This window comes from Haemorhous mexicanus, chromosome 32 (assembly GCF_027477595.1).
Source record: "Haemorhous mexicanus isolate bHaeMex1 chromosome 32, bHaeMex1.pri, whole genome shotgun sequence".
NCBI lineage: Eukaryota > Metazoa > Chordata > Aves > Passeriformes > Fringillidae > Haemorhous > Haemorhous mexicanus.
In genome coordinates, this window is record NC_082372.1 from 411,788 (window position 1) to 463,081 (window position 51,294).

General features: G+C 51.8%; 1 protein-coding gene, 4 long non-coding RNA genes and 2 pseudogenes across 8 annotated transcripts; 4 read left to right on the forward strand and 3 right to left on the reverse strand.

Moving 5' to 3' along the window:
- Positions 1–461: 461 nt before the first annotated feature.
- On the reverse strand, positions 462–17,597 carry LOC132340629 (uncharacterized). 3 transcript variants are annotated; one of them, XR_009489943.1, is made up of 3 exons: positions 17,349–17,597; positions 4,672–4,810; positions 462–3,604 (listed from the first exon to the last, which is right to left on the reverse strand). It is a non-coding gene; the product is annotated as an uncharacterized LOC132340629 (long non-coding RNA). The 3 variants fall into 3 exon arrangements; XR_009489942.1 differs by lacking the exon at positions 17,349–17,597 and adding an exon at positions 4,904–4,961; XR_009489941.1 differs by lacking the exon at positions 17,349–17,597 and having other exon boundaries at positions 4,672–4,897.
- Positions 4,988–8,346, forward strand: LOC132340562 (zinc finger protein 239-like; annotated as a pseudogene).
- On the forward strand, positions 16,199–18,864 carry LOC132340664 (uncharacterized). Its single transcript, XR_009489981.1, has 3 exons — positions 16,199–16,399; positions 17,373–17,442; positions 17,677–18,864. It is a non-coding gene; the product is annotated as an uncharacterized LOC132340664 (long non-coding RNA).
- A 6,954-nt stretch (positions 18,865–25,818) lies between these two features.
- On the reverse strand, positions 25,819–27,293 carry LOC132340440 (zinc finger protein 300-like; annotated as a pseudogene).
- A 1,930-nt stretch (positions 27,294–29,223) lies between these two features.
- On the reverse strand, positions 29,224–30,850 carry LOC132340633 (uncharacterized). The gene is made up of 2 exons (XR_009489950.1): positions 30,722–30,850; positions 29,224–30,387 (listed from the first exon to the last, which is right to left on the reverse strand). It is a non-coding gene; the product is annotated as an uncharacterized LOC132340633 (long non-coding RNA).
- Positions 30,851–30,924: 74 nt separating this feature from the next.
- Positions 30,925–33,309, forward strand: LOC132340580 (zinc finger protein 436-like). Of its 2 annotated transcripts, none has more exons than XM_059871655.1 (3): positions 30,925–31,068; positions 31,624–31,806; positions 31,988–33,309. In XM_059871655.1, exons 2-3 carry the CDS (start codon positions 31,755–31,757, stop codon positions 32,806–32,808), a joined length of 873 nt encoding a protein of 290 aa, XP_059727638.1. In that variant the 5' UTR covers positions 30,925–31,068; positions 31,624–31,754; the 3' UTR covers positions 32,809–33,309. The 2 variants fall into 2 exon arrangements, with proteins under 2 accessions (XP_059727638.1, XP_059727639.1); XM_059871656.1 differs by having other exon boundaries at positions 30,927–31,068; positions 31,728–31,806.
- A 9,008-nt stretch (positions 33,310–42,317) lies between these two features.
- Positions 42,318–44,018, forward strand: LOC132340667 (uncharacterized). The gene is made up of 2 exons (XR_009489984.1): positions 42,318–42,595; positions 42,777–44,018. It is a non-coding gene; the product is annotated as an uncharacterized LOC132340667 (long non-coding RNA).
- Positions 44,019–51,294: the final 7,276 nt, after the last annotated feature.

Here is a 51,294-nt window from a genome sequence, read left to right on the forward strand (position 1 = left end):
CCAATCTGGATTAAATCCCTATTTAACAGTTCCATATCCCAATTAGTCCACAGAATGGAGGGAAACAAAGAAATACAGGATCACTGTTTCTACTGATTAGTGATTCATGAACAGGAGAGATTCATGAATTTCACAGGCCACTGTGTTTCAGCCATCCATGTCACCCTGTTATTTTTAAATATTTTCTAATTACAAGCTTCCAGCTATATCATGGTGCTCACCTGTGGGACACAACTCAGTGAGATGCAGATTATGAAGGAAAATTCCTTCTCATCTCCAGCTATAGAAGTTTGATCTCAGGAAGGAGGCTAGAGATGACTGCTGGGGATATTTGTCCTCAGAGACACCTTTAGCTCGCAGGCAGTTGCAGCGAGGCACTCGGAATGGGCCCATGCGAAGTAGAGACTCAGTTTACCTCTAGTGGAAAAAGTTCAGGCGATGGTGAAGAGAAAGAGAGCGGGTTCTGCCAGAGGGTAAAATCCAGAGTTTATTCCAAGGTGACACAGTTCTGAATCTCAGTACAGCTCCGACAGACTCCGACCGCATGTTTCCAGCACCTTTTAAACTCACCGGGAGGTGGGAGGGAGAGGATAGGTGAGTCACCAACCAGGTGGGAGGGGGAGGGTTTCAGGGGACAATGACACCTGGACAGGCCAATGACTCCAGGTCTGAAAGGCATCTTTTGAACTTCTGCCAATCACACGATGCCCTAGCTGGAACTTGACAGACAGCAATTAGGAATAGGGCGGGGGGAAACAAGGAGGAAGCAGAGCTTCACACCACAACAAAGGAGAAATTATACATTTATGCAAATGCTCTAAAGCATTGTTACTGCTTAGAGTCCTGCAAACCATGGGCCTTTGCAAGGGTGTTACTTGCCAAAATATGTAGCCTGGGTTCTCCACATGCCTGGAAGGTGATGGCTGACACTGCTCTTCACTTCCCATTTCTTTCTTATTTGGAAGGAATGATCTCTGAAGTCCATCCCAAACAGATATTTGCCATCTACTGCTTAACACTTGTAGTATTTCTCAGTAAAAAAATACCTTGGGCAGTGCTGTGATTTAACCCCATCCAGCTTCAAAACCCCTCACAGTTGCTAGCTCATGCTTCCCCCAGCAGGACTGGGGAGAGAATTGGAAGGGTAAAAGCTGGAAAACTTGTTAGTTGAGATTAAGACAGTTTAATACAGAAAGCAAAAACCATCACACAAGCAAATCAAAACAAATAATTCATTCACTGCTTCCCAAGGGCAGGCAGGTGCTCAGTGCCTCCAGGACAGCACAGCCCCATCCCATGGAATGGTGACTTGGGAAGACAAATGCCACCACTGCAAATGTCCCCCCCTTCCTCCCCCTTCCCCCTACTTTCTATCCTGAGTATGATGCCATAAGGTCTGGAATATCCCTTGGGTCAGATGGGATCACCTGTCTTGGCTGTGACCCCTCCCAGCTTCCCATGCACCCCCACTCCGTCTCCACTGTGGCCATATAAGGGGCAGGAAAGGCCTCAGCTCTGGCCAAGCTCAGCAAGGACAAACCCACGTCTGTGTTCTCAGCCCTGTGTTCAGCACAACCCCAAACACAGCTCCACCACCACCCATGCAAAGGAAACTGAGCCACCCCAGCCAGAACCAGCACAGGTGCTCTGAGGTCTCCACACGACCTCACCTTCTCTAGGCTAAACAGCCCCAGCTCTCTCAGCCTATCTCCATAGAGAAGATGCTCCAATCCTCTTACCAACTTCATGACGTCCTCTTTACTTTCTCTGACAGCTCTAAATCCTTCTCATGTTGGGGACACCAGACCTGTGCTCAGGATTCCAGGTGGGGTCTCACAGTAGAGTAGAGAGGCAAAGTCACCTCTCTCGATCTGCTGGCCACGGACCTTTGGATGAAGCCCAAGACTCAATTGGTTTCTGGGCTGGGAGTGCTCACTGCCAGCACCTGCTGACTTTTGCGTCTACCATCACCAGGAAGCCTTTCTCCACAGGACCACTCTTGATTGTTTCTCCATGCAGCCTGTTGGTGTGTTTGGGAGTGCCATGACTCTGGTGCAGGGCCTTGCACTTTGCTTTGTTGAACTTCATGAGGTTTTCATCAGCCCCACCTCTCAAGCCTGTCAAGGGCCCTCTGGACTGCCCACCCCTTCCCTCCAGTGTGTGCTGCACCACACAGCTCAGTTTCATCAGCAAACATGCTGCAGGTGCCTCAATCTCTCTGTCCACATCACCAACATAGATGCTGAATAGTACTGGCCCCAGTATGGACTCCACTCGTCACTATTCTCCACATGGACAATGAGCCATTGACCACAACACTTTGCATGCAGCCATCCAGACAGTTCTTTATCAATCAAGTGCTCCATTCATCAAATCCATGTCTCTCCACTTTGGAGACAATGATGTTGTGAGGGACAGTGTCAAATGCTTTGCACAAGTTTAGACAGAAAACATCAGCTGCTCTGCCCCATCCATCAATGCTGTAGGCTGGCCATAGGTCACCAAATCTGTCAGGCATGATTTCTCCTTTACAAAGCCATGTTGACTGTCACCAATCACCTCTTTCCTTTCCATTTTCTGGGAGCTGGGGCTGTACATGGTACTGGTGGTACTGGGAGCACATCCAGGTGTGGGTAAGTACTGGAATGTTGGGGGACACAAGACAGATGATGGACTTTGGACCTGGTTAACATAAGAGATTTGATAACAGGATGCCTTGGCAAAAGCAAACGGAACTTTGAAAATTAGACGTAGATAGCAAGAAGATTTAATTAGACAGGTTTACTGGAAAAAGAAAATCCTATTAAACTCTGCAAGCAAGAGATGTTGTTATATCCATGTTTGTATATGTGATTTCAACCTAATCATTGTAGAACACATTACTAGTCTCCCTAAAATAGTATATAAGTGCTTGTATCCCACAATAAAATTGGATTCGGATCATTGAGTCAGTCTCCCCGTCTCTCTCCATTGCTGACAGGTAAGGAGCTCTTAGGGGAGCTCAGATCCATGATGTGGGGAATGGGAGGGAGCTGGGACCTCAAACAGAGTTCAGGGAGCTTGAAGGTACTATGGAAAAGGCATAGGAGAAGGGTGGAAAAGAGGAAATGAGATGGTGTGAAGGGGGGGGTCTCATGACATCCTCCCTTACCTCTACGAACAGTTCCCTGGGGCGCTCAGGGTGCAGCTGCAGTCAGATGGCAACAGGGGTGGGGGGATTAATGCTTGGGTTCATCACCCTTCCTCTACCTGCATAAGGTGAGCGGAGGCGGGGGGAAATGAGGGGCATTCCTGGAGTGTCTCCTGTGCATGAGAACTGCCCCAGCTCTGAGGCTGACCATGGAACTGGGCTCCTAATTTTGATGGTGGGTTATTGAGATCGCTCTTACCTCCTCCTGAGCTCACCTCCCACAATTGAGTAAGCCCAGGAATTGCTCCCACATGAAAGGTGCCAGGACAGAAAGCTGTTGCCGGTCTTTCCCTCTTTCCCTCCCCTGGGCGGCCATCACCAGCACAGCAACAATGGGCCCAGGTGTTGTACTTCCCGAGAAAAGGCACTGACATTCACTTCAGAAGCCCACCAGCAGAACTTGGTGCCACCCATCTGTGCAAAAAGCAGAGCCTGCAGTAACCACAGATAGCCCTCTCCACGTCGCTGTCTCTCTTGCCATCCTGGTGCACCTCCCCATCCCTCTTTTTTTCTCACGATCCCATTTTCTGGCTCTTTCTCTACCTCCTTCTCTCCTACCTCCTGCTTTTCTCTTCTCTCTTTTCTTTCTGTCCTTCTGGGGCAGGCCAGGTGGGACCTGTGACATGAGGGGTGACCTGACTAATAGTTCCCAAAGAGATAGCAAGGGCCTTCCAGGGTACTTTCATTAGTGCCTATGTTGGGTTTGTGTGGCCAAGTTTTGGTGACAGGAGGACCTACAGGGGTGGCTTTTGTGAGAAGCTGCCAGAAGCTTCCCTGTGTCCAGGAGAACCAACACCAGCTGGCTCCAGGACAGACACACCACTGCCAGGGTGGGTCAAACAGACATGGCAGTGACACCCCAGGGATAATGGATTCAAGGAGGAAAAAGTTCTTGTGCAGGTGGAATTGGGTGCAGAGAAGAGCAGAGTGGGAACATGTGAAAGGAACAGCTCTGCAGACACCCAGGGCTGTGCAGGAGGGGCAGGAGCTGCTCCAGGTGCCAGAGCTGAGATTCTCCTGCAGCCCCTGGAGGAGCCTATGCTGGAAGAGGGGGATGCCCGAAAAGAAGGATGTTGAGCCCGTGGGAAGCCCGTGCTGGAGCAGCCTCCATTCAGGGTCCTGTGGATCCCCGGGCAGAGGAGCCCACGCTGGAGCAGCTTTGCTGGAAGGACCTGAGGCCGTGTGGGGACCCACGCTAGGGCAGGGGAAGGACTCCCGACTTCTGTTCCTGAGCAGCAGGAGGAGGAACGAGGTGCGATGAACCGACCATAACACCCATTCCCATCTCCCTGTGCTCTGGAGGGAGAAGGGAGAGCCCGGGAAGGAGGGAGGGGTCGGGGACGGTGTTTATAGAATCCATTTTACTTTTCATTATCCTGCTGTTATTTTGACAGGTAATTAATTCAATTCCTATCTCCACCAGTATGTTTTGTCCGTGAGTGCATTCCCTGGCCCAGCCGGCGATGCTGGGCCCGACTCACCCAGCACACGGACGGCCCTCCTGGCTTCCAGGGCACGGCTGACTCAGATCCGCATGGGCAGCGACCAGGATCGCCAGGCCCCTTGCGGCAGCTGCTCTCCAGCTTCTACTGTCCCAGTCTATACACACAGGTAGGGTGCCTGGAAGAGGAGGAAGAAGAGGAGAAGAAGGGATGAACAAGGAGAAGCAGGGGGAGGACGCATGAAGGACGACGAGGAAGAGTAAGGATTCACCAGAAAAAGATGTAGTCGGAGGAGGAGGAGGAGTAGGAGGCGGGAAAGAGAAAGGGAAGAGAGGCAGGAAAAGGAGGAGCCAAATGCCCACAGCTCGTTCTAACTGCAGGACTCCCGTCTCGGGAGCATCGTTCCTCCCCTCCGCATCCCGCAAGTGACGGGGGAGGGAGAGCTCGCCGCAAATATCATGCGGCGTTCTTGGTCGAGTTTTTCTGGGAGGGGGATCTTGGGATCTACCGGGAATCCAAAGCTAAGCCGGAAATGCCCCTTGCGAGGATAGGGGAGGGTCCCCGGGCCGTGGGTTTTTTCTGGAGTGGTCCCGGTGGCGGCTGGCCTCAGAGCCCCGGCGGGGCCGCGGGATGCCGGGCTCCCGGGATGCGGGTTGGTGTTTCTGCTCAGGGCCCGCCGCCTCCATCGTTAGCCCGCCCTCGTGGCCATCGCCCAGTGCTGGCGGGGGGATGGGACACCGGTTTTGGGAGCCCTTCGAAAGAGCCGAGGTGGGGGGGAGCCCCGGAGAGAGGCCATACAGGAGCTGGGGGATCCCCAGCCGCCCCTGGAGGGGCCTCGAGCACGGAGAGGGAGAAGCCTGGAGAGGGGATACTCTCGGGAGCCAGAAACGGAGCGCCCAGAGAGGGAGGACCGTCGGCAGCCAGGGGAGGGCGATGGGTTGGAGAGGGCTCCCCCAAGGAACGCTAAAGTGGGAAACCCGGGGCGGGGGGGGAACTCTGGAACGCCCAGCATATTGAAGCAGGTAGTGAGATGAGAAAACACCCACAGGACTTCCAAAATCCTTGGTATCCCTAAGCAGGGGGACCACGGTGGAAGGGGAGGGACATGACCCGCTGGACCCCCAGCAGCCCAGAGAAGAGTGACCACCAGAGCCTCAAAGTGAGGAGACCTCTGGGATTCTCGGGACCCTTGGCATCCTAGAATGAGGATCCCCAATACACAGAGGAACCCCAGCAGCCTGGAGAAGGGGAACCATTGAAACACCAGAATGGAGAAACCAGAGAGGGGGACCTCCTTGGAGATTTTTCTCTGGCAGAATCTTGATATTTTGAAGTTTTTAGGAGATGGATCTTGGTATTTTTATTGGTTTTTGGGCTAAATCTTGGCCATTTGTAGTTTTTCAGGCTGAATTTTCTATTTATTTTCTATTTTAGAGTGGGTTTTGGCTGAATCTTGGGGTTTGGGGGGCTGTGTCTTAGTGTTTTGGGGACTTTTATAGAGCCAAGATGCCCAGCGACTTCTAGAGATGGACTTGGGCAGGACAAATCTCCAATCCAGCACACTCACCTCTTGTTTTTTCTGCCAAAACTAGGATTTATTTTCTCTAACTTTGGCCAGATGGAGGAGGAGACTGCAAGGATGAGGAAGATGCTCTGGGACACCCAGGCAGGTGAGGAGGAAATCATTGCCCCTTTCCCTCTCTCTTTTGCCTCATCTCCCAGCCCAGCATTGCCCCTGGCTGCAGGACAACCCCAGCTGTCCTGCTGGCTATGAATTTGGGGGGACGTCTTTCCCCTTCCCTCTGGCACAGAGGCAGATCTCCTTCCTCTCCTTTTTCCTTCTCCCTTCTCCTTGTTTCTCCCTCCCCTTTCTTCTGCTTTTTCCTTCCTCTCCTTCTTCCTTCTTCTTCCTTCTTTTTCTTGTTCCTTCTCTTTCCTGTCTCTCCTTCCTCCTTTTTCTTCATGCTCCTTCCTCTTCCTTTTCCTCATTTCTTCCTCTCCTTTCCTCCTTCTTCCCCTTGTTTGTTCTTTCTTATCCTTCCTCCTCCTTTTTCATTCCTCCCTTTCTTCCTTCTTCTGCCTTCCTCACTTCCTCCCTCTCCCTGTTCCTGCTCTTTCTTCCTTCCTATCTCTCCTTGATCCCTCCTGTTCTTGTTCCTTTGACTCGCTCATTACTTCCTCCTTCGTCTCTTTTCCCTCCCTCTTCTTCTTCCCTCTCCCCCAGGGAATGACCTGCACACAGAGACCAGGGAAGACAAATCACCTTGTCAGAACCTTGTGGAAGAGGCTGTTTTAAGCAGCTCCACTGCACAGGACGTCTGCAAGGAGGAAAAGCCCTGGAGATCCCCCATGAGGCACGGCTTCAAACCCAGCCCAGAGAGCTCTGAGGAGGAAAGACCCACCCTGTGCTGGGAAGACAGCCAGAGCTCAGAGCTGGTGATCCATGAGCAGCTTCCTGATAGGGAGAAACCCTACAAGTGCTTGGACTATGGGAAGACCTTCAGCTGGAGCTCCCACCTGATCCACCACCAGAAGATCCACACTGGGGAACGGCCCTACACATGTGGGGAATGTGGGAAGAGCTTCAGCCAGAGCTCTGACCTGGTGGTCCACCAGCGCCTTCACACAGGGGAACGCCCCTACAAGTGCTTCAGCAAGAGGTCCAGCCTCACATACCACCAGCGCTTCCACACTGGGGAACAGACACACATTTACACATTTGCTTGGAATGTGGGAAGAGCTTTATCCAGAGCTCCCACCTCATCAGCCATCGCCGGCTGCACACCGGGGAATGGCCATATAACTGTGGGAAGAGCTTCAACCGCAGCTTCAGCCTTGTCATCCACCAGCGTGTCCACACTGGGGAGCGGCCCTACGAGTGCCATGAGTGTGGGAAGAGGTTTCAGATCAGTTCTGATCTCCTCATGCACCAGCGGATGCACGCCGGGGAAAGGCCCTTCCGCTGCACTGATTGTAGGAAGGGTTTCCTCCATAGCTCTGACCTGGTCAAGCACTGGTGCATCCACACTGGGGAGAGGCCCTACAGGTGCTTGAAGTGTGGGAAGAGCTTCACCCAGAGTCCTGCTTTGGCCTCACACCAATTGACCCACTGGTAAGAGAAGCCCTACAAGTGCTCCAACTGTGGGAAGAGCATTGGAGGATCCATGCTGGGCAGAGGATGGGGGTGACCCATGTTCCTGGTGATCCACACTGGAAGACGTCTGACTTGTGGTCTCCACATCCTTCTGGTTCCCCATAGGCACCTGGATGAACAGAGGGGCAAGAACATCCATTGGGACACAGACTGATGTTGGAAATTCATTGGGAAGAGTAGATTTGTTGACTTTAGACCCCAAAAAATCTCATCTGCTCCATCCAATAATTTCTTCCTCTCATATCAAGCAACATTGGATGATACTTGGGATCATTTCCAACCTAAATAATTCCATGATTCTAATTCTCTCTGGCCCATGGGTGTCTTGCGCAGCCAAGTGGTGATGGACTGGGGCAAAGACCAAAATTTTGAACACAGTGGGGTAGAGACCCCTCTAAAAAAGGCTCTTCCACCCGCCCAAGCCAACTCCGTGGACACTCACATGATGCTGACATGTAAATCTTTTTATTTTGGCCTTGATTTTCTTTTGATTCCTGTTTATCCCTTAAAAACATCCAAGGTTGGGGTAAAAAAAATTGAATAAACCTCTGAACTGCCAACATTTTACTGAAATTTTGGGATTCTAGAGGATGCTTGGAGAAATGTGGGAGAGTTTTCTCCATTGTTTTGCAGTCCAAATAGAAGAGGGATCAATCTGTTACATCAAAATTACTAAATCCCACTGAAAATGGCTAAATCCCAACCTAAAATACCTCAGTCCCAGCCCTTAAGGACATGATTCCACCTCAAAATGGCTCAATTCCACCCCAAAAATTATGTGATCCCACAGCACCCTCAATACTCTTAGGAGGGGTGGGATGGAGTGTGACGGGGATTAGGAGAGGTGGGATGTGAATTGGGAAGGTTGGGATGGGGTTTGGGGTGGACTGGGATGTGGATTGGGAGAAGTGGGATGGAGTTTGGAAGTATGGAATGGGGTTTGGGACAGGTGGGATGGCATGGAGGAAATAGGGCTTGGAAAGGGGATCTTCATATCTAGGAGGGGTGGGATTGGGATTGGGAGTGGTGGGATGCCGGTTAGGGGCTGGAATGAATTTTGGGAGGGGTAGGAAGGGATCTGGAATAAGATAGCAAAAGATAGGGGATGTTAAGGATGAGGGGACCATGTCCCTGAGGGTGTTTCAGGGTATCCCCCAAATCTGTGGAGGTTTTGGGGTATCTGCCATTCCTGAAGAGATTTTGGGATATTCCTCAGTCCTGAGGGGATTTTTGGTTACTCCCCTTCCTGAGTGAGTTTTTGGTGTACTCAGAATCCTGAGTGGGGGGTGGTGGGAGAGGGGGGAGACATGTGACTCTGGCACTTGGAAAAGGGGCTCCGCAGGGAGCTGTTCAGGGAGCCCATTTTGGGGAGGACCCTGTTGCTTTCTGCTAGTTTTGAGGTGTTATGAATGGCTTTTGGGAATATATTGCTCATTTTCAGGGGCTGAGGTGACTCTCTGCTATTCTCGGGGGCTGCGGTGATGCCCCCTCATTATGGGAGGATGAGGTGATCCCCTTTTGGAGAGGATCTTGCTGTTTCCTGACAATTTTCAGGGTTATAAATGGCTTGTCTTCATTTTATAAATGGTCTTGCCCTCATTTTGAGAGGTTGGGGTGACCCCATGGTTCCTCTGGTGGCTGAGGGGTTATAACCGGCTCGTGGGGGTCCCCCAATTGCAGGGCACCCCCTTGGGCAGAGGGTGTCCCCTTACTGCAGTCCCAGCCCTGTGGCAGCGCTCAGCCAACGATGACTCCCCCGTGTCCAGGCGGACCCCCAGCGCCCAGCGCTCCCACCCGCAGCCCCCCTCGGCCCCAGCGCCCCCCGCCAGGGCAATTTGGGGAGGGGAGAGGTGGGGGCACCCAGGCCGGGCCCGTCCGCGCTGTCCCCGCAGGGCCGGAGCATGGCCGATGCTCCGCGCTGGTCCCGTCTGGGGCTGGGGCTGCTGGGGCCACTTTGGGGACCCCCCCTGCACAGGGCGGCTGTGCCTGAGGCTGGCGGCACCACCCAGCGCTGGGGATCAAACAGCTGGGGACAGCTGGGACTGCATTGGGGACAGCTGGGACCGCAGTGGGGACAGCTGGGACCACATTGGGGACAGCTGGGGCCGCACTGGGGACAGCTGGGGCTGCACTGAGGACAGCTGGGGCCCTTCTGGGGACAGCTGGGGCCGCACTGGGGCCAGCTGGGACTGCACTGGGGACAGCTGGGACTGCATTGGGGACAGCTGGGACTGCACTGGGGACAGTTGGGACTGCACTGGGGGCACTGGTGGCGCTGGCAGAACCCCCGGCTGCGGGCGTGGAGCGCTCGGGGGAACGGAGCGGGGGTGGAAGCGGGGAAAGCAGGGAGGGGGACGATGGGAAGCAGTGAGGACAGGACAGGAAAAGGGTGGGTAGGACCTCCCCACACCCAGAGCGGGATATGGCGGGCTGGGGATCTGAGGGTGATGGGAAAGAGGTGGAAAGTTTGGTCTGGGACCCATAAACGGAGTGGGAGGGATATGGAATCCACAGAAGTCAGTGAAAGGGGCACATCAAACCCCCAAATTTAGTGGGAGGTAGGTGGCAGCCCCCAACCAAGTTCTGGGGAAACCTGGAGATGAGAGGTATGATGAGAAGGGAGTGTGAGAGGGTGGAGAGGAGAATCTTTTGACTTCCAAACTGAGTGTGAAGGGGCTGAGTTCCCAATACCGAGCGGGGGGGGCGGGGGGGGGGGGGGGGGGAGGTTGGGAACACCCTGAACCTAAACTGTAGGGGGAGCCGGGGATTCAAGGGACGATGGGATAGAATGGGAGAATGAGGAAAACTGGGGGGTGGGACAGTGGGCAGGGACATCCCGGGGGAGTCTTGTACCTGGATGCTCTGCCTGAATGGGGTCAAACAACTCGAACGATGCCCTGTTTGCAAACATGCCAGTGGTAAATGACGAAGGAAGTTTCCACTGTTTTTGGCGTTGAATGACAGTGAGATAAGATACAGGAGATCTGTTAAAATACCGGGATAAAGGAACAACCAAGTGATGACTTATCCAAAGCTGCTGAGCTGGCACAGACTGACAGTGCAGGCCTTCAGACTGTTACAGCCCCATCCCACATTTTAACTGCAGAGTCTCCTGACATATCCAGTTCGTAGGGGGAGAGGGATGTGGAGATTCTTCCGTGGAATAAGGATACCCCTCAAGGACCGGAGCTCCCAGTGCTGTGCGAGGCAGGGAGGTGCCAGCACCTGTTTGGAGCTGGGGATTGTGTGCGGGGCTGGGGCTGGATAACAAGAAAATGTCATGGAAACAGGAATTAAACTCTTTAACTCTGTAAATTCGCTATTAGAAAGCAGGGTATGACTCCCCCTATCACACACACTCAGCTATCTCTCATATTTGTTTGTATTGATATAACTAATATATATTAATACATTTCCCAAACTCATACATATATGCTAAACATTCCCCTCAAATTATTTTACATATTTAAATCACTTCTTGGAACTCATTTATATTAGAGTTGGGGTCATTTAAGGGTCTCTGTGGTCACTTGGGGAATATCCCATTCCTCAAATTATAGCTGTTCACCACAGGTCTCAAAAAAAGAGCTGCTGCTTGAATACATCCCAGCTCTGCATATGGATCATCAGGTCTCTGCACAATGTGGCTCACTGTGGATCATCCAGTGTGTGTCCTCCAATGGGTGAAGCAGTTGGACCAATAACCAAAGCTCTTCCCCCCTCCCCCCTGCTGGGGCTCCTTTATTGATGGGTGCAGTGTGAGGTTAAGGCAGAGCTGCAGAAGCTCCTCCCATACTCCCAAAACTCAGGGTTTCACCCAGCTGTGAATGTCTTGGTGGGTGATGAGATTGGAGCTATAGTTGAAGCTCTTCCTACAGCTGGTACAGCGGAAGGGCCTCTACTCTTGTGTGCATCCCCTGTGCATCATGCCTGAAGAGATCTGAGCTATTCTGAAACCTCTTCCCACACTCGGGACACTCTTAAGTCTGTTCCCCAGTGTGGATCTTCTGGTGGCAGATCAGGTAGGAGGTGATGCTAAGGCTCTTCCTGTAAGAGCCGAAATGAGGGATGCGGGACTCCAGGCGGCTCTCCAAAATGCATTTTGTTCCATCCAAGACGTTGCAGCAGTCCAGGGTGGTGGGTGACAGAGCCTGTGCCTACAGCTGGCAGCTCCAGCTGCAGGCAGGCCTGAAGACCCTTTGGTTTTGGTTACATTGCATTATATACTTTTCTTTGCTTGAAATCTTAATACAGTAGAACCAATCTATACCTGAACTATTGTCTATAGCCTATCATAACTACTATAATTACCATATTCATGTTACTATTCTTCAATAACTAAAAGTCAGTACATTGCAGTTTAAGCTAGGAGTTGTTTTTCAGTTGTCGTGGTTTGAGAGGAAATGAGTTTTTGGGATGGTGTGGTAGACCAGTGGGTGTTCAGATTTTAATATTGGCACCTGGTTTGTCCACTGAGGGCATGCATACGCCTTGGAGAACACAGGGGGTTAAAAGCTGTGAACTCCCAGGGGAAACACTCTTTGGGTTCCAGTCCTGGAAGAGAACAGACCTTCCCCTGCGGGCAGGGGAGGGGAGCCATGTGGCCGGAGGGAGGTAGGCCAGGCCTGGGCTGAAGGGTGGAGGAGCACTGCAAGGCTTCGGGCAGCCCCCCTCCCCCCGGAGGGAGAGAGAGAGAGAGAGAGAGAGAGAGAGAGAGAGCGAGCGAGAGCCTGTGCCTGTGATAGTGTGATAGCGCGGCTGGCATGAAGGAGAAGGTGGGGGGGGTGCCCAGCAGGGCAGCCAGCCATGGGAGTTCATGAACCGAACCGGCAGAGCCTGGGACTTTTAACACTTCTTGGAATGATGGAAACCTTGCAAATGCTGATTCCTCCTGGAGTTGAGGAGATAGAGTGGGATAGCAGGAAACGGGCAAGTGAAAGATATTGAGAGAAGTTGAGAAGAATCCTAGGTGGGAGGAGATGATGAAGTGGCCTTTGGCTGGACTTTTCTTGTATAGCCATGCCAGAACCCTTGAGTTCTGGTGACACAGAGACTGCATTCTAGGGGGAGGCAATGGCTCAGAGCCAGGAGAGTGCAGTGATGTTTAGGTGTGTGAACAGAGACGATGGGTGAGGAGGGTGGTGGTGGTGCCCTCCGTCTTCGAAGAAGAAAAAGAGGAAGATGATCTCTGTTCAAGAGACCCCTCAGCCCCAGGGGGTGAAATATGGGGGGGACAGGTGTCCCAAAAGGAGAGAGACTGTGTTCTTTTTGGAACTGGACAAAACATCCTTAAAGGGAAAAACCCTAGAAGCAGCTCTGGTCCATGTGCAGTGGTGAGAGCACTGGACATGGAAGGAAGAGGTCACGATGGCAAATGTTCTCCGGGCAGTGCCATATGTGACACAGAAACACGAGAAGTTTCGACTGTTTCCTGGGGAAGTCTGTGGTGCAAGAGGGACTCCTCTCTTCTCGAGGAATTGAGAATTGATTATCTGAAGGGTGGTGATGGACTGAGAGTGGGTGATCTAAGGGCTGGTAACGGAATTGGAAATTTGGTGGGGAGAGGAGGAGGAAATTTGGAAGGTTTTCATCCTGTGTTCTGTGTGTTTCTTTTGTAGTTTTAGGTTAATAAAGTTTTTTTCTTTCATTCTTAAGTTGGAGCCTGCTCTGCTCTGTCTCTGATCACATCTCACAGTAGATATCAGGGAAGAGGTAGTCTCATGGGGGCACTGGCATTGTGCCAGGCTCAAACCATGACATCAGTTTTCTTGTAGAGGAAAATTCTGAGACCTCTTTTCTACTTGTCACATCAGCAGGCTTGTTTGCCTATGCTATCTTTCTGCTTGGTAAAAACATCTCCTTGTTTGAGGTGGGTTTATCCTTTGCTCTAAGTCATAAAAACCCCTTCTAACTAACATACCCTTTGCCTCCTTGATTATCCAGTAAGACTAGCTCAGTAATTCTTTTCTTTTATATCAAAACTTGCTTCCATCTCTATTCCTTCATCTGACTCTATATTTAAAAATCTTTCTACCAAGCACACATATCTGTGAGACTTTCTTGTCAAACTTTCATCCTTCCCAACATCTTCCCACATTCCTGACACTTGTAGGGCCATTCCCCAGTGGGCAAGCACTGGTGGGGGATGAGGCTGGAGACATCAGTGAAACTCTTCCCACATTCCTCACACTGGGTGGTTCTCCTGTGTGGATCCTCTGGTAGCAAATCAGGCAAGAGCTCCATCTAAAACTCTTCCTGCATTCCCCACAGCTGTAGGACTGCTCCCAGTTGCCCGGATTTGGTGGGTGAGAAGGCTGGAACTCCAGCTGAAGCTCTTCCCACATTCCAAGCACTTGTATGGCTTCTCCCCAGTGTGCAGGTGCTGGAGGGTGATGAGCTTGGAGTTTCAACTCAAGCTCTTCTGTACTCATGGCATTTGTAGGGCTTCCCTTACTGGTGGTCTGTTGGTGTCTCATCAAGGCAAAGCTCTGGCTGAATCTTTTCCTACATTCGGGACATTCATAGGGCCTCTCCCTGGTGTGTGCCTCCTGATGCCTGATGAGATGTGAGCTATTCCAAAACCTCTTGCCACACTCGGGATACTCATAAGGCTTCTCCCTGCTGTGGAAGTGCCAGTGGAAGACCAGGTGGGACTGTGGACAAAGCTCTTTCTGCAGTCAGGGCACTTGAAGGGCCATTTCACCATATGCAGGTGCTGGTGGGTGAAGAGCTCGGAGCTCTGGAAAGTCTTCCCACATTGCCCACATTGCAGGGACATTCCCCAGTGTGCAGCTGCTGGTGGGAGGCCAAGGTGGAGACAATACTGAAGGTCTTCCCACATTCCCCACATGGGTAGGGCCATTCACAGTATGGATGGGTGGACAAGGTGGGAGCTCCAGCTGAAACTCTTCCCACTGCTGGACCCCCAGGTCAGAGCTCTGGCTGAAGCTCTGGCTGCCTTCCTGGCACAGGGAGGGTCTTTCCTACTCAAAGCTCCTGGGCTGGATTTGCATGCAGCCCCTCCTCATGTGGGATCTCCAGGGCTTTTCCTCCCCATTGGATTCCTGAGCCATGAAGCTGCTCAAAACGGCCTCTTCCACAAGGTTCTGCTGTGGGAATTTGTCCCCTTTGGTCACCATCCACAGCTAGTCATCTGGGGAAGGAAGGAAGAAGGAGAGGAAAGAACAAATAGAAGGAAGAAAGAGAGGATGGAAAAACGAGAAAGAAAAAGAAAAAGAAAAAGAAAAAGAAAAAGAAAAAGAAAAAGAAAAAGAAAAAGAAAAAGAAAAAGAAAAAGAAAAAGAAAAAGAAAAAAGAAAAAGAGAAAAAATAAAAAAAGAAGAAAAAAAATAGAGAAATGAGCAATGAGGCAAGAAGGAGGAAGTAGAACAAAGAGAGGAAGGAACGTAAAAAAAGTGAGAAGTAGGAGAGGAAGACAGAAAAGAAGAAAAAAGGAGAAAGGAGGAGGAGAAAAAGGAACAAAGAGATGGAAGAAACTTGAAGGAACAGGAGAAAAAAGAGAAGGGAAGGAGAGGAAGGAAGAAGGAAAAAGCAGAAGGATTTTGTTCCTGAGAGCTTTAAGAATAAACCCCCAAGTAGTAGGTTGTTTTGTGGTATCCCCCAGTCTTGAGTGGAATCTTAGGTATACCCGGTTCCAGAGGTGAACACATGGTTCTGACACTTGGAGTGGGGCCCCTTGGAGAGCCCGTTTTGGGGAGGACTGTGCTGCTTTCCACGAATTTTGGAGATATTAAACAGGTTTTGGGGGCTTCCCCTAGGAGGGGAGTTCGCGGAGGGGGCAGGTGGAGGCTGCCCAGGCCGGGACCCCCCGCGCTGTCCGGCGGGGGCCGAATGCGGACGGGAGCCCCGCGGGGCCCGGTCCTACCCGGGCTCGGCCGGTGCCGCCCCGCGCTCTGCACTGGGCCGGACCGGTCCGGACCGGGGCTCACAGCCGCGCGGGCCAGGGCCACGGGAACCCCCAGTGCACGGCGCGGGGGACGGGGCCGCACTGGGAGTGCTGGGGGCACGGGGAGCCTCCGCGGCTGCGGCGGGAGGGAAGGGGTCACAGTGGAATAGCGGGAGAAGCGTTGGAATAACGGGGCGTGGAACGCCATTCTGAGGTAGACGTGGGGTCGGTCATCCGTAAACCGTGGTGGGAGGTAGCTGGAGTTTGGAGGGACGTCAGGAAAGGGTGGGAGAGGGGAGATAAGGGGAAGTGGGGCAGCGGGAAAGAGGTTCCTATGGGGATCCCCAGCTGTCCTCCCTCACTTGAGCCTCGGAGCTGCTCCTTCGGGCTTGGGAGGAGGGAGGCGGATCCACACTGCGGGGGGAGTCCCCGAGCTCCCGGTCAATCCCTGTGGAGGTGACTGGGGGGGGGTTGGGGGGTTACCCCATTCCGTAGCCAGTGCTGTCCTGAGGTTAGGGTTAGGTTAGGGCGGCCGTGGTGCAGACGGGGAGAAAGGGTGGCAAAGGAGGAGGAAGAGGAGGAGCAGGAGCAAGACCAGGAGGAGTAAGAAGTAAGAGAGGGGATAAAAAGGGAGGAGGAATCTCGGGGTCCACCGCTCACTGTACCGCCCCCGGGAGCATCGTCTCCTTCCTCCCAGCGTTCTGCAGGTGAGCTCGCCCTAAATATCTCCGCATCCCCTGCAGGTGGGTTTTTTTTGGGGGTGTCCCGCTGGCGGCTGCCGGCAGAGCAGCGGTGGCGGTGGGCGGGGGAGTGCGGGGTCCCGGAGCCGTTTGGCGATCGCATAGTGCCGGCAACGTGGGAGAGCCGAGGGGGAGAACCCTCCCGGCACCCTGAAATGGGGGCACGGAGGAGGCAGAATCCCCGGCAGTCTGGGACGGAGAGGGGAGAACAGAGCGGGCAACGGAGGAGCCATAACCGCTGGCAGCCTGGAGAGAGGGAGCCTGGAGACGGGTGTGTGGCAAAATGAGGCTGTGAAGAGCCAGTGCTCAGAGAGGAGACAGAAGAGCCCTGCAACCTTATTCGAACAAAGGGAGAGAGTCCACTAGGGCATACCCCTGTCGGGACTCTCCTCATAAAAGGAGGATGCAACCTTCTTTTATCCTAAACTTTTGACCGTGTACTGCCATCTTTGTTTCCCCATTGCCCGAGGTACAGCCTTCCCGAACCACCTACTGCATATTCCCGTAAAGCTCTGAAGTTCAAACTGTCTGGGTTCTGCAACAAAGTCATACAGCTTGATGTTCATGAAGACCCCCACACACCTTCTTTTAGAACCTGATTGGTTCTTTCAGACCTAGTCTTTTGTGAAGACATTAAGACCCATTTCTCTTATCAGGGGGACCCCTGGGACCCCAGACATGCCTAAGTAGAGAGTTAGGGGAGAAAGGACCCCTGGGACACCTCAAACATCTCTAAACAGCACCCAAGAAGAGGGGAAGCCCAGAACCCATGGGACCCCCTAGAAAGGGAGAACTCCTGTGAGGGTTTTTACACTGAGTCTTCATGTTTCTGAGGCTTTTAGATATACAAGATGACCATATAGATATATATGAAATGGACTGGGGTAGGAGGAACCCCAATCCAATGAGCTCATACCTTGATTTTTTTCACCCAAAACAGAATTTGTCATTCCCAAGCCTTGGCTGGATGGAGAAGACTGTGGGTAAGATGCTCCAGAATACCTAGGCAGGTGAGGAAGAAGTCACTGCCCCTTTCCCCCTCTCTCCTTCTCCATCTCCCAGCCCAGCATGGCCCCCAGCTGCAGGACAACCCTGCTGCCACTGCCATCTTGCTGGGCACAGACTGGGGGGATGTCCTTCCCCTTCCCTCTGGCATGGAAGCAAATCTCCTTTCACACCTTCTTCCTTCTCTCGCTTTGTCCTTTTTCTTCCTTCTTCCTTCTGCTTGTTCCTTCCTCCCCCAGGCACTGAGCTGTGAACGGAGACCAGAGAGAACAAATCCCCGTGGCAGAACCTTATGAAAAAGGCCATTTTTAGTGGTTCCACAGCACATGAAGTCAACAGGGAGGAAAAGCCATGGAGAACCCCCACAAGGAGGGCCTGCAAACCCAGCCCATGGTGCTCTGAGGAGGAAAGACCCACCCTGTGCCAGGAAGGCAGCTGAGCTCTGACCAGGTGGTTGACCAGTAGCTTCACAATGGGGAGAAACCCTACAAGGAATTCTTTGAATGTGGGAAGAGCTTCAGCAACAGCTCCAACCTCCTCATCCACCATTGGGTGCACACGGGAAATGGCCCTGTGAGTGTGAGGAATGTGGGAAGAGCTTCACTCAGAGCTCCAGCCTGAACTGCCACCAGAAGATCCACACGCGGAACAGCCCTAAAAGTGTTTGGAATGTGGGAAGAGCTTTATCCAGAGCTTCAGCCTGATGTGCCACCAGAAGATCCACACTGGGGAATGGCCCTGCCCATACTTGGAATGCAGATTCAGCCTCCTCTTCCATCTGATCTACCACCAGTGTCCATGCTAGGAAACAGCCCTGTACACTCTTGGAATGCAGGGAGAGCTTCAGGTGAGGCATCTGCCTGGTCTGCCACCAGAGCATCCACACTGGGGAACAGCCCTACATGTGCAGGGAATGTGGAAAGAGGTTTAGTGACTGTTCCAACCTGATCTGCCACCAGAACATCCACACCAGGAGGAGGCTCTAAGAGTGTCCCAAGTGTGGGAGGAGCTTCTCCTGCAGCTCTGCCTTGATCCAACACCAACAGTCCCACAGGTAAGGGAAGTCCTGCAAGTGCCCTGCCTGCAGGAAGAGCTTTGTTCACTGCTCCAAGTTCACTCATTAGAGGACCCACGTTGTGTTATCTATGGCGACCATGTTGGGATGTGAATCAACCTGGTGATTCAAGTTGATCACAGACATGGTAATCCAGCACTGGCAGAGACCAAGATTTTGGAGACAATTTTGTGGGAACCCCTTCTACAAAAGGCTCTTTCACCCACCCAACCCAATCCGACCCAACCCAAACCCACAGATACAATGCTGACATGTAAATTCTTTAATTTTGGCCTTGATTTTCTTGTAATCTATCCTTTAAAAACACCCCAAACTGGGTAAAAATAAAGAACCTCATCAAAGATGTGTAAAACCGCACCATGTTACAGGGATTGGGGGGGGGGGGGAATTTTTAGTCTGGGGGATATTCAGGAGGATTTGGGGGTTTTGAGGGAATTTGGAGAGTTTCCTCCATTGCTTTGCACCCCAAAAGGTGAGGGGTTCTATCCATCACCTCAAAACCACTCAATGCCACTGAAAGTGTCTACATCCCAGCCCAAAATGGCTCAATCCCACCTCAAAACTGGCTCAATACCACCCCAGAAGTATTCAATCCCACAATGCTTCAAACCCTGGAGGGGAAGGAAGGGGATGGGGAGGGGTGGGATGTGAATCGAGTGAGGTGGGATATGGACTGGGGCAGATGGGATAGGGATTGGGAGGGGTGAGGTGGGATTTGGGAGAAGTGGCATGTGAATTGGGAGGGGTGGGATAGGAATTAGGAGGAGTTGGATGGGGTCTGAAATGAGACAGCTGAAGGTTGGGGATGATGAGGCCCCGGGGGGACCCCGTTCCTGAAGGGTTGCAGGGTATCCCCCAGTTCTGCAGGGGTTTGGCTGATGACTCACCAGTTGCCAGGCAGACCCGCAGCGCCCAACAATCCCCACGTGGACCCCACCTGAACCCCCCTCACCTTCAGCACCACCCAGGAGGGGAGTTTGAGGAGGGGGAAGATGGAGGGACCCAGCCTGGGCTCCCCCACACTGTCCTGGCACTGGTAGCTGCGGTGGGGACCGAGTGTGGACAGGAGCAGCCAAGAGCCCAGCGCTGCCGAAGCCCAACCTGCCCCAGCTCCATCCCTGCCCCTGCGGTGGGATGCTGTGGGTTTGGGAGGCACAGGAGACCAAGGATGGGTGCTGGCCTGGGGAGAAGAGGAGAAGGGATGGAGGAGGAGGAGAAGGAGGGATAGAGGAGGAGAAGATTACCTGGCTAAAGCACACCAAGAAAAAGGAAACAAAAATCCAAAATCAATCAATCCAAACTGAAATAAACCCAAAACTATTTATGTAGCTCATGAGGTTCTGGGTGAGGAAGAGGTGAGGGGAAAAAAACCAGAAAAGGGTAAGGATAAAGAGGAATATGGAAGACCCCACTGCTGAGTCACAAGGGTCAGAGTAGACACCTGTGCAAAACTGAGCCTGGATTTCAACAGTTTATGCTTAAAGGCCCAATAGCACTTAACTTAAACTTAACAGCACTTCATTGAAATTTAATCAGTAACTTCACATAGAATTTATTACACCACAACAGGAACATATCTGACTTATTTTAAGTACTGACATATTTTAATCTGACATATTGTAAGTATTTCTGACTCCAGGAAAGCAGCACTCCCAGGACATTTGCTACGGCATATGCAGCGTCACACACGTATGGACAGAAGCAGTCTGTACAAGGTCCCTGAGGGAAATTCCCCTGGAATCCAGTGGATTCACAGAGGCCCCAGCACAGGGAGGTCACTGTCGCAGCTGCTGCAGTTCAGGAGAGTTCCAAGGGTGTAACGTGGAGTCGGTGGTCAGAGACAGAGACACACTTTGGAGTTGCAAGTGGCAATAATAGAGAGAGCTTTATTGTTTGAACCCAGCTTTATAGAGGGGGTTTGAAAATGCCCCAGTCTAAACAGCTCATTGGTCTGATCCTACCACCTCTCAGTTCTCTGACCAGTGAGATGTCTGCAGCTTAGGGTGGAATGTGACTGGGTGAAACTGCCCAGCTTGTACCGTAACTCAAGGGTCTCACTCAGGGCTGCTGTTTATAGGGCCCAAGGGATGGGCTTTAGTCACAGACATTTTCCATCCTGGCCCAAGCTCAGGCCGGTGACTTTCTGGGAAAGGTTGAGAACTAAAATATGATCCCATTTGGGATGTTATTCAGGCAAAAAAAAAAAAAAATTCTAAGGCTGTTGGAGCTTGTTGGACAGCAGCAGTCCCTGGAGCAGATAGTGTTTGAGGTAAGCCCAAAAGGAGCTGAGCCCAGGGTTTGATCATCAAGGCCAAGGCCAAAAGCCCATTTCTCAGATTATGGTTTGGCTTGGTGAAGCGTGGACAGACTCTTCCCCGAGTGTGTCCAGTGATGCTTCGTGAAATCTGAGCTGCTGCAAACCTGTTTCCTCATTTCCCACACTTGTAAGGCCATTTCCTATGTGCCAGGGCTGGTAGGTAGTGAAAGTGGAGGGATGTGTCCCCACCACAGTGCCTGAGCTCCTCCTTGGTGTAGATGTTCCTGTCCATGAACTTCACCTGCTCGGGGTCCTTCAGGAAGTGGCACTCGGCCTTTCCCATCCACTGAACACCCCTCTATGGGCAGAGAGGTGGGTCAGTGGCACCTCAACCCCCAGCAACCCCCTGCACCCCACAGTAGCTTGGGAGCTCAAGAGGCCACCCCTGCCCCTTTTTTCACACCCCACTCTGCCACATGCCTGCCACGGCACTGGCTGCTGGGTGGGGGGAACCCCCCCCAATGGATGGAGGTTTGGGAAACCCCCAGAGCAGATCTACCCCCTCAGAGCCCCCCAGCCCCACTCCGATGGGGAACACAAAGGGATCCCCATAAGAGCATGTTTGCACTGACCCACCACCTCTTATACCCCCTCTCCCACCCCTGTCCCATCATCCTCCACAACCTTGGTTCCCCTCCAGATCAGTTTGGGGGTGGCCTACCCTCTCTCTTGCTCCTTTTGGGGATCCCTCCTATGTTTCCCCCCTTTTCCCATCATGTCCAGCTTCCTGCTGACCTGAGGGCTCCTGGCCCACAGATGAAGGGATAGAGGAGGAAGAGGAGGAGGAAGTGGAGGAGGAAGAGGAGAGGGTAGAGGAGGTATCACGTGCATCTACCATTTACTGCAACTGCAGCCCCTCCACCCCAGGAGGACTGGCCCCTCACATCCCTCAGGTGACTAGGGAGAGGGAGCTTGTCTCAGATATCTTGGGCAGTCCCCAAGAGTGTTGTTTTTTGGGGGGCATCCCGTGGCTGCTGCTGGCAATTGCCCGGTGCTGGCCAGGGGTGTGGAACATTGGGTTTGGGGACTCCCTGTGAGAGCCAAATGTGGGAAAGCCTGGGACCCCTGGAGTGGGGAAAATGGAAATGGGCAATACTGGAACTGTGGGGGTAATATGGATAGGGGAGAGCCCCGGGTACCCCAGAACTCGGAATGGGGGACCAAGAGAGGAGGGAGCCCAACAGCGCAGAGGGGCACGGAGCTCACTAAAGTGTAGGCTGGAAAAAGGGGGAATCTGAAGAGGGACAATTCCTGGGACTGCTAGCAGGCTTGAACAGGAAACCCCTAAGACACGTGGGACCTTCAGCAGCACAGGCAGGCGGAGCCCCAAGAACCTCAAAGTGGAGAGATCAGAGATGGATTTTGGGCTGAATCCTGGTGTTTTGAAAATCTCTATGGACACAAGATGCCTGGTGACTTCTAGAGATAGACTTGGGCAGGAGGAACCTCCAACCCAGCATGTTCACACCTTGTCTATCCTCCCAAGAAAGGATTTCTTATTCCAAAACTTTGCCAGATGGAGGAGGAGGCTGCAAGGAAGAGGAATGTAGGAACGCAACCAGCTAGGATGAATAGTGGTTTAGGCTCAGTGACATATACCGGACACATCAACCTGAGACCATGGGAAACAGGATACGGAAAGAGAACTATCTGGTCAGGTCATGGTGAGAAGAGTGTGGTCATGGGAGTCAGTATGTTGATGGTATGTTAATGGAACTATTTTATATTAAGTCTTGTTTCTGGTTGTTCTTCTCACTTGGTTTGGGACCTGTCACATATAAGGTCTTGTTACGAGTTCATGCAGCTGATTGGACCCCTACCCTCAGAATACCCCTATATATTGTTATGTTCATCACACCCCCCATCACTGGATCTTGCCCTTCAGATTGTGCAGTTTCTGTGTTTGTTATTTTGTTAAAGTTCTCTATTTTTCAGGCAAATCCATCATTCCCGTCCCTCTATTTTGCCATATTGCTCCCAGCTGGACTGGACTTGGTGTTGCAGAGAGCCAGACTGTAATAGAAGAAGATGCCCCAGGACACCCAGGCAGATCAGGAGGAAGTCACTGTCCCTTTCCCCTGCTCTATCTTTTAGCTGAAAATTGCCCTGGGCTGCAGGACAACCCCTCTGCTGATGCTGACCTGTGGGGGACTGACTGAGGGATCTCCTTCCCCTTCCCTCTGACATGGAGGAAAACACCATCCTCTCCTTGGCCTTCCTCCCCCAGGCACTGAGCTGCAGACAGAGACCAGGGAGAACAAATCCCTGCCACAGAACCTTGTGGAAGAGGCACTTTGGAACAGCTCCACGGCGCAGGAATCCAACGGGGAGGAAAAGCCCCAGAGATCCCACATGAGGAGGGGCTGCACACCCAGCCCAGGGTGTTCTGAGGAGGAAAGACCCACCCTGTGCCAGGAAAGCAGCCAGAACTTCAGCCAGAGCTCTGACCCGGGGGTCCAGCAGCATATTCACACCAAAAAGAAACCCTCCTCCTCAACCACCAGTGGGTGCACACGGGGAAATGGCCCTGAGAGTGTGAGGAATGTGGGAAGAGCTTCACTCAGAGCTCCACCCTGATACCCCACCAGAAGATCCACTCGGGGAAATGGCCCTATAGGTGTTTGGAATGTGGGAAGAGCTTCAGTGACTGCTCCCACCTCCTCTGCCACCAGAAGGTCCATACTGGGGAATGGCCCTGTGAGTGTCCCAAGTGTGGGAAGAGCTTAAACTGGAGCTCCCACCTCATCACCCAGAGCGATGCCTTGACCTCACACCAGTAGTCCCACGTGTAAGGGAAGCCCTGCAAGTGCCCTGACTGCAGGGAGAGCTTTGTCCAACTTTATAACCCACCAGAGGACTAATATTGGATGATCCACATTGGGCAGAGACCAGTGGTCTACACTGGAAGAAGATATGTTGACCAATATTCCTGCTGAACCACACTGGCCAGAACCCTCGTTCCAAGTGATCCACATTGTGAAGACATCTGGCTAGTGGTGTCCACATCCTCCTTGTTCCCCACAGGCACCCTGATGAATGCAGAGAATTTGGAGTTCAGGGGGATATTCCAGAAGGTCTGGGGATTTCTTGGGGATGTAGGGGAGTCTTCTGCATCGGTGTGCACAGCAAAAGCCAAAAGGGATTGAGCCAATCATTTTGAAACAACACAATCACACTGAAAATGGTTCCATGACCCCACAGAATCTCTTGATACAAATCCCAAATGGCTTAATTCCACTTTCAAAACATCTTAATTTGAGTGGAGCCTCTGGACAAAGTTTTGGCAGACACAGGGTTTCTCCCCAAAGTGGATCCTACAGTGGGAGATCAAGTCGGTGCTCTGGCCAGAGCTCTTCCCACAGGAGACCAGTCTCTTGCCATGATGAATCCTTGGGTGGGAGCTGAGGGCTGAAGCTGGAGCTGTCACTGAAGCTCCTCCAACACTCAGGGCAGGTGAGTGTATGTGGGTGATGGATCAGGCTGTGTAAGGACCTGAGGAGCAGAGCTGCCCATCTTCAAACACTGCCAAGGCCACCCAAGGGCTTTGCCATGAGATAAGCACACAAGGGAGTAACAGGAAGGAGCTGACTCCAGGCCTGGCAGAGGCGAGATCTGGGTGGCACGTGCTGGGAAATGCATGCCCACAAGAATTCCCACTGTGGCAAAGTGTGTAAAGAAGTGACTGCTCATATGCACATCACTGGTCAAATGAAGTTCACCCCAAGTTATGGGCACACTGGCAGCTGCCACCACCAATGACCACTGAATCCTCCCTTCCCCCTCCCATCCTGCCCTCCCCTGATATTCTGATATTCCTCAGTGGATACCTGGCACTTGGACTGTAGGTAAGATCAGGGTGGGACAATTATCCAGGTGTTATCTCAGGCCTGGGGGAGGTTAACAAAGCTGGGGGAGGAGAATGGATCGCTGAGACTGGACACAAAGATTGCAGAATTTATAGGCCACAAGGAAAGCCCAATCCAGCAACTGTGTGAAATCAGCTCTGACTGGGTCAAAGGGAATTCTGGCAGGGGCAGACAGTGACCACCGATTCACGGCCACCAACCCCAGAAACAACCAACTCAAAAGAAAAGAAACTCTGAGCATGTGGACTAACAAATGCAGTCTTCCTAATGAACTTCTGTTCTGCCAGTTGATGAGGTCAACACAAAAGACACAACTTTAAGAAATAAGCATAATTTTCTATAGTTCAAAAGAGCAAAGAATTAAAAAAGGATAAGTAATGTACCAAATAATTAGTACAAAAGATTGCCTACAGCAATTAATAAAGATCCTTGAATGACTGACCCCATGGAAAGGTGACCCACATTGCAGCAGTTTGGGGAGAACTGTTGCCCCTGTGATGGACTCATGTTGCAGCAGTTTGCAGACAGCTGTTGCCCTTGGGATGGACTCACTCTGGAGAAGTTTATGGAGAACTGTCTTCTGTGGTAGGGACCCCATAGAGCAGCAGAGGAACAATTCCTCTCCCCGAGCAGTGGGAGAAGCCACAGATGATGACCTGACTGTAACCCCCATTCCCTGCCTCCTTGTGCTGCTGGGATAGAGCTGGGAAGGAGGGGGGATTGGGGGAAAGGAGGTTTTAAGGGCTTATTTTATTTATTATCCTGCTGTTATTTTGTTAGTTCATTTAATATCTCAAAACAGAGCCTCTTTTGCCTGTGATGGTGTTTGGTGAGGGACGACTTTCCCGGTCCTTATCTCAACCCATGAACCCCTTGTTACATATTTCCTCTCCCCTGTCTGACTGTGGAGGGGAGTGAGTAAGTGGCTTTCATGGGTGCATGGCATCTGGCCAGCATCAACCCACAACATTTGGGTTCCACCCAAAGCCTGGTCAGGGCTCAAGAAGGAACTAGGGGAGTTGGCTTTGGTGATATACCTCCAAACAAGGCCACATATCTGATTTCATTGCTTTGACTGGGCCCTAAACATGGAAAGATAAATACACTTGTGTCACATTACATATTTCACTAATGATCATTGATATTTCACTAATTAGCAGATGCAAGTATCATATAATGTTTGGTTGGAAGGTTCATCTAGAGATCAACTTTGGCGCAGGGCCTGCTGTTCAGGCTCAGTACTTCAATTTCCAGTGTCAGACCCCATCCTGATAGAAGTTTTCCCCTGCATTCATCCAGGTGCCCAAAGACCAGCAGCCAGGTGTCTTCCCAATGTGGATCATGTGGAACATAGGTCACCAGGTTTTCACTCAACATGGATCACCAGGAATGTGGATCACCATGTTTTTGCACAACATGGGTCACTGTGGATAATGCAACATGGGTCCTCTAGTAGGTGATGAAGTTGGACCAGGAGATAAAACTCTTCCTGAAGTCAGGGCACTTGTAGGGCTTCCCCTACTCATGGGTCCATTGGTGTGAAATCAAGACAGAGCTGTAGGAGAAGCTCTTCCCATACTCAGGACACTTGTAGGGCCTCTCAGTGTTGTGGATGTGCTGGTGGGTATGATGAAGGTGAAGTTGTGCTTGAAGCCCTTCCCACAGTCGGGGCAGCAGAAGGGCCTCTCCCTCTGTGTGTGTTTGCTCACGCATGACCAGATGGGAGCGCCTCTGAAAACTCTTCCCACACACAGGACACTTGTAGGGCTGTTCCTTACTGTGGATCTTCTGGTGGTAGATCAAGTGGGATCTGAAGCTGAATCTCTTTCTGCAGCTGGGGCACTGGTAGGGCCGCTCCCCAGTGTGGACAAGCTGGTGGGAGAGAGAGAAGTTTGGAACTCTGGCTGAAGCTCTTCCTACATTCCCTGCATGTGTAGGGCTGCTCCCCAGTGTGCAGGCTCTGGTGGATGATGAGGTCGGAGTCATCACTGAAGTCCTTCCCACATTTCAGGCACTTGTATGGCTGTTCCCAGGTGTGGATCTTCTGGTGGCAGATCAGGTGGGATCTCTGGCTGAAGCTCTTTCCAATATTCCAAGCACCTGTAGTGATTCTCACCAATATGATGCTACTTGTAGACCACCAGGTCTGAGCTTTGGCTGAAGCTCTAGCTGCCTTCCTGGCACAGGGATGGGTCTTTCCTCCTTGGAGCACCCTGGGTTGGATTTGGAGCCCTTCCTCATGGGATATCTCTAAGGTTTTTCCTCCCGTTGGATTACTGTGCTGTGGAGATGCTCAAAACGGCCTCTTCTGCAATGTTCTGCCAGGGGAATTTCTCCTCCCTGGTCTCTGCCTGCAGCTCAGTGCCTGGGGAGAGGAAGGACAAGGAGAGGATGGGATTTGCCTCTATGCAAGAGGGAAGGGGAAGGACTTCCCCCAAATCCATCAGGATGGTGTCAACAGTGGTGTTGTCCTGCAGCCAGGGGAGATACTGGGCTGGGAGATGGAGCAGAGGAGAGGGGGAAAGGTGCATTGACCTCCTCCTCACCTGCCTCAGTGTCCTGGGGCATCTTCCTCTTTCTTACAGCCTCCTTCTCCATCCAGCCAAGGCTTAGAAATGACAAATCCTGGTTTTGGGGGAAAACAAGGTATGGGACTGTTGTGTAACAAGGTATGACAGTGTTGGGTTGGGGTTTCCTCCTGTCCAAATCCATCTCCAGAACTCACCAGGCATCCTATGTCCACACAAACCTCCAAAACAAGATGCAGACCAAAAACCTCTCCTATGGGAAAAGAAGGGCACCAGTGAGTTTTTCAAGAAGCAAGAGAATAGGCAGCTGACTGTGCTTGTGAATGAGCAGCTGCTGGATTTTTGCAATTCCCTTCAGTGGGCACAAAAGCGCGGTGCTCTGCTGCCTCATTCTTCTCCTTCTGTGATCTGCACAGGACTGAAGCTGAGCGAGGTTATTCAGCTTTGCCCCTTTTCAGCATCTGTGCTACACGTATGCACTGTGACATGTCTTGGGATCTTTTGCCTTTGTGAGGCTGTAATGTGCCTGCTGGTACAAAGACCTTTCTATGGTCTCCTGACTTTAGGGTTCTGGGGGTGTCCCCTATACAGGATGCTGGGAGTCCTGCATGCATTTTAAGTTAGATCTCTACAGGGTCTCCAGCCTCTTCAGGTTGCGTGCGTTCCTGGCAATTTCAGGTGTCTTCGCTCTATGGTCTTCCCACTTTGGGGTTTTTAAGGTTCCCCTTCTCTGGGCTGCTTGGGGGTACCATGGGTCCAGGTGGCTCCCCTTCTCTGAGGTCCTGCTTATGAATGCCCAGGGTTTTGGGCATCCCAGGGGTTCTTTCTCTCCTGACTGTGTCCGAGGGGTCCCCCTTCTCTATGCTGTTGGGGGTCCTGGCTTCCCTCCTACGTTGGTAATCTCTCCTCCTATGGAGACTGCCTTGGGTCCGCCCTCTTAGGATCCTGGTTTCAGGGCCCTGGGGCTTCTCCCTCTTTCTCCTGCTCCTCCAGCCTTCTGGGGGTCCCCCAGCACCAGTTTTGCCCCTCTCCCCACACTGGGGATTCCATGTTTCCCCCTTGCCTGGCTCTCCCCGGGGTCTCCAATACTTCTGTCCTTGCCAGCACCCCTCAACGCTTCCACATGGCTCCGGGAACCCCGCATTGCACCACCCATAGCAGGGACTCTGCCAGGGACCCCCAATATCCCACTAAGGAGCATTTGCAGCTCAGCCTTGAAGTCCTGCAAGCTGAAAATATCCTACTCCACCCAAAAAGGAGTCCCAGGGACACCTCAAGATATTTGGGCCGAGCTCCTCTTCCCAGGTTACCTGCAGGGAGGGAGAAACCCCCAGGGGCAAGCTGGGCTGCAAAAACAGTGACCATTGCAAGACTACCCCTTTTCCCTCTTCCTCCTCCTTGTGTCTCCCTACTCCTCCTCTTCCTCCTTCTTAATCCTGCTTTTTTTCTCCTTGTTTGTCCATCCTTTCTCTCGCTCCTTCTTAATCCCTCCTTCTTCATCCCTTTTCCTCCTTCCCCCACAGCCAATACGAACACTGCCTGGAGCAGCTCCTGCCCCTCCTGCACTGCCTTGTATGTTTGCAGAGCTGCTCTCTTGGGCTCCAACGTTTTAAGGTTGCTTAAAGAATCACCAGGAAACCCATCAGCAAAACCAGGCCTCATATAAAAATGACCCTACAACAAAGTTCCTTGGCAGGGTTCACTCTGCCGCTTACTGGATGCTTAAAGCACTCTGAGAAACAGCAAAAACCAAAAATCAATCAATTCAAATGGAAATAAACCCAAAACCATTTTACTGGATGCTGGGGGCGGGGGGTGGGGGGGGGGTGGGGGATGGGACAGAGGAGAAGAGGAGAGAAAAGGATAGAAAAAGGTAAGGATAAAGAGGAATATGGAAGACCCCACTGCTGAGTCACAAGGGTCAGAGTAGACACCTGTGCAAAACTGAGCCTGGATTTCAACAGTTTATGCTTAAAGGCCCAATAGCACTTAACTTAAACTTAACAGCACTTCATTGAAATTTAATCAGTAACTTCACATAGAATTTATTACACCACAACAGGAACATATCTGACTTATTTTAAGTACTGACATATTTTAATCTGACATATTGTAAGTATTTCTGACTCCAGGAAAGCAGCACTCCCAGGACATTTGCTACGGCATATGCAGCGTCACACACGTATGGACAGAAGCAGTCTGTACAAGGTCCCTGAGGGAAATTCCCCTGGAATCCAGTGGATTCACAGAGGCCCCAGCACAGGGAGGTCACTGTCGCAGCTGCTGCAGTTCAGGAGAGTTCCAAGGGTGTAACGTGGAGTCGGTGGTCAGAGACAGAGACACACTTTGGAGTTGCAAGTGGCAATAATAGAGAGAGCTTTATTGTTTGAACCCAGCTTTATAGAGGGGGTTTGAAAATGCCCCAGTCTAAACAGCTCATTGGTCTGATCCTACCACCTCTCAGTTCTCTGACCAGTGAGATGTCTGCAGCTTAGGGTGGAATGTGACTGGGTGAAACTGCCCAGCTTGTACCGTAACTCAAGGGTCTCACTCAGGGCTGCTGTTTATAGGGCCCAAGGGATGGGCTTTAGTCACAGACATTTTCCATCCTGGCCCAAGCTCAGGCCGGTGACTTTCTGGGAAAGGTTGAGAACTAAAATATGATCCCATTTGGGATGTTATTCAGGCAAAAAAAAAAAAAAATTCTAAGGCTGTTGGAGCTTGTTGGACAGCAGCAGTCCCTGGAACAGCCAGTGTTGGTGATAAACTCAAGAGGAGCTGAGCCTAGGGGCTGCTTCTCAAGGCCAAGGCCTACACAAGTATTTCTCAGATCATGGTGTGGCCTGACAGGAGGGCGGGCTGGGGAGAGATTTTCCCGAGTGTGTCCACTGATGTTTCATGAGATCTGAGAGGCTTTGAACCCTTTTACCACATTCCTCACACTTGTAACGCTATTCCTGTATGCCAGTGCTGGTGGGTGTTGAATGCAAATGGAAGAAGAGAATTTCCAGAGCCCGGAGCTGGGTGAGAGGTAGACAGGAATCAGCACAGGATGATGCAAAGCGGCTTTCCAACGGAGTGCCCGAGCTGTTCCTGTCCAGCTCCGCTCTGGAATGCCTTTCTGGAAAGGGCACTTGGCCTTTCCCCTCTGCTGGAACACCCCTCTGTGGGCAGGGACAGAGGTCATGGTGTGCCCCCCGCCACAGCAGCTCCCAGCACCCCACAGCCGGTTGGGAGCTCAGGAGGCCATGCCGGACCCCCCTTTCCCACTCCCCTCTGCCCCACCGGCTGCTGGGCAGGGGGAACCCCTCAAGAGCCCCCCCAGAGAGGATCTGCTTCCGCCAGAGCCGCAGGGAACCCCTCCAAGGAGCTATGAGGGGACCCCCTTCGGGAACCACCTTCCCGCTGCGCCACCTCCCTTCATCTTCCCTCTCCCATTCCTTTCCCCTCGTACCCCCAAATCCCAGCTCCCCCCATCTCGGTTCGGGGCTGACCCACCTACTCTAACATCTTCTCTCTTCTTACCGGGTCCCGTTCCGTCCCCCCAGAGACCCCGGCCCGCAGGCGGAGCGGGGGACGCTGACGGCGGCGCAAGGGGAGAGGAAGAGGAGGAGCAGGAGCCGGAATAGGAGGAGAAGCTGAAAGACGGCGAGGAAGAGGGGTGTTTATTCTGATTCTTGCCTCGAGTTTATGTACCAGGGCCAGCTTCTGTAGCTGTCTGATCTTCTGTAAAGGCGAAGAAGAAAAAGCAGCAGAAAGCGGAGGAGGAAGAAGAGGAGGAAATTCGCACGCTGTGTCCGCAGCCTTCCCGGCCTGTGGAGCATCTGCCCCGCCTCATCCCGCAGGTACCGGGGAGGGGGAAGTTACCCCAGATAGCTTGGGCGTCCCCGGGAGGTGTTTTGTTCCAAGGGATCCCGGCTGTGTCTATCGGCAGAGGCCGGGAGAGGATGCGGGGTCTCGCACGCCAACTGGAGATCGCCCGGCGGGGGGCAGGGCACACGGGCTCTGGCTGTCCCTGCTGTGGGAGACCGGAGAGGGGCGATACGTGTTTGGAATAGCCCCGGCAGACTAGAAAGGAGGAAGCACAGAGTTAACGGGGAGGGCAGGATTCCGTCGACCCTGAAACGGGGGACTTGGGAGGGGGGACGTGCCCGGCATCCTGGAGTGGGGCGAGCCTGAAGAGTGGGAACCCTGGGACCCCCAGCAGCCGAAACAGAGAGTCAGAGGAGAAGGGACCCCTAGGACCTCTAAAACTTCCAGCAACCCTAAGCAGGACCCAGGAGAGGGAAGACCTCCAGGACCCCAAAATGGAGAGACCAGAGGGGGGAATCTTGGAGGACTCCTGTGCTGAATCTTAATATTTTGGAGGTTTTTTTTTTTTCTGCTTCATGGTGTTTCAGAGGTTTTCATGGACACAAGATACCTGGTGACTTCTAGAGATGGACTTGATCAGGAGGAACCTCCAACTCAGCACACTCACACAGTGTTTTCCTCCCAAAACCAGGATTTGTCATTCCTAAGGCTTGGCTGAATGAAGGAGGAGGCTGCAAGGAAGAGGAAGATGCTCCAGGACAGCCAAGCAGGTGAGGAGAAAGTCATTTCCCATTTCCCCCTCACTTCTGCTCCATCTCCCAGCCCATCATGGCCCCCAGCTGCAGGACAACCCTGCTGCCTGTCCTGCCGGGCACAGGTAGAGGGGATCTCCTTCCCCTTCCCTCTGGCACAGAGGCAAATCCCATCCTCTCCTTGTCCTTCCTCCCCCAGGCTATGAGCTGAAGACAGAGATCAAGGAGGAGAAATCCCCCTGGCAGAACATTGCGGAAGAGGCCATTTTGAGCACCTTCACAGCACAGGAAGCCAATGGGGAAGAGAAGCCCCAGAGATCCCACACCAGGAGGGGCTGCAAACCCAGCCCAGGGTGCTCCAAGGAGGACAGAGACCCCCTGTGCCAGGAAGGCGGCCAGAGCTCAGAGCTGGTGAAGAAGACTCAGGTGGGGGACAAGTCCCACAAATGCTTGGAATGTGGGAAGAGCTTCAGCCGGAGCTTCCACCTCCTCCGCCACCAGATGATTCACACAGGGGAACGCCCCTATGAATGCCTGGAATGTGGGAAGAGCTTCAGCCGGAGCTCCTGTTTGATCCGCCATCAGGTAATTCACACAGGGGAACGGCCCTACCAGTGCAAGGAATGTGGGAAAAGCTTCAATGACCGCTCCAACCTCCTCACCCACCAGCGCCTGCACTCCAGGGAACGGCCCTTTGAGTGTGGGGAGTGTGGGAAGAGCTTCAGCATCAGCTCTGACCTGATCCAGCACCAGAAGGTCCACAGTGGAGAACGGCCCTATGAGTGTTCCGAGTGTGGGAAGAGATTTCGGACCAGCTCCCATCTCCTCCTGCATCAGCGGATTCACACGGATGAGCGGCCCTTCCGCTGCCCCGACTGCAGGAAGGGCTTCAAACGTAACTCCCACCTCACCCTGCACCGGCGCATCCACACCAGGGAGAGGCCCTACGAGTGTCCTGAGTGTGGGAAGAGCTTCTCCAGCAGCTCTGGCTTGACCCAACACCAACAGTCCCACTTGTAAGGGAAGCCCTGCTGTGGAGGCCCAGGGGCCCACAACTGGAGCTGTAATACCTCAGTCCTGGAAGGTCAAAGGTGACAAGGATCAAAGAGAGAGTCCTGTAAAATAAAAATGAAGCCACGGGGCTAGCTTCTTAGCCGGCCCTGCGCCTGCTACAGACTCCCTCTGAATACAGTGGTCTCACCCATGGGCATTTCCAGGCTCATGTTAATGCTACAGGCTTTATTGGTATCACCCAGTTTAACTGCCCTTTTTTCCTTATAGGTACTCCCCCTAGAATGTTCTCCCCTCTCTTGTCCCCTATTGGTCCCGGTTTACTGTGATGCTCTGCCCCTGTTACTTCATTGGTTCCTCAGTTGGCTGCCCCTGCTCTGCAACACTTGTGCTCAGTTCCCATTGGCCTCGGATCTGCCTCTTTTTCCCCCCCATATAAAACTCTGTCCTCAGCTGTCTGTCCCTGGACCCTCTTCATCACAATAAACCAGGTTTGGAGGTCCACACAAAGACCGGTCTCTGGCCTTGTTCATCAGCAGTCTAAGCAAGCCTGCTCTGGGCTCTGGGAGTGCAGGTGGTTCACAGAGGCTCGTTGTGGATGCTCCACAACACCATGCGAGTGCCCTGACTGTGGGAAGAGCTTCATCTGCTGCTCCAACTTCATCACCCATCACAGAACCCACACTGGATGATTCACAGTGACCCTCACTGGGCTGAAACCTGGTGATCCATGTTCCAGGTGGCCCGTGTACTGGGTCTGTGTGGCCAGGTTTTGGAAGTAGGGGGCTACAGGGGTGGCTTTTGTGAGAAGCTGCCAGAAATTTCCCCATGTCCAGCAAAGTCAGCTTCTGGGTGGACTCACAACTCACCAACACCAAGCCCCCAGTGACACCCCAGGGATAATGGATTCAAGAAGGAAAAAGTTCTTGTGCAGGTGGAATTGGGTGCAGAGAAGAGCAGAGTGGGAACATGTGAAAGGAACAGCTCTGCAGACACCCAGGGCTGTGCAGGAGGGGCAGGAGCTGCTCCAGGTGCCAGAGCTGAGATTCTCCTGCAGCCCCTGGAGGAGCCTATGCTGGAAGAGGGGGATGCCCGAAAAGAAGGATGTTGAGCCCGTGGGAAGCCCGTGCTGGAGCAGCCTCCATTCAGGGTCCTGTGGATCCCTGGGCCGAGGAGCCCACACTGGAGCAAGCAACTTTGCTGGAAGGACCTGAGGCCGTGTGGCAGCTCACACTGGGGCAGGGGAAGGACTCCCGACTTCTGTTCCTGAGCAGCAGGAGGAGGAACGAGCTGTGATGAACTGACCATGACACCCATTCCCATCTCCCTGTGCTGTTGGAGGGAAGAGGGAGAGCCCAGAAACGAGGAAGGCTGGGGGAAGTGTTTTAAGTCTCATTTTCATTGTCATTATCCTGCTCTGATTTGGTTGGTAATAAATTGAGGTCCTTTCCCCAGGGTGAGTCTGTTTTGCCTATGACAGTGTTTGGGGACCAATCCCTCCTGGTCCTTATCTCAATTCCTGGGCCTTTCCTTTTATTTTCTTCCCCCTGTCCAGGTGCAGAGGGCAGGGACAAAGTAGGTTTGGTGGCGCCTTGCATCCAGTCAGGGTCGACCCACCGGAGGGGGTTAGTAGTGGCCTGTGAGGGTCCCCAGACATCCCCCCTGGAGCAGGGTGTACCCCCTTGCTGCAGCCTCAGCCCTCAGGCCGTGCTCAACCGAGCAGAGCACTTGGTGCTGGTGACTCAGCAATGTCCAGACAGCCCCGCAGCGCTCAGCCTGGACTCCAGCTGTGACCCCCAGGCTCAGCGCTCCCCGCCAGGGGAATTAGGGCAGGGAACACGTGGAGGGCGCCAGGGGCAGCCCCCGAGCTGTCCCGGAGAGGGTGGCTGAGGTGGGGGCAGTGCGGGCGGGGGCCCGGCCCTGCCTGGGCACGGCTGATGCCCCCCACATTCCGAACTGCTCCAGACTGGTGCTCCCAGTGCAGCGCGGCTGCCTCGGGGCTGCGGCCCCTGCCCGGCGCTGGCCATGGGGCGAGGGGCCGCAGCCGGGGCCGGACTGGTGCACTGATGGTGCTGGGAGCCCCCCCGGCTCTGGGTTGAGCAGGGAGGCGGGGGAGGGAACTGAAAGGTGTTTGAGAGGACACGTAAGGGAAGGTGGGACAGTGGGAAAAGGGTTCCCAGTGGGAGACCCTTCGTGTCCCCCATCACTTGAACTCTGGAGCGATTTCCTGGGGCTCTGGGGGGGGTGAGATCCACACAAGGAGGGGCCCCAGTCCCCCTGTCCTTCCCTCAGGAGCAAATAGGGGACTCCCCCGCACACAGCAGCTGGTGCTACAGCAGCCATGTTGCAGAGTGAGGGCTGGAAAGGGGGGTCCAGAGTGGCCCCCTGAGCTTCCAGCCTGATGTAGGGTGGTGGGGATAGGGGGGTGCATCCCCCAACTTGCCTCCTTGCCCACACAGTGGTGTTCCTGTGGATGGCAAAGGCCGAGTGTCACTTCCTGAATGGCCCTTTGTGGGTGAGGTTCATGGACAAGAACATCTATAACCTAAAGCAGCTCCAGCACTTCAACAGTGGTTTGGGCACTTTGAGGGGATACCCTGTAGGCGTGACTGGGGGTAGCACGGTCGGGATGGATGGAGACGAGAGATCTCTGAAGCCAAGTCGTGGAACTTGCGGTTTATTGCAAAGGGCGTGGGTACAGGGCCCTGCTGGGAGCTGCCAGCTGCAGCTCGGAGCAGGCCCGAGAGAAGAGAAAGGATGAGAGGGTAATAACGTAAAAGGCAAGAGCTAAGAGCATAGAAAAGTAAGAGCGCAATAGTAAAAGCAAGAGAACAAGTGCAAAAGCAAGAGCATAAGAGCAAAAGCAAGAGCATAAGAGAGCGAAGTTCCCATTACAATACAATATATCATCTTCTGTGTTGAATATTCTGATTCTCACTAACCAATCTAGTACAGCATACAAATCCTATAGCATTTACATACAGCCTATAAGAATCACTACATTACCATATTGTGCTACATTTTAAACCCAAAAAACTACTCTTCAGACCCCTTCTGCCAAGCTGGCAGGGTCTGCTCGGACCCTTGGACCTGCCTGCTTGCAGAGGGTATTGTTTCATCAAAAGGGGATTACCTTCAGCCGGCCACACCATTGTTTTCCTGTTGTTCAGTAACTAAGGGATGTCAAAGCTTGCTTTCATTTCAATCTCGTTTATAGTTTCTATATTCTCAAAATCTTTTGCCAGGCAATCATATTTGTAAGGCTTTCTTGTTTCATCTTCCCCAACATCACCCCATATGGGAACACCCAGGCCCAGTACTGGAACACCCAACTGGAATTACTGGAGAAGAGATGGGCTCAGGTACTGCTGTACAGGGACACATACTGTTGGTACACCCCAATCACCTGGCATGAGCAGACCTATTTTTGAGGATAACAACTCCACATCTCCACAAAAATCCCCAAATCCTCCTGATTATTCCTCTAAATCCCAAATTCTCCTTGAAATCAAACTGAAATAGTTGGGATTTGAAGATCTTTGTTTAATTACTGTATTTTAGCCCCAATTTCATCTGTTTGTAAGAGATTAAAATGGCTCAAAAGAAAACAAAGGCCCAAATAGAACGATTTACATGTTGGTGTCATGTGAGTATCTCTGTAGCTGGGTTGTTTGGGTGGGAAGAGCCCTTTTTGAAGCCTTTGATTTGAATAGTTTGGTCTTTGCACAATCCATCACCACTTGTCTATGGAAGATGCCTGTGGACCGTAGAGAATTAGAACAATTGAATTAAAAAGACCTCTTTGTTGCAAAAGACCTCAAAGATCATTCAGTTTTCCCTGATACCTCCTGAAGAAATGAGTGGTGGCTGCTGGTGAGATTTTTTGGAGTCTAAAGTCAACAAGATTGCTCTGCCCAATGAATTTCCAATGTTGGTCTGCATTTTAATGGATGTTCCTTCCCCTGCATTCATCAGGGTGCCTGTGGGGAACAAGGAGGATGTGGACACCACTAGCCAGATGTCTTCACAATGTGGATCACTTGGAACGAGGGTTCTGGCCAGTGTGGTTCAGCAGGAATATTGGTCAACATATCTTCTTCCAGTGTAGACCACTGGTCTCTGCCCAATGTGGATCATCCAATATTAGTCCTCTGGTGGGTTATAAAGTTGGACAAAGCTCTCCCTGCAGTCAGGGCACTTGCAGGGCTTCCCTTACACGTGGGACTACTGGTGTGAGGTCAAGGCATCGCTCTGGGTGATGAGGTGGGAGCTCCAGTTTAAGCTCTTCCCACACTTGGGACACTCACAGGGCCATTCCCCAGTATGGACCTTCTGGTGGCAGAGGAGGTGGGAGCAGTCACTGAAGCTCTTCCCACATTCCAAACACCTATAGGGCCATTTCCCCGAGTGGATCTTCTGGTGGGGTATCAGGGTGGAGCTCTGAGTGAAGCTCTTCCCACATTCCTCACACTCTCAGGGCCATTTCCCCGTGTGCACCCACTGGTGGTTGAGGAGGAGGGTTTCTTTTTGGTGTGAATATGCTGCTGGACCCCCGGGTCAGAGCTCTGGCTGAAGTTCTGGCTGCTTTCCTGGCACAGGGTGGGTCTTTCCTCCTCAGAACACCCTGGGCTGGGTGTGCAGCCCCTCCTCATGTGGGATCTCTGGGGCTTTTCCTCCCCGTTGGATTCCTGCGCCGTGGAGCTGTTCCAAAGTGCCTCTTCCACAAGGTTCTGTGGCAGGGATTTGTTCTCCCTGGTCTCTGTCTGCAGCTCAGTGCCTGGGGGAGGAAGGCCAAGGAGAGGATGGTGTTTTCCTCCATGTCAGAGGGAAGGGGAAGGAGATCCCTCAGTCAGTCCCCCACAGGTCAGCATCAGCAGAGGGGTTGTCCTGCAGCCCAGGGCAATTTTCAGCTAAAAGATAGAGCAGGGGAAAGGGACAGTGACTTCCTCCTGATCTGCCTGGGTGTCCTGGGGCATCTTCTTCTATTACAGTCTGGCTCTCTGCAACACCAAGTCCAGTCCAGCTGGGAGCAATATGGCAAAATAGAGGGACGGGAATGATGGATTTGCCTGAAAAATAGAGAACTTTAACAAAATAACAAACACAGAAACTGCACAATCTGAAGGGCAAGATCCAGTGATGGGGGGTGTGATGAACATAACAATATATAGGGGTATTCTGAGGGTAGGGGTCCAATCAGCTGCATGAACTCGTAACAAGACCTTATATGTGACAGGTCCCAAACCAAGTGAGAAGAACAACCAGAAACAAGACTTAATATAAAATAGTTCCATTAACATACCATCAACATACTGACTCCCATGACCACACTCTTCTCACCATGACCTGACCAGATAGTTCTCTTTCCGTATCCTGTTTCCCATGGTCTCAGGTTGATGTGTCCGGTATATGTCACTGAGCCTAAACCACTATTCATCCTAGCTGGTTGCGTTCCTACATTCCTCTTCCTTGCAGCCTCCTCCTCCATCTGGCAAAGTTTTGGAATAAGAAATCCTTTCTTGGGAGGATAGACAAGGTGTGAACATGCTGGGTTGGAGGTTCCTCCTGCCCAAGTCTATCTCTAGAAGTCACCAGGCATCTTGTGTCCATAGAGATTTTCAAAACACCAGGATTCAGCCCAAAATCCATCTCTGATCTCTCCACTTTGAGGTTCTTGGGGCTCCGCCTGCCTGTGCTGCTGAAGGTCCCACGTGTCTTAGGGGTTTCCTGTTCAAGCCTGCTAGCAGTCCCAGGAATTGTCCCTCTTCAGATTCCCCCTTTTTCCAGCCTACACTTTAGTGAGCTCCGTGCCCCTCTGCGCTGTTGGGCTCCCTCCTCTCTTGGTCCCCCATTCCGAGTTCTGGGGTACCCGGGGCTCTCCCCTATCCATATTACCCCCACAGTTCCAGTATTGCCCATTTCCATTTTCCCCACTCCAGGGGTCCCAGGCTTTCCCACATTTGGCTCTCACAGGGAGTCCCCAAACCCAATGTTCCACACCCCTGGCCAGCACCGGGCAATTGCCAGCAGCAGCCACGGGATGCCCCCCAAAAAACAACACTCTTGGGGACTGCCCAAGATATCTGAGACAAGCTCCCTCTCCCTAGTCACCTGAGGGATGTGAGGGGCCAGTCCTCCTGGGGTGGAGGGGCTGCAGTTGCAGTAAATGGTAGATGCACGTGATACCTCCTCTACCCTCTCCTCTTCCTCCTCCACTTCCTCCTCCTCTTCCTCCTCTATCCCTTCATCTGTGGGCCAGGAGCCCTCAGGTCAGCAGGAAGCTGGACATGATGGGAAAAGGGGGGAAACATAGGAGGGATCCCCAAAAGGAGCAAGAGAGAGGGTAGGCCACCCCCAAACTGATCTGGAGGGGAACCAAGGTTGTGGAGGATGATGGGACAGGGGTGGGAGAGGGGGTATAAGAGGTGGTGGGTCAGTGCAAACATGCTCTTATGGGGATCCCTTTGTGTTCCCCATCGGAGTGGGGCTGGGGGGCTCTGAGGGGGTAGATCTGCTCTGGGGGTTTCCCAAACCTCCATCCATTGGGGGGGGTTCCCCCCACCCAGCAGCCAGTGCCGTGGCAGGCATGTGGCAGAGTGGGGTGTGAAAAAAGGGGCAGGGGTGGCCTCTTGAGCTCCCAAGCTACTGTGGGGTGCAGGGGGTTGCTGGGGGTTGAGGTGCCACTGACCCACCTCTCTGCCCATAGAGGGGTGTTCAGTGGATGGGAAAGGCCGAGTGCCACTTCCTGAAGGACCCCGAGCAGGTGAAGTTCATGGACAGGAACATCTACACCAAGGAGGAGCTCAGGCACTGTGGTGGGGACACATCCCTCCACTTTCACTACCTACCAGCCCTGGCACATAGGAAATGGCCTTACAAGTGTGGGAAATGAGGAAACAGGTTTGCAGCAGCTCAGATTTCACGAAGCATCACTGGACACACTCGGGGAAGAGTCTGTCCACGCTTCACCAAGCCAAACCATAATCTGAGAAATGGGCTTTTGGCCTTGGCCTTGATGATCAAACCCTGGGCTCAGCTCCTTTTGGGCTTACCTCAAACACTATCTGCTCCAGGGACTGCTGCTGTCCAACAAGCTCCAACAGCCTTAGAATTTTTTTTTTTTTTTGCCTGAATAACATCCCAAATGGGATCATATTTTAGTTCTCAACCTTTCCCAGAAAGTCACCGGCCTGAGCTTGGGCCAGGATGGAAAATGTCTGTGACTAAAGCCCATCCCTTGGGCCCTATAAACAGCAGCCCTGAGTGAGACCCTTGAGTTACGGTACAAGCTGGGCAGTTTCACCCAGTCACATTCCACCCTAAGCTGCAGACATCTCACTGGTCAGAGAACTGAGAGGTGGTAGGATCAGACCAATGAGCTGTTTAGACTGGGGCATTTTCAAACCCCCTCTATAAAGCTGGGTTCAAACAATAAAGCTCTCTCTATTATTGCCACTTGCAACTCCAAAGTGTGTCTCTGTCTCTGACCACCGACTCCACGTTACACCCTTGGAACTCTCCTGAACTGCAGCAGCTGCGACAGTGACCTCCCTGTGCTGGGGCCTCTGTGAATCCACTGGATTCCAGGGGAATTTCCCTCAGGGACCTTGTACAGACTGCTTCTGTCCATACGTGTGTGACGCTGCATATGCCGTAGCAAATGTCCTGGGAGTGCTGCTTTCCTGGAGTCAGAAATACTTACAATATGTCAGATTAAAATATGTCAGTACTTAAAATAAGTCAGATATGTTCCTGTTGTGGTGTAATAAATTCTATGTGAAGTTACTGATTAAATTTCAATGAAGTGCTGTTAAGTTTAAGTTAAGTGCTATTGGGCCTTTAAGCATAAACTGTTGAAATCCAGGCTCAGTTTTGCACAGGTGTCTACTCTGACCCTTGTGACTCAGCAGTGGGGTCTTCCATATTCCTCTTTATCCTTACCTTTTTCTATCCTTTTCTCTCCTCTGCTCCTCTGTCCCATCCCCCACCCCCCCCCCACCCCCCGCCCCCAGCATCCAGTAAAATGGTTTTGGGTTTATTTCCATTTGAATTGATTGATTTTTGGTTTTTGCTGTTTCTCAGAGTGCTTTAAGCATCCAGTAAGCGGCAGAGTGAACCCTGCCAAGGAACTTTGTTGTAGGGTCATTTTTATATGAGGCCTGGTTTTGCTGATGGGTTTCCTGGTGATTCTTTAAGCAACCTTAAAACGTTGGAGCCCAAGAGAGCAGCTCTGCAAACATACAAGGCAGTGCAGGAGGGGCAGGAGCTGCTCCAGGCAGTGTTCGTATTGGCTGTGGGGGAAGGAGGAAAAGGGATGAAGAAGGAGGGATTAAGAAGGAGCGAGAGAAAGGATGGACAAACAAGGAGAAAAAAAGCAGGATTAAGAAGGAGGAAGAGGAGGAGTAGGGAGACACAAGGAGGAGGAAGAGGGAAAAGGGGTAGTCTTGCAATGGTCACTGTTTTTGCAGCCCAGCTTGCCCCTGGGGGTTTCTCCCTCCCTGCAGGTAACCTGGGAAGAGGAGCTCGGCCCAAATATCTTGAGGTGTCCCTGGGACGCCTTTTTGGGTGGAGTAGGATATTTTCAGCTTGCAGGACTTCAAGGCTGAGCTGCAAATGCTCCTTAGTGGGATATTGGGGGTCCCTGGCAGAGTCCCTGCTATGGGTGGTGCAATGCGGGGTTCCCGGAGCCATGTGGAAGCGTTGAGGGGTGCTGGCAAGGACAGAAGTATTGGAGACCCCGGGGAGAGCCAGGCAAGGGGGAAACATGGAATCCCCAGTGTGGGGAGAGGGGCAAAACTGGTGCTGGGGGACCCCCAGAAGGCTGGAGGAGCAGGAGAAAGAGGGAGAAGCCCCAGGGCCCTGAAACCAGGATCCTAAGAGGGCGGACCCAAGGCAGTCTCCATAGGAGGAGAGATTACCAACGTAGGAGGGAAGCCAGGACCCCCAACAGCATAGAGAAGGGGGACCCCTCGGACACAGTCAGGAGAGAAAGAACCCCTGGGATGCCCAAAACCCTGGGCATTCATAAGCAGGACCTCAGAGAAGGGGAGCCACCTGGACCCATGGTACCCCCAAGCAGCCCAGAGAAGGGGAACCTTAAAAACCCCAAAGTGGGAAGACCATAGAGCGAAGACACCTGAAATTGCCAGGAACGCACGCAACCTGAAGAGGCTGGAGACCCTGTAGAGATCTAACTTAAAATGCATGCAGGACTCCCAGCATCCTGTATAGGGGACACCCCCAGAACCCTAAAGTCAGGAGACCATAGAAAGGTCTTTGTACCAGCAGGCACATTACAGCCTCACAAAGGCAAAAGATCCCAAGACATGTCACAGTGCATACGTGTAGCACAGATGCTGAAAAGGGGCAAAGCTGAATAACCTCGCTCAGCTTCAGTCCTGTGCAGATCACAGAAGGAGAAGAATGAGGCAGCAGAGCACCGCGCTTTTGTGCCCACTGAAGGGAATTGCAAAAATCCAGCAGCTGCTCATTCACAAGCACAGTCAGCTGCCTATTCTCTTGCTTCTTGAAAAACTCACTGGTGCCCTTCTTTTCCCATAGGAGAGGTTTTTGGTCTGCATCTTGTTTTGGAGGTTTGTGTGGACATAGGATGCCTGGTGAGTTCTGGAGATGGATTTGGACAGGAGGAAACCCCAACCCAACACTGTCATACCTTGTTACACAACAGTCCCATACCTTGTTTTCCCCCAAAACCAGGATTTGTCATTTCTAAGCCTTGGCTGGATGGAGAAGGAGGCTGTAAGAAAGAGGAAGATGCCCCAGGACACTGAGGCAGGTGAGGAGGAGGTCAATGCACCTTTCCCCCTCTCCTCTGCTCCATCTCCCAGCCCAGTATCTCCCCTGGCTGCAGGACAACACCACTGTTGACACCATCCTGATGGATTTGGGGGAAGTCCTTCCCCTTCCCTCTTGCATAGAGGCAAATCCCATCCTCTCCTTGTCCTTCCTCTCCCCAGGCACTGAGCTGCAGGCAGAGACCAGGGAGGAGAAATTCCCCTGGCAGAACATTGCAGAAGAGGCCGTTTTGAGCATCTCCACAGCACAGTAATCCAACGGGAGGAAAAACCTTAGAGATATCCCATGAGGAAGGGCTCCAAATCCAACCCAGGGTGCTCCAAGGAGGAAAGACCCATCCCTGTGCCAGGAAGGCAGCTAGAGCTTCAGCCAAAGCTCAGACCTGGTGGTCTACAAGTAGCATCATATTGGTGAGAATCACTACAGGTGCTTGGAATATTGGAAAGAGCTTCAGCCAGAGATCCCACCTGATCTGCCACCAGAAGATCCACACCTGGGAACAGCCATACAAGTGCCTGAAATGTGGGAAGGACTTCAGTGATGACTCCGACCTCATCATCCACCAGAGCCTGCACACTGGGGAGCAGCCCTACACATGCAGGGAATGTAGGAAGAGCTTCAGCCAGAGTTCCAAACTTCTCTCTCTCCCACCAGCTTGTCCACACTGGGGAGCGGCCCTACCAGTGCCCCAGCTGCAGAAAGAGATTCAGCTTCAGATCCCACTTGATCTACCACCAGAAGATCCACAGTAAGGAACAGCCCTACAAGTGTCCTGTGTGTGGGAAGAGTTTTCAGAGGCGCTCCCATCTGGTCATGCGTGAGCAAACACACACAGAGGGAGAGGCCCTTCTGCTGCCCCGACTGTGGGAAGGGCTTCAAGCACAACTTCACCTTCATCATACCCACCAGCACATCCACAACACTGAGAGGCCCTACAAGTGTCCTGAGTATGGGAAGAGCTTCTCCTACAGCTCTGTCTTGATTTCACACCAATGGACCCATGAGTAGGGGAAGCCCTACAAGTGCCCTGACTTCAGGAAGAGTTTTATCTCCTGGTCCAACTTCATCACCTACTAGAGGACCCATGTTGCATTATCCACAGTGACCCATGTTGTGCAAAAACATGGTGATCCACATTCCTGGTGATCCATGTTGAGTGAAAACCTGGTGACCTATGTTCCACATGATCCACATTGGGAAGACACCTGGCTGCTGGTCTTTGGGCACCTGGATGAATGCAGGGGAAAACTTCTATCAGGATGGGGTCTGACACTGGAAATTGAAGTACTGAGCCTGAACAGCAGGCCCTGCGCCAAAGTTGATCTCTAGATGAACCTTCCAACCAAACATTATATGATACTTGCATCTGCTAATTAGTGAAATATCAATGATCATTAGTGAAATATGTAATGTGACACAAGTGTATTTATCTTTCCATGTTTAGGGCCCAGTCAAAGCAATGAAATCAGATATGTGGCCTTGTTTGGAGGTATATCACCAAAGCCAACTCCCCTAGTTCCTTCTTGAGCCCTGACCAGGCTTTGGGTGGAACCCAAATGTTGTGGGTTGATGCTGGCCAGATGCCATGCACCCATGAAAGCCACTTACTCACTCCCCTCCACAGTCAGACAGGGGAGAGGAAATATGTAACAAGGGGTTCATGGGTTGAGATAAGGACCGGGAAAGTCGTCCCTCACCAAACACCATCACAGGCAAAAGAGGCTCTGTTTTGAGATATTAAATGAACTAACAAAATAACAGCAGGATAATAAATAAAATAAGCCCTTAAAACCTCCTTTCCCCCAATCCCCCCTCCTTCCCAGCTCTATCCCAGCAGCACAAGGAGGCAGGGAATGGGGGTTACAGTCAGGTCATCATCTGTGGCTTCTCCCACTGCTCGGGGAGAGGAATTGTTCCTCTGCTGCTCTATGGGGTCCCTACCACAGAAGACAGTTCTCCATAAACTTCTCCAGAGTGAGTCCATCCCAAGGGCAACAGCTGTCTGCAAACTGCTGCAACATGAGTCCATCACAGGGGCAACAGTTCTCCCCAAACTGCTGCAATGTGGGTCACCTTTCCATGGGGTCAGTCATTCAAGGATCTTTATTAATTGCTGTAGGCAATCTTTTGTACTAATTATTTGGTACATTACTTATCCTTTTTTAATTCTTTGCTCTTTTGAACTATAGAAAATTATGCTTATTTCTTAAAGTTGTGTCTTTTGTGTTGACCTCATCAACTGGCAGAACAGAAGTTCATTAGGAAGACTGCATTTGTTAGTCCACATGCTCAGAGTTTCTTTTCTTTTGAGTTGGTTGTTTCTGGGGTTGGTGGCCGTGAATCGGTGGTCACTGTCTGCCCCTGCCAGAATTCCCTTTGACCCAGTCAGAGCTGATTTCACACAGTTGCTGGATTGGGCTTTCCTTGTGGCCTATAAATTCTGCAATCTTTGTGTCCAGTCTCAGCGATCCATTCTCCTCCCCCAGCTTTGTTAACCTCCCCCAGGCCTGAGATAACACCTGGATAATTGTCCCACCCTGATCTTACCTACAGTCCAAGTGCCAGGTATCCACTGAGGAATATCAGAATATCAGGGGAGGGCAGGATGGGAGGGGGAAGGGAGGATTCAGTGGTCATTGGTGGTGGCAGCTGCCAGTGTGCCCATAACTTGGGGTGAACTTCATTTGACCAGTGATGTGCATATGAGCAGTCACTTCTTTACACACTTTGCCACAGTGGGAATTCTTGTGGGCATGCATTTCCCAGCACGTGCCACCCAGATCTCGCCTCTGCCAGGCCTGGAGTCAGCTCCTTCCTGTTACTCCCTTGTGTGCTTATCTCATGGCAAAGCCCTTGGGTGGCCTTGGCAGTGTTTGAAGATGGGCAGCTCTGCTCCTCAGGTCCTTACACAGCCTGATCCATCACCCACATACACTCACCTGCCCTGAGTGTTGGAGGAGCTTCAGTGACAGCTCCAGCTTCAGCCCTCAGCTCCCACCCAAGGATTCATCATGGCAAGAGACTGGTCTCCTGTGGGAAGAGCTCTGGCCAGAGCACCGACTTGATCTCCCACTGTAGGATCCACTTTGGGGAGAAACCCTGTGTCTGCCAAAACTTTGTCCAGAGGCTCCACTCAAATTAAGATGTTTTGAAAGTGGAATTAAGCCATTTGGGATTTGTATCAAGAGATTCTGTGGGGTCATGGAACCATTTTCAGTGTGATTGTGTTGTTTCAAAATGATTGGCTCAATCCCTTTTGGCTTTTGCTGTGCACACCGATGCAGAAGACTCCCCTACATCCCCAAGAAATCCCCAGACCTTCTGGAATATCCCCCTGAACTCCAAATTCTCCTCATAAAGCAGTAAAATGGGAGGGCTTTACATGTCTTTTTTCAACTTCTTTATTTTTACCCCACTTTCAGGTGTCTTAAAGGGATGAAGAGTAATCAAAAGAAAATTAAGGACAAAACAAAAGTATTTACATGTTGGCATTATGTGAATATCCATGGAGTTGGGTTGGGTTGGGTGGGTGGAAGAGAATTTTTTTGAGGAGTTTCCACCCCATTGTGTCTGAAATCTTGGTCTTCGCTCCAGTCTGTCACTGTGAAAGACACCCATGGGCCTTGGAGAAGTAGAATTGTATTATTGAGTTGTAATTGTAGTAATTGAAATAGGAGGAAAAGGAGATGGAATTCGGGAGGAGGAGGAAGGGGACAAGGAATAGCAGGAAGCTCATGGATCCACTGCTCCCCATATCTGCAGCCCTCCCCAGCCTGGGAGCATCATCCCGGTCCTGTTTGAGAGGAAGTGGGTTTTTGGGATGCTGTGGTCAAACCAATAGGTGCTCAGATTTGAATATTGGCACCTGGTGTGGCCACTGAGGACATGGATACGCCTATGAGAACACAGAGGGGTTAAAAGCTGAGAACTCCCAGGGGGAAGCTCTCTTTTGGGCTCTGTCCATGAAAGTGAACAGACCTGCCCTGTGGCCGAGCTGGGGAGCTGGGCAAGGGAGGGGAAGACATGCGGCCAGAGGAGGTAGGCTGGGGCCTTGGGAGGAGCACCGAGAGGCTTTGGGCAACCCCCCCACCCCCCCACCCTCCATCCCCCCGAGGGAGAGAGAGAGAGCTGGTGTCTGTGCCTGTGCCACCTTGAAATTTGATAGCACTCACCAGTGTGAAGGAGAAGGGGGGGGTGTGGGAGTTCTGGACAGGCAGAGCTTGAGACTTTTAACCCTTTTCTTGGATAATGGAAACCTTGCAAATGCTGATTCCTCCTGGAGTTGAATGAGAAGACAGATGGAGATGAGATAAGAGGAAATGGGCCACGAGAGAAGTTGAGAAGAATCCTAGTTGGGAGGAGATGATGGAGTGGCCTTTGGCTGGACTTTTCTTGTATAGCCATTGTGATAAATAGCTATGATTCGTGCTGACAAAATTGAAACAATAATCAATATTGATAAAGTAATTAATATTTAGAAATAATAAAATAGTTAAAATGGTAAAGACGAAAGGGAGAGGAGGGGTTCCAACTCCCCCTTTCCTGCAGATGATTTAAGTAGGAAGGAGCAGGAGATAACAGTTACTAAAAATTACCAGAAAAGAAGAAAAAACTGGTTAGGTTTCAAGGATATGTTAATCATACAAGATCTATTGCTTTGATGCTTGGAACATGGTATTATGTTGGTTTTGGCCTACATTATACTAGCTTGGCTCGTATTATACTAGCTCAATGCGCATATGTCATCCAGAGGTGAATTAAAGGACAGTGATGAAGAAGAGTGCCTTCATCCAGAGACGACCCTCGAAGAGCCTTGTGACCACCTAAAAATGGTGGAGCATGCGCACTGAAAGGTGGTGATAGGGCAGAGATAGAGGTGTGATGAATCAAAAATGGGAGGAGATGGCTCTAACAGATAGGAAAAAAGAGGGAATTTTAGTTTGGCACGTTTTGTACGTGAAGTGCCAAAGGTCGGGGGACCTTTGGGCTCCGTACTCCACGGTTTTTTTTTTTTTGCTTATGTGCTATTATTGGAACCAAATTATTCCTTATTTTAACCAAATTGTATCTGATTTTGTAGATCTTAAGCTACTCAATTTAAATTGCTGCTATTTTAAATTTTGTTTGATTTTTCCTTGATGGGATAATTGGGCAAACATAACACCATGGACAGAACCATTTTTTTCCTGTGACACAAAGACTGCATTTAGGGGGGGGAGGCAATGACTTGGAGCCAAGAGAGTGCAGTGATGTGATGTGAAGGAGTGACATGAACAGAGACGGTGGGTGAGGAGGGCAGTGGTGGTGCCCTCTGTCTTCAGGAAGAAGAAGAAGAAGATCTCTGTTCTCGAGACCGCTCGGCCCCAGGGGGTGAAATTTGCAGGGGACAGGTGTCCCAAAAGTGAGAGATTGTGCTCTTTTTGGAACTGGGAAAAGCACCCTTTAAAAGAAAAACCCTAGAAGCAGCCCTGGTCCATGCACAGTGGTGAGAGCACTGGACATGGAAGGAAGATGTCACAGTGCCACAAAACACAAGAGGTTTCAACTGGGGAAGCCTATGGTACAAGAGGGACTCCTCTCTCCTTGATGAACTGAGAATTGATTATCTGAAGTGTGGTGATGGGCTGAGAGTGGGTGATCCAAGGGGTGAATGTATTGGAAATTTGGTGGGGGTGGGGAGGAGGAATGTTTTTGGAAGGTTTTCATCCTGAGTTCTGTGTGTTTCTTTTATAGTTGTAGGTTAATAAAGTTTTTTTCCTTTTATTCCTAAGCTGGAGCCTGCTTTGCTCTATTTCTGATCACATCTCACAGCAGATACCAGGGAGAAAGTATTTTCATGGGGTCACTGGCATTGTGCCAGGGTCAAACCATGACATCCCCCCTCACCTCCCCCGGGTGACTGGGAGGGGAGCTTGCCTCAAATATCCAGGGGGAATGGGGGGGTGTCTCTCAGTATTTGTTTTTTATGAGGCAGTATCTGGATTTTTCAGAACTCCAAAGCTGATCTGCAAATGCCCCTTGGGGGATACTGGGGGGAATTCCAGAGATGTTATTTGTCTGGGGACTCCTGGTGGCAGCTGCCAGCTGAGCCTTGGTGGTTGGCAGGGGATGTGGAATCCCTGGAGCTATGTGGTGATCAGCCAGTAGCAGGGCAGGGGGACCAGGAACTCCATTTCTGGGGGCTCCTCAGGAGAGCCAGGGTTGGGGGAAGGCCAGAACCCCTGGAGAGAGGAAAACTGAAAGAGGCAACGTGGTAATCACATATCCTCTGAACAGAGAGAGCCATAGTTCTCTCCCAGGATTTTCCTGGGAAGCTGTGAGAAGCTGTGAGAAAGTTCAGAGAAGAGAATGAGAAACAATTCTTACCTCCATTTGCGGCACCTGTTGTTGTGCACATGTGGAATGTGTTATGGAGATTGTTTACCAAAGGGTGGTTTCTTAATTGGACCCTGGATGGTGTTTGGATTGATTGACCAATTAGGTTAAAGCTCTATTGGACAGTCAGTAAGGGTTACGAGTTTCTTAAGACTATGGTACAATGTAGTATAGCTTAATAAGCAGTTGATCAGCCTTCTGCAGTCATGGAGTCAATGTTAATTATTCCCTGTTCAGGGGACCATTGCCACAATATAGCAATACTGGAACTGAAGGACCCCTGACAGCCCAGAGAGGGGCAAAGCTCAGTGAGGAGTAATCTGGGAGAAGGAGAGATCCTGGAGAGGGCTGAACCCAGGGATTCCCAGGACCCCCAGCAGTCTTGAAACTGAGGAACCCTGGAGATGAGGGATCCCCAATATACCTGAGACTCCCAGCAGGCCAGACAGAGGGAAACCAAAGTGGAGACACCAGACAGGGGCACCCAGGCAGGTGAGGAGGAAGTCACTGCCCCTTTCCCCCTCTCCTCTACTCTATCTCCCAGCCCAGCATGGCTCCCAGCTGCAGGACAACCAATGTTGTCCTGCCAGGGATGGATTTGGGGGATGTTCTTTCCCTTCGCTCTGGCACAGAGGCCAATCCCACCCCACCCCATCCCATCCCATCCCATCCCATCCCATCCCATCCCATCCCATCCCATCCCATCCCATCCCATCCCATCCCATCCCATCCCATCCCATCCCATCCCATCCCATGCCCCCTCCCTCCCTCCTTAATTCCTCTCCTTTCTCTCCTCTCTCTCCTTCCCCAGGCACTGAAAGAGACCAGGGAGGACAAATCCCTGCATCAGAACCTCATGGAAGAGGCCATTTTGAGTGACTCCATGGCACAAGAATACAGTGGGGAGGAGAAGCTACAGTGGTATCCCATGAGGAGCATCTCCAAACATGGCCCACGGTGCTCCAAGGAGGAAAGACCTATCCTGTATCAGGAAGGTGGCCAAAGCTTCATCCAGAGCTCCAACCTGGTGGTCCTTGAGTGGTTTCACACTGGGGAGATGTGCTACAGGCACTTGGAACGTGGCAAGAGCTTCAGATGGAGCTGCTACCTGATCTGGCACCAGAAGATCCACATGGGGGAACGGCCCTTGAAGTGCTTGGAATGTGGGAAGAGCTTTAGCTGGAGCTCCTGTCTGATCCACTGTCGGAACCCAAGAAATTCCTCTGACTGTCCTGGAGGCTCAGAGACCTTGACATGGAGTCAAAGACACCTCTGCCTTCGATTTTAACCCATAGAAACACTTACCAACTTTGTGTGAGGAGTTACAAGCCACAAAGGTTTGAGTAAAATATTAGTAAATTTATCACCAAGTGAAAAATGTAGAATTTTGAGGTTTTTAGAATGGGGGTTCAGGAAGCAAGATAGAAAAATCTGAGCGTGTCCAGTCTTTCTCCTCCTTCTTCTTAGCCTCCATCTTCTGCTGTGATAGTAGCACTTTTAGATTGGTTTAGAGTAGAGACAAACTGTCTAACATAGGTGATAAGTATTAGAAAATTATTGTAAATAATGTACACATAGTTTTTAGTATAAAAAGATAACAACGCCACAAAGCAGTCAGTGTGCCATGAACCAACGTGCTAAACAGATCTCAGCAAGTCAGAGAAATAATTTTATAAATAACAAAAAAATAAACAACCTTGAGAATGAGAGCCAAGGAATCCTGTCTTCTTCTTCAGTCTCGGAGTTGAGAAAAAGAGACTTTCTAACACCTCGGGGTCATCTCAACACCAGAGACCCCATCAACCGGCCATCAGATGATTCACATGGGAGAACAGCCCTACAGGTGTAGGGAATGTGTGAAGAGCTTCAGTGACCACTCTAACCTCATCAGCCACCAGCGCCTGCACTCCAGGGAATGGCTCTACAAGTGTGGGGAGTGCAGGAGGATCTTCAGCCAGAGCTCCCACCTGATTCACCACCAGAATATCCACACTGGGGACTGGCTCTAGGAGTGTCCTGACTGTGGGAAAAGCTTCACCCAGAGCTCCACCTTGACCTTACACCAATGGAATCACTGGAAAGTGAATCCCTGTGAATGCCCCAAGTACGGGAAGGGCTTCAAATGCTGCTCCAACTCCACTACCCATTGGAAGGCCCACAGTGAGCCCCATTGGGCAGAGACCTAAGTGGCCCATGTTCCTGGTAATCCATGCTGGGCAGTGTATTGGTTTTGTGTGATCAGGTGTTGGAAACAGGGGTGGCTTCAGTGAGGACCTTCCAGAAACTTCCCCCATTTTTGGCTCA

Coding starts and splice junctions, on each gene's coding strand:
- LOC132340580 (XM_059871655.1), top strand. CDS start 31,755: ATGAAGGAGGAGGCTGCAAGGAAGAGGAAGATGCTCCAGGACAGCCAA. Junction 31,807..31,987: donor GCTCCAGGACAGCCAAGCAG/GTGAGGAGAAAG, acceptor TTCCTCCCCCAG/GCTATGAGCTGAAGACAGAG.